A 67564-nucleotide genomic window follows, 5' to 3' on the forward strand; every position below is an offset into this window, starting at 1 on the left:
CAAGACAAGATAAAGTGTCGACACATTTTAGTAATCTTCTTGCCAGTGAAATCCTGTCACGGAATGGTAGAACATGAGACGTGGATAGAATTGCAGAGGAATTATTTCATGACGGGCAAACCAGGTACAAACTCAAAACAAAAGAGGACTCAGGTAGCATAGAACACATAAGGGAACATAGACAACGAACCAGCCCTGGACTACAAACACAGGGAGGCTAAATAGGGGAACAAACAAAGGAGGGTAACGAACAGGACAGGTGGGACAAATTAACCAATAATCAGATAACAAGAGACAATAGAGAGGAGGGCACATGGCACAGAAGAAACACAAGACAGCCATGAGCTCACGATAAACAGAACTAGTGTCAGGTTTCACAGACGAGAAGCAGACTGTTCCTCCTCGACGGGGACGGGAGGAGGAGGTACGTCCGTGGGAGGGTTATCTGCGGGAACAGGAGTGACAGGGTCAGTGAAGGGTTTGAGTAAGGACACATGGAAAGAAGGAGAGATTCTATAATGACGGGGAAGATTGAGCCTGTAGGTGACTTCGTTCAACTGCCTCTGGATGGTGAAAGGTCCAATGAATCGAGGACTCAACTTACGGCAAGGCAGACGGAGACGAATGTCCCGAGTCGACAACCATACTTTCTGACCTGGTTGATATAAGGGAGTGTCGAGTCGGTGACGGTCAGCTTGCTCCTTGTGTCTCCGAACTGCCTGCTGTAGATGCACGTGAGCTGAGTCCCATACCCCCTCGCTCTGATGGAACCAGAAGTCGACAGCTGGAACCTCCGAGGGCTCACCCGACCAAGGAAAGAGTGGAGGCTGGTAACCAAGGACACACTGGAAGGGGGTGAGCCCGGTGGAATTCTGATGCAGGGAGTTTTGTGCGTACTCCGCCCAAGGGAGGAAATGGCTCCAGCTGTCCTGGTACTGGTGGCAGTATGTCCGCAGGTAACGACCGATCTCCTGAATCTTACGCTCAGTCTGGCCATTAGTCTGTGGATGATAACCGGACGAAAGGCTGATGGTGACCCCGAGGAGTCTGAAGAAGGCTTGCCAAACTCGAGAGATGAACTGTGGACCCCGGTCAGAGACGATATCTTCAGGGAGTCCGAAGTTTCGGAAGACATGGTGGAACAGGGCTTCCGCTGCTTCCATCGCTGTAGGAAGTCCAGGTAGAGGGATTAGCTTACACCCTTTAGAGAATCGATCCACCACCACAAAGACACAAGTGAACCCCTCAGAGTTGGGTAAGTCGGTCATGAAGTCTACGCCGATGTGAGACCAAGGTCGTCTGGGCAGTGGCAACGGCACTAGCTTACCCGCCCAAAGTCTCCTCGGGGTGTTGCTAATGGCACAGACTGAGCACCCGCGGACATACCTGGAGACATCTCTGGCGATGGATGGCCACCAGTACCGTTGACTGAGGAGCGAGAGGGTACGCTTGCTACCCGGATGTCCAGAGCCCGGAACTGAGTGAGCTGAGTCCGAAGATGAGGTGGCACGAAGATACGCCCTTCTGGACCTCCCGGCGGAGCTGGTTGGTTACCAAGTTCCTGGGTGATCTGCTGGTCCAATTCCCAGACGATGGGACTGAGGATTATGGCTGGAGGGAGGATAGGTTCAGAACTAACATCTTCTACGGAGGAATGATGGAGTCGAGACAAGGCATCAGCCTTACAATTCTTGCTGCCAGGACGGTAGGATACAGTGAAGTTGAAGCGAGTGAAAAACAGAGCCCAGCGGGCCTGTCGGGGGTTCAGTCTCTTAGCCTCTCGGAGATATTCCAAATTTCGGTGATCAGTGATTACAGTGAATTGGTGATTCGCTCCCTCCAGCCAGTGCCTCCACTCCTCGAGGGCCAGTTTAATGGCCAGCACTTCCCGGTTGCCGATGTCGTAATTTCGCTCCGCCAGGGACAGCTTCCTGGAGAAGAAGGCGCATGGAAGGAGTTTGGATGGCTCACCCTGCCGCTGAGATAGGACAGCTCCCACTCCCGTGGAAGATGCGTCCACTTCGACCACAAACGGAAGGTCTGGATTGGGATGGCAGAGAATGGGCGCAGTAGTGAAGGTCTCCTTCAGTCGCTGGAAGGCTTGGACTGCATCTGAGGACAAGGACAGAGACTTGGGCCGGCCCTTGAGAGCAGAGGTGAGGGGAGCACTGATCAGACTGTAGTTACGGATAAATCTTCGGTAGAAGTTCACGAAACCGAGGAAGCGTTGAAGTTCTTTTATGGAGTTGGGTTGTGGCCAGTTCTGGATGGTCTCCACCTTCCTCTGGTCCATTTGTTCTCCGCGTTGGGAAATCACGTACCCCAGGAATTGGACGGTGGATGTGTGGAACTCGCATTTCTCCAACTTTAAGTATAACTGATGTTCTCTCAACTTTTCCAGAACCTAAATGACATGCAGACGATGTTCAGTCAAGGATGAGGAATAAATGAGTATGTCGTCTATATAGACTACCACAAAGCGATTGAGAAATTCTAGAAGGACTTCATTCATGTATCCCTGGAAGACTGCGGGAGCGTTGGCTAATCCGAAGGGCATAACTTGGTACTCATAGTGACCAGTAGGGGTCACAAAGGCGGTATTCCACTCGTCGCCTCGCCGAATACGGATCAGGTTGTAAGCACTTCTTAGGTCCAACTTAGAGAAAATGCGAGCTCCACGTAGTTGCTCCAGAGCGGCAGGGACCAGAGGAAGGGGATAACTGAATTTGACGGTTTGGGAGTTGAGGTGACGATAGTCAATGCACGGCCGCAAGCCTCCGTCCTTCTTGGCCACGAAGAAGAAACTCGAAGCAGCAGGGGAGGTCGATGGTCGAATAAACTGTTGGTTGAGTGCTTCTTCCGCATACTCCTCCATGGCCTTCTCTTCCGGGATGGACAGAGGGTAAATACGACCTTTGCGAAGGGTGGCTCCGGGTACATGGGCGTATAGGGGGGAAAAGTTAGGACAATTCCAAGGGCCCATCAAATAGGTAAAAAAAAAAAAAAAAAAAACTTATATAAAACATCATCATTGAGTATATTTCAAATAATAATAAATTGAATGATGTCTTTGATTGACTTATTTTGGCAATAAATGTTAAATATCCCCCATTGACCAAAAAGTAAATATCCATATTGACCGACCACCCCCATGTATCTGCATGAAATGGTTTGGTCCTGCCTAAGCGTGCGCATTGGTGACGGAGTTTAGCAGACAGACAGTCAATCTATGCACGTTGAAGGCGCCGGCGCGCTTCAAGACCATAATGTCGAATAGTAAATTAAAATCTGGTTTCCAGAAAAGGAAAGAGAGGAAAGAGAGAGGAAAGACTAAAGAAAGGCTGTCGTTCTGTATACCAGTTTTTCACAAAAAAGGTGGGTAGATTTAGTCTGTGAGTGGTTCATTTAGACTGAATTTTGGCCGTTAAATGACATCTATACAGACTTTATTATTTTCCATCACGAATGGCAATTTGTTTGAGAAGCTTACACACACACACACACACACACACACATTGTATCTAATGTATTTAATCAAGTGGTGGTAATACAGAACTATAGGTAATTTGTGTCAATGTTCTGTAGTGTTAGTGACTTAGAGAGAGAGAGAGAGAGTTTTTATTGTCATTGCCCAAGAAATGAACAACGAAAATTTAGCAGCAATTCATCTAGTACACATAAATATAACTTTAAAAGACAAGCAAGAATGTACTTCATAAAAAAATAAATAAAATAAAGATAATAACACAAGACAGAATAGAACATTTTGTACACTGAAATGTAAACATTTCCACATGGACCATATTGTAAATGTGTGTGTGTGTGTGTGGGTGTGTGTGTGTTTATGCGTATGTATGTGTGTACGGGTTGGAAACAGTTAGTGACCATGTGTGTTCAGTATGGTGATGGCTTGTGGAAAGAAGCTATTCCTGAGTCTATTTGTTCTGGTCCTGATTGACCTGTAGCGCCTGCCAGAGGGCAACAGCTCAAACAGGGGGTAGGCTGGATGGAAGCAGTCTTTGGTGATGGCCTTTGCTCTATTGAGGCAACGGGATGAGTAGATGTCCTTTAGGGAGGGAAGGGTGCAGCCGATGATTCTCTGTGCGGTGTTTACCACTCTCTGGAGCTTCTTCCGTTCTGCCTCTGTGCAGTGAGAGAACCACACCGTAATGCAGTACGTTAAAATGCTCTCGACGGTGGAGTGGTAAAAAGTCACTAGCAGCTCCTTTCCAACGTTGTTCCTCTTGAGGACTCTCAGGAAGTGCAGACGTTGATGTGCTTTTTTAAAGACAGCAGTGGTGTTTTTTTTCCAGGAGAAGTCGGCGGAGATTATAGTGCCCAAAAAGGTGAAAGCGTGGACCCTCTCCACGCAGTCTCCATTGAGGTAAAGGGGTCTCAGGTCTGCCCGGTGCTTCCTGAAGTCCAGGATAATTTCTTTGGTTTTTGTGGTGTTTATTGTCAGGTTGTTTGCCCGGCACCACTTGGACAATTCCAAAACCTCGTCCCTGTAGGCTGACTCGTCACCCTCCGAGATCAACCCCACCACCGTTGTGTCATCCGCAAACTTCAGTATGGTATTACTGTTGTGGATGGGTCTGCAATCGGCAGTGTAGAGGATGTAGAGCAGCGGACTCAACACACAACCTTGTGGGGAGCCCGTGCTCAATAAACAAGTAGAGGAGAGGTTGTCTCCAAGTTTTACTGACTGTTGTCTGTTTGTGAGAAAATCTTTAATCCATGAACAGGTGAGTGGGTGGAATCCCAGATCAGACAGTTTGCTAATCAGGATGTCGGGGATGATAGTGTTGAAGGCTGAGCTATAATCAATAAAGAGCATCCTGACATAGCTCTCTCTATGCTCCAGGTGGCTCAGCCCCGTGTGTAGAGTGATGGCAATAGCGTCCTCAGTTGCCCTATTTGCCTTGTAGGCGAATTGATAAGGGTCAAACGAGGGAGGGAGGCAATCTTTGATGTGACCCAAGACTAACCGTTCCAAGCATTTGGTGATGATTGGTGTAAGTGCCACTGGACGGTAGTCGTTGAGGCTGATTATATTTGATTTTTTGGGTACAGGGATGATAGTAGCCGACTTTAGGCAGGCTGGGATAGTAGCCTGTGCCAGGGAAAGGTTGAAGATGCTGGTGAACACCTTTGAGAGCTGGTCAGCGCAGGCCTTGAGCACTTTCCCAAGTACTCCGTCCGGTCCTGCTGCTTTCCTGGGGTTCACCCTGCTGAGCACCTCTTTCACATCCTGTATCTGCACAGTCAAAGGTTGAAAACTGAAAGATCGAAGAGCCGCCATTGTGCCATAGTGTTAGTGTTAGTGTCGAGAGTTAGGCCTATGTAAAGCTTTTGATGGGACAGTTGGGTCCTAGAGATGTGGTGACAACAGCTGCGCAGAGGGGCCCCAATTAGATTTTTTGTCATGGGGCCCAAAATTCCTGGCGGCGCCCCTGTCCGGGTAGCAAGTCAATTGCGCAGTCCCATGGCCGGTGTGGTGGTAACTTAGTTGCCAGTTGCTTGCTGAAGACATCCTGGAATGCCCGGTACTCCACTGGGATCTCGACCTGGCTCTGGACCTCAGGGCTTTCCACAGATGTTGAGCAAACTGGAATCTCAAAGTCGCCTATTGCTGGTTGGGACTGAAGAGAAGAAGAGTTTTTCTGAATGGAATCGAGACAGGAAGTATGACAGTTCACGCTCCACCGGAGTACCTCACCGGTTGTCCAGTGGAGTACTGGCTGAAGTTGGACTAGCCACGGGCGTCCCAGGATGATGTCTGCGGTGGACTCCTCCAGCACCATAAAAGAGATCTTCTCAGAATGTAAGCATCCAACACGAAGAACGAGAGTGGGTGTGTAATGTCGAATACGACCTCTTCCCAGTGGCTTGCCTTGTATAGTATGGATGGGCAGATCTTGGGATAGACGCCGACGCCGGACATTCAGCTTCTGAAAGAAGTGACTGGAGATGAAGTTCCCCGCGGAACCGGAGTCGATGAGGGCTTGCGCTGGGAGACAGACACAGGGGTTTGAAATATGCACACTTGTACGTGTCAACTGTTCTACCCTCGGAGAAAGCTGGATAGCACTTACAGCTTGCCGCGGTGGACGCACAGGACAAGAGCTGAGGAGGTGATTCTCGGAGGCACAGTAGAGGCAGAGGGAATGTTGAAGACGGCGCTGTCTCTCCGCAGCGGACAGATGGGTGGTGTTTACTTCCATCGGTTCTGGTGCTGGAGGAGTGACTGATGGCGTGGGAGGCGGAGAGCTGACAGTGGGTTCACTTAGACTGCAGGCAGAGAGGCGCTGGGAAATCCAAAGCGATAGCTGGATAAGGTTTTCTAGACCAGTGCTGTCATCATAAACAACCAGCTGATGGCGCATCTTAGAGTTTAACCCCTGCCGGTAGGCAGCAATCAGAGCATTCTCGTTCCAGCCGCAGGATGCGGCGAGGGTGCGAAACTGAAGAGCATATGCGCTTACAGATGAATTTCCTTGACGTAGGTGGAATAACTGGTCATGGACAGAAAGCTCAGACACGGCTTGCTCAAATACCTCTCTGAAGTGTTGTTTGAAGGAAGTAAAGGAATCCCATAATGACCTAGCCCACCGGAGCGCTGGACCGGACAGCAGAGAAATCAGGAAGGCCACACGGGCTTCATCAGTGCGAAATTGATGCTCATTCATGGTAATGTATAGCGATACCCGTAGAAGAAACCCACTGCAGTTCTCCGCCTCTCCTGAGTATGTCGCTGGCCGGGCCATGGGACTCGCGGAGGCAGTGAACGAAGCAGCGGGTGTTTGCGGAAGTGGTGCGATCGCTCCATCGGCTGGTGGATGATTGAGGGAGAGATCCTCTTCAGGCTCTGGCTGACTCTGCATCCTTTGGTCTGGTCTTCTGTCAGGTTTCACAGACGAGAAGCAGACTGATGGTAAGTTAACAAGTTTATTTTGCAGATGGAAACAGTCGGAGATAAACAGGTGAGAATAAATGAAATAGAAATCTTGGAAGAGCTTAGCTAAATGAATAATGTCATTCTTTCTTTCTTTCTTGCAGATGAATAGGATGACCACTCTGAGGAAGAGCTGCACTGGACGGATCGGGAAAGCAGGTAGGTAACAGGTGAGTTGACGGTGAGTCTGTGAGTCATGGAATGACGAGACCAGACAAGTGACTGCAGTGAAGGTGAGTGCTTTATAGTGCATGTGGGTGATGGGACACAGGTGACGGTGATTAGTACTCAGGTGATTGTGAACGGGGGAGTGTCCGACTGGGTGATTGGGAATGAGTGGGCGGCGATGGCGATCGTGACGTGGATGGAATCCTGAAACTAGAACACAAGGACATGACAAACCGGAAATGTCATGGCTCTATCACCAACTAAGAATATAAGTGACGAAGTTACAGAACCATGACATTACTCCCCCTCTAAAGGGACGCCACCCGGCGTCCCTAAAGAGAGACATAAAAACGAGACCAGAAAAACAACGTACACAACCCAGACATCAAATAAACAGAGACAGGGACCAGGAGGGGAAGTGGTGGTGGTGGGTGGTGGGTGGTGGTGGGGGTGGTGGGGGGGACCAAAACAGGACCAAACAGAGAGTCCAAAAAGTCCAGAGCAATAACCAGGGAGGGACGGAGGGTTGAGCCAAGAAGGTTCAGACCTATCAAAAGTCCCGGCTGTGAAGGAACCAGCGGTGAAGGCTCTATGCTTGACGGGACCAGCGGTGAAGGCTCTGTGCTGGACGGGACCCGCGGCGATGGCCTTGTGCTTAGCAGATCCAGCGGCGAGGGCTTTGTGCTGGACGGAACCCGAGGTGATGGCCTTGTGCTGGGCGGAACCAGCGGCGAGGGCTTTGTGCTGGACGGGACCCGCGGTGATGGCCTTGTGCTGGGCGGACCAAGCGGCGAGGGCTTCGTGCTGGACGAGACCCACGGTGATGGTTTTGTGCTGGATGGAACCACGTACACAGGAACCTGACTGAAGGGTGACTGGACGGCAGACCGATGTTGGTGTCCGCGACGATAATGTCCCCCTCTATGGCCTCCACGAGTCCCTGAGAATCTGACCAAGCGGGTTCCTCTAAATGATTGCGACCCAGCTGGAGTCGCAGACGAGCTGCCAGTCGCAGTTCTGGGGTACCCTCCTCCCCACTGACCGCCGATTGCCATGGTCTCCTCAGTTCCTTGAGCGCCCCTAGCGAAATACTCAAACAGAGACATAGGAGGTGCTCTGTCCCTTCCCGGAGGAAACCTCTCGCTCTGCTGCATCCACATATTCTGGCTGGTTCGTTCTGTCTCGGAATGGTAGAACATGAGACGTGGATACAATTGCAGAGGAATTATTTAATGACGGGCAAACCAGGTACAAACTCAAAATAATACAGAACTACAAACAAAACAACCCCGTGGGGGGAAAACAATAGAGGACTCGGGTAGCATAGAACACATAAGGGAACAGACAACGAACCAGCCCTGGACTACAAACACAGGGAGGCTAAATAAGGGAACAAACAAAGGAGGGTAACGAACTGGACAGGTGGGACAAATTGACCAATAATCAGATAACAAAAGGGGCGGGGCTAGACAATAGAGAGGAGGGCACATGGCACAGAAGAAACACAAGACAGCCATGTGCTCACGAGAAACAGAACTAGAACACAGAGTCATGACAATTCCGGTTTGTCATGTCCTTATCACCAACTAAGAATATAACTGACCGAAGTGACAGAACCATGACAAATCCTCATATGTTCATATGTATATTATCCTATTACTCGTATAACTTGCGACCCGCAAACAACTGCGTAAGTAAGCCGAAATTACAGTGTACGTTTACGTAATTATAGTGTACTTCCGTGTAGGTATAAGGCAGGGGTAGGCAAGTTCGGTCCTAGAGAGCCGCTATCCTGCAGAGTTTGGCTCCAACACTGAAAAAAACCTCTCCTGCCTATAGCCTTAGTAATCCTGAAGACATTGATTAGCTTGTTCAGGTGTGTTTGATTAGGGTTGGAACTAAATTCTGCAGGACAGCGGCTCTCTAGGACCGAACTTGCCTACCCTTGGTATAAGGGAACAATATGTTAAGTTTTGGGTAATAAAGGGGTACAATCAGATATAATTTTTTTGGCTTAACGTTAAGTAGTTTAGTAAGAAAAGCCAATAAATTCTATTTTTATCATACTGTCCTTACATACAGCCATATATATATATATATATATAAACACAGTATTAAGTATCAATATTAGGGGTGTGACGAAATATGACGAGATTTCTCGTCGAGTGAAAAAGCTGTCTCGCGATATCACCATGAATATTTCACCGCTACACTCACATTCGCCAAAACGATCATTTTGTTGTTTTTATAAAAAAATAAAAAACATTAAACTAATGTAAAAGTCTGCTCTGCTCATCCAGCACGAGTTGCCGTTGCAATAAGTGCAGCACGAATCACAGTTCACTGATCGTGTGACGGTGGCGGAGGATTCGTTGCACAACACAACAAATGTCTTATCTTGTAGAATGCGCGCTCAGCACCGCTGCTCCCTATACGCGCGTTCACGAATTTGTAAGTGAAAGTAAAACACAAGCTCCCTGATGTGCATTGCGCACAAATTAGGCTGCATACATACAATAGTCCGTCTCCCAATACCCATCTCTGGACTGTTTATTTGCGGCTATGGTCTCTGTTTGCACTGCGAATATTAAGAGAGTACTGTAACGTATAAAGGACAACAGAACAGACAATTGAGGCTCCGTTTCTGAACTTATAATCGGAACGCAAGAACAACTGTAGAGACAAACGCACCAGCCTCGTTTCTCTCTACCCGGCCGTTTCCGAACTCACCGCATTAACCCTATAACTGCCGGTGCAAAATAAAACAGCAATTTCAAAACAGCCTATAAAGAGTCTGTGTTCTAACTTTGATTATGGTTGCACTTGCACTTATTGTTTGCACTTAATAAGACTAAGAGAAAACTGTTATTTATTTTTGTTACTTATACTGTTTTTTATTTCTCTGTTAAATGTATGTAAAGGAGTTCAGTTAGGAGGTCACACACAGCCTCAATCAGAAGTTCTGAAAGCTCTTAAATGTACAGTAAGGTCTGAAGAGACTAATGTGAAATCAAACAGGAGAAAACCCAGTCAATAAAAACCTTTTACAGTGCTTGTATATTGTTTTCTTTCAATGCATTTGATAATTCATACTCATAAAGTAGACCTGAAATGACATGCATTAGAAGATTATTAGTTAAAACATTGAAAAATGCACCTGCATACTATTTTTCCAGTCATGAATTTTGTCATTGAGGATTTCTGAAAAATTGTGCAAAAATCTCGTCTCGTCTCGTTCTCGTGAACCCAATCTCGTGTCTCGTCTCGTCACACCCCTAATCAATATATATATATATATATATATATACTGTATATATATATTTAATACTGTAAGCACCACACCAGATACAAAATGATGCACTTCAATGGATTTGAACTTTCTGTCAATGAGTCTGTCATTTTCTCCCGTCATTTGTAGGAAACCCATAGGTCTGATCATTTATAAAAGATAAAGCAACCTGAGTCAGAACAGTTTGAAGGTCTTGAGCCTAATTTGGTGGTGGTTAGGAGTTACAATTGGAAATTACAATTTGATCACAAAGTGTCATAATTCCTAATAATCTGTGTTGGTTTCACTCTTGATCATTATATGAAGATCAGAATAAAAGCATCTGTTGATTGTGTCTCATCAGCTCCTGTGATTATGGACCAAAAATTTTAAACATTTAAAACAAAGCTCTTATTTTTAAGATTTCAAATAACGTAACGGTGATTTTCAGTGAAAACAGTGGAATTAATGCCAGATTCCGATCATCTGTGATCAAAATGCAACAAGTGGATTCAGTTTGAGTCAAATATTAGAGACATACAACTATTTCTGTAATGTACAGTCAGAAACACATTATGTAATGTGTTTTATTCTAAGACACATTTATAAAAGCTGCTTAAAATGTCCTAATCGAATTTAGGCTTCCCCTGGCTTAATCTGAAAAATATTGCAAGAATTAGATGCTTTGTTTCCAGTCAAGACTTGATTTTAGACTTGATTGATTTTAAAGTATTATTACTGGTATAAATCATTCAATGGGCTAGGACCTCAATACATTTCAGATATGCTCACTGAATATAAGCCTAACCGATCACTCAGATCATTAGGATCATATCAGTTAGAAATACCAAATACCAAGGGTTCACTCCAAGCACGGAGAGTCTGCTTTTAGCTATTATGCTGAAACGAGCTTCCAGAGGACATCAGATGTGCTCCTACAGTCACATTCAAATCCAGACTCAAAACACACCTGTTAATCTGTGCATTTACTGAATGAGCACTGTGCCACTGTTCGTCCGACTGTTTTTACTTTTTATTCTAAACTGTTTAAATTATTCTTATTTGTTTTGATTATTTTAATTTTTTCCATGTAAAGCACTTTGAATGACCATTTTGTATGAAATGTGCTATATAAATAAACTTGCCTAATCTGAGCCTTCTGTGAAACCAGGCCTTGGGACTATATTTGCAATGTGAATTACAAGAACTAAAAATATTTAAGAACGAAAGGCATTTTCATGTTTTGCACTAGTTTACAGTCATTTATTAATATTTAGTCTCGGTCAAAGTAATACTCAAAGCACAGGCTAACACTACATTTTAACTGAAATGTAAAGAGTGAAGTCATTCTTAACCCCATCCATTGTCATGTACGGCAGTGGTTCCCAACCTTTTTCTGTCTGAGACCCCCTTTTTCCCAAGAAAATATTTTAGGGCCCCCCTTCACATTTAATGATATTATCGCTCTTGTAAGCTTGCAGCAAGTATGACAAAATGTTTTTTTCAAACAAAGGGTATGTTTATGCACAAATAATAGCCTATAATATTGAAAATACAATGACAAAAACATCAGTAGGCCTTTTGTAATTTAAAAACGTAAGCCTAGGAGAAGCCTATAAATTGGCCCTATTTGAAACCCAAAATATTCACACTGGTGTGTAGGTAAAAGAAAGAAAGAATATAGGCTATTATTATAAATGACTGCTGTCTGGGGCCTCAATACTTGCATGTTATTTGTGAGGCTTTATCAATGTGATGCTTTATTTTTTACGCTTTTGGCGCTATAGCGAGCGATAATAAACTTGCGTTTATTAACAGAATAATGCGTCTTTCGGAAGAACATTGTAGCCGGAACTACTTCTCTCTGTGTACGTCTATGACGAGTCACGCAGGCACTGGGCTACTCCGCAGCGGCAGCGATCCGAACCAGTGTAAAATAGTCCCAATGTAAACACTTATTATAGGTGTACCATAGTGGTTCAGGATAAGACAAAAACACGGATTGGAAAATGGATTCATGATGAACTCGCTCATATAAATGTTGTAAATTTTGAACAGAAAAAAAGTTAAGGACTTTTATTTAATGCTCATTGCTCAAACCTTTCAAAATATGACGCGACCCCCCACAGAGCTCGCTGAGGCCCCCTTGTGGGCCACGACCCCCGTTGGGAACCGATGATGTACGGTATATACCCGAATACAAGACGAGGTTTTTGTAAACCTCGACAACCGGCAGACAATCCCCCAGGGTGGTTAAATCCATCCCGTCGCACTCAGGGCAGCCGCCCCTGGTGAGTGTGGCCTCCGCGTGGTCGCGGCCCAAGCAGGATGTGCCGGTCTCCGCCGTCGAGCGGGCCTCTACACGAGGCACAGGCAATGTGAGGCCTTTGGAACAACGCCTCGGAAATTTGCTCTTAAAATTATTTTCTGTTGAAAACTAGATATTTTCCACAAAAATAAGTCTGGAAAATGGGGGCGGTAGTCTTATATTCAGGGTCGTCTTATATTCGGGTATATACAGTAACTATCCTACCAAAGACATTGACAAACTGATTACAAGATAAACACAAAGAGTAACAATCACTTCAGCCTTTATTTCAAATTCATCTAATTTACAAATAGTAGAATGAACATCGCTTCAGTTTATTTGACATTTCATATACTGAAAATATAAATACAGTGATTATCTTAAGTAAATTAAGTAAACTTGTTAACAGCAAAGCACTGATCATTTAAAGTAGAAAAAGGACCTCGGAGTCATTTATAAAACTTTGCGTAGGATTTGCGTCAGAAGTGGCGTACGGATGAAACATAGGACGTGCGTACGCACAGAAATATTCGGATTTATAAAACAGTGCGCACGCACATCCAACGCAGTTTTCCCTTAATAAATCACAATCAATTCTAAATGTAGCGCAGCTTTTGCGGCTTCATGTCACGCCCATAGTTGCCCATAAATAGTCCGTGAAACGCCCACAATTTAATATTCATCGATTGCGAAATCATGGCAAATACAGAGAGGAAAACCAAGAAACGTAACTTCACTCAATGTGAAGTAGAAATTATCATTGGCGAGGTGAAAAAGAGGAGTAAAATGTTGTTTGGAGGGCACAGTGTGGGCATTAGGCCTACTATAGTAATGCCAAAAAGGCACTTGAGTGGCAAAAGGTTGCAGACGCCGTTAATGCTGCAGCCTCAAAACCTCGGACCGTGAAAAAATAAATAGTCGGACATTAAAGTCGATGCAAAAAAGCGTCTAGCGCTCCATTACGTATTGTGATGGCATCATGGCATTTTATTACCATCCATTTGATTGCATCTGACAAGCTACAGATGTGTTATGAGGATGAATTGCATAACAAGCCAATATTATTGCAGAACATATTTCACTTTTCTTTTTGCAAATATGTTTTAATTTGCATTTCTGTTGTAATCTTCGTTTGATTTCGTTTGTTTTACACTGCAGATCGATCAAACGGGTGTTCGTGTAGGCTGTTAATTGTAAGACTTGCTTTGTGAAGTCTTCGTTTTATTTATGAGAGACAGTATTGCCATTTCTTTTACACAACGGTCTACAGTTTCACACACTTTCACGTGTTTCTTCCATCGGCCGACGGTGTCGCCATTTCTCATTTCACCCGTTTCTGTGCGTACGCCTGGGTCAGAGCTTGCGTGAAGGACCGCACATTTTCCCGTCAAGTTTGCTTTTTATAAATACCAATTATTGCGTAGAGAGCGGCGTACGCCTTCTTTTGTGCGTACGCAACGTTTATAAATGAGGCCCCTGATCTTAATTCCTTGAAATCTTCACACACCTTTCCTACAATGAAAAGAAAGCAGTGTCAAACACACACTACGACATTAATAGTACATTAAGAGAAATGTAGCAGGCTTCTTTGTCAGATTTTTGTAGACCATCAACAAAAATCAGTGCCAACCCTGCAGATGCTCTTCCAAGATTACAAACACCACAGCAGAGGAGCGCTTCTGCTATGATGGTATCAGCTTGGATCAACACTGAAGGGCAGATTAAAGGTTATACCTGTGCTAGATCTCGATCCATTGTTCATTCATCCACCCATATATTCCTGTTCATCCATCCATCTCTTCCTGCAGAGAAGGGGAAAAGCTGACATTCACAACCCGCTTTACTCCCTAACGTGACAGCTATACGTGTGCATTAACACTTATGCTGTTGAAAACCCTTTAACACTTCTGATGATCCAGGTTAAAAATGACCAGCCTGCAAAAAATTGCTTCTAAATCTCTCATTATGCTACATCACCAAATAATGATTTCAATCTTTGTCAGCTCGTTTTCTTTCTAATTAAGACCGGTTTTAATTATTTTTGGAAATGAGACCATAGGCCTCATTTATCCAAGCTTTTTTGGAGTGAAAAAAAAAAAAAACACTAGAGTGATTTAGTGTTTAACAGGAATTTGTGCCATTTTGTACAATAAAGCATTTCAAAACAGTCACATGCGATGTTCACGGTCAAAAATGACCAGCCTACAAAAAATATTTTTTAGTTACTGTTGCTACATCCGACAAACAAATGGTCAAACACGACCAGCGCGACAAATTGCCATGACGGGAAGAGGTATACCCGTGCGTGTCTGACCTGTTTTGGGTCTACGGGCGCTCGCACTGAGTGGCTGCTGCTCATTTCCCCTGAGAATATCATGTTAATAACAACCCTTTAGAAAACGCAATTCCTTTGTGGATCCTCTTGATCTGCTTTCTCCATGTTTCTTTGACTAATCTCAGTGGCCGTCTCACGCTGCACGCGAGTTACCGTGTTCGACACATGTAACTGGGAGTGGGGCCGACCACACGGTTTTATCCACTGTAGGCGCCGCTCACGTTGTGTTTTCAGCTTTGGAAACGGAAAGAACACGACTCCTCCAGACAATCTCTCTGGGTACCGAGTGTCCGATTTACAAACGCCGTGGGCGCAACGCTTCATCTTGCTTGGAGTCAATGTTTGACGGACCTGCTCACATAGTAACGGTCGCTATGTGTGATTGGACAATGGCCGTTTTGGAGGGGCCGGCGAAAGGTCAATTAAGAAAAGTTTTATTTCTTTTTGGAATTAATCGATTGTAGGCCTTATTAGGGGTGTGCCAAAAAAAAAAAAAAAAAAATATTCACATTTGAATCACAATTCAAGCAGTGGCGGCGCCAGGGGGGAGCTAGGTGGTGCTGTAGCTCCCCCTATAATAGCCAAAGCACCTGCCCAGCACCCCCAAGAAATGTCTGTAATTTTTTATATTTATATTTTAATGTCATGTTTGAATAGTCTTTTTCATGTTAAAAATGGAAATTAAATAATAATTTAAAAAATCGCGAGCGGGCGGGGGCGCCGTGAGCGCTGAGCGAGCAGCAGGGACGAGTAACAGTTAGTGAGTTGACGTCGAAAAAGATGGATAAGGCAAAAAAGCTGCCGGGGGCTAAAAATAGAAAAAGAAAGAGGAAAAAGGAGATGACATGTAAATTGTTGCGACAACAGCTAAATAAGTGGATGGTGAAAGGCAACAGGTAGGATTTAAAGTGTGATGTCCAGGCATGTAACGTTAGGCTACTGGCCATCGGGACTAACGGAAGATTCCCGGTGGTCCGACGTGCTTTTTGGGCCGATATACATCTCATACTTTTATTTTTATTTTTGTCTTAACTGCCCATAAAACTCGTACATCGACGGCCCATTCGTTTTGTTTTGCTTAAGTGACGGCGCTGGGTTAGAGCCGGTGTTACGGATCAACATTGGTCAAAAAAAGTCAGCGTTAGTTTTTTTCTGACACACCAGCCCATGAAACACGTAGATCAGCGGCTCTTTTCTTGATTGACACTGGGCTGGGCCAATCACGTCTTTAATGTGAAGTAGCCTATAGAAATATACTCTTTCAAGTACAGAAATTAGTACAAAACTAATTATGAAAGTTTCCTTTATTTTTCAGTGCATTTGTTTTACAATATATGGCTATTACTATCATGGGATTAATATTATAATTATTATGTAGTAGTGTAATGTAGACAGACACTGTAACTAAAAGAGATTTAACATTTTCTTTGTTTAATTTGCACACTGAATATGTGTTGGGAATTTTAATTTTTAGCTCTCAAAGTGCACCAGATTGATGAATTTAACATTTAAAAAGCACAATTTTCTTATGGGGGGCATGCCCCCGAACCCCCTAGAGGGACAGAGGTTACTCACCACAACTTTTAGGTCAATTGTATTAATAAATGACAATTTTGTACTTATTTCATCTGTTAACACTCAATGAATACTTTTCCATTTTTATATGCTAATAGTCGCGGAATGAGTAATGCGGGCGTGTACGCATGTTTATACCAAGGGTGGTCCAATGCGACCTCCATAATGAAACGCCCCAAAATTCAAAGCCCCTCCTCGTAAGTGTTAAGCATCCCCATAGCACCTGCAATAGAAAATCTCTGGAGCCGCCACTGAATTCAAGCTTTACCGATTCAAAACCTATTAACCCATTTGTGCCGGATGCTGCGCGCCGCAACATTACATCTACCGCCGGTTACTGCGTTGCGCAACTCTGAACCTCCTGCCGGCTGCTGCGTGGCGCAGCATTTTGTATTAGTCATGCTTTTCATGACGCGTGCAGCATAGAACGCACTGTCATTGGTTCAAATACACATGAGGTGGGTCTTGTTGATTGTTTAAAGACCACGTGACCACCCAAATGTACTGTGGTTTGCTGAAAATCACGCCAATCAATCCGACATACACGTGCATTTGTTTTGGATTTTTTTCGGAGACGCAAGCGGGAAAATGGCAACGACAGAGGAGGATTTTGACAGCGAGGGCAGTGACATTGAGTTAGACTTAGAAGATAGTGAGGAGTTTGAGAGGGAGGAGGTGGTAGAAGATGATTACATGCCGGATGATCCTTTAGATAGAGCACAGGAGTGGGATTTGTGGGACACCGACGGAGAGGAGGAGGATGGCTTTTACGGATTCCAGGTAGATTGGAGAACCGAAGATTACCAGCCACGCAAGGCGAAGCAGTTCACCCGCAAACCGGGGGTGAAACAGCCGATCCCCGCGGATGCTAGCCCCCTTGATGTCTTTTCACGTATTTTTACCGATGAGCTTTGGGACATGTTGGTGACGGAAACTAATAGATATGCTGAACAGACGCGCGGTCAGACCCCCACCAACTCGAAGTGGAACCCGGTCTCCAAAACGGAGATGAAGACATTTGTCGGGCTGTGTCTAGCCTTCGGTATTTTGAAGCTGCCAGCACGCAGGGATTTCTGGAGGCAGACAAAATGGTTGTACCAGACCAACGTCCCCAAGGCCATGGCAAGGGACCGCTTCGACATGATCTGGAGGTAATGATTTGTGTTTTGTTTTCTTTTTTATAATGAATAACTAGCATAATAAATAATAATAAAATAATTGCATAGTGAATAAATAGCATAATAAATAATAATACAATAATGGCATAACGAATAAATAGCATAATAAATAATAATAAAATAATTGCATAGTAAATAAATAGCATAATAAATAATAATACAATAATGGCATAACGAATAAATAGCATAATAAATAATAATACAATAATGGCATAATGAATAAATAGCATAATAAATAATAATACAATAATTGCATAATGAATAAATAGCATAATAAATAGTAATACAATAATGGCATAATAAATAATAATGCAATAATGGTATAATGAATAAATAGCATAATAAATAATAAAACAATAATGGCATAATGAATAAATAGTATAATAAATGGTCATATAATTATGGCATAAGGAATAAGTAACAATAAATATAAACACTATAAATATATACAAATAACATAATACATATAAATAAATAAAAACAATGATGGCAAAAAATGTTCAGATATCTCCATCTCCAAGATAACATGGACTCTGCCGTGGACAAAATGGACAAGCTCTGGAAGATACGACAGTGGATGGACCTCCTCCTGGTTAGATTCCAGGCGCTCTATGAAGTCAATGGCTTCGTGACCGTGGATGAGTCCATGGTGAAGTTCAAGGGACGCCTGGGCTTCCGGCAGTACCTCCCCATGAAGCCGGTGAAGTGGGGAATAAAGGTGTGGGTCATGGCGGAGAGCAAAACAGGGTACGTCACCCATTTTCAGGTGTACACGGGTGCCATTCAGTGTAAGACGGAGAAAGACCTGGCTCACCGGATAGTGTCAGACCTGGTGACCCCTTATTACGGGTCCAACCTGTCCGTTTACATGGACAACTTTTACACCAGTGTGAAGTTGATGGTGGACCTCAAGGTCAGGGGGGTGCAAGCCTGTGGAACGGTGCGTGCCAACAGGAAGGACCTCCCCAAAAATAAGCAGCTCACAAAGAAGGCTGAGTTGAACAAGCATGAGTTCAATGTGGCGCAGCGGGATGAATTGACCTTCTGCGTCTGGCAAGACACCAAGACTGTGATGGTCCTCTCCAACTACCATGACCCGACAGCTCATGGGTTAGTGAGGAGGAAGGCCAATGGTCAACGTCAGACGGAGGTTCGGGTGCCAGCATGCCTTGCTGACTATCAGCAACATATGAAAGGAGTTGATCTTCTGGACCAGATGGTGGGGTACTACCAGATCCATCATCGGTCTACGAAGTGGTGGAGGAGGCTGTTCTTTTACTTTGTTACGGTGGCGTGCTACAATGCCTTTGTGGCTGCCAAGTCTGTTGGAGGAGCCAAGTGGAAGTACAGGAGGGGCGGCTACAAGGACTGGCTGGAGGATCTGACCCAGGAGCTGATCGTCCCTGTCACTGCGAGAAGTGCTCCTAATGTACTCCCCACCAGCCCAACTGGAGCTTCTGCTGAGCATGACCTGGTCCAGATCAACAACAAGAGGAAGACCTGCAGGGAGTGTTCTCTGAAGCACTGCAGCACCAACGTGCGTCCTGGGTCAACTCTGATGGGGTGCAGGCAGTGTAACCTTCCTCTGCACCGCGAATGCTTCATGTACCACGTCGTTCGCCACAAATGATTTGATCTGACCGTGTGCGTACGTGTGTCAGTCACTGAGACTGTTCCCAGTTCTACCTCAGGACTTCCCCTCCTCTCTCTCATAACAAGATGCCTTGTTTAGTGTGTTGGGATGTTTAAAATGTTATTTGTTATATTTTATATAATTTATTTTTATATTTTTTCTTCCCATATGATTTTGAGATTTTTTAGAAAAATGTGTTGTTATGTTACTGCTAAGGGAGCATGTTTAAATAAAAGCTGTGATTGTTACCTTTAAAATGTATTTTATTTCATGTTTCTAAGTGCTACAGAGGCTTAGATATCAAGGTTTTGGTAGACGTTGACCATTCTTATAATTTTTTCAGAAAACCCTCAGGAGATAAGGATATCTATCCTAGAATAACATAGGTTTTTATAGGCGTTTTAAGCAGGCGTTTTAGGAGTAAATGGGTTAATAGAATTACAATAATCGATTCTTTTTTTCTTTTTTTTTTAAATGGCTTGCAGCGGCGGAGTGGCAATCGGGAGAGTCGGGACTTTTCCCGGTAGTGTTGAGGCCGCGAGGGCCGGTCTGATAATAGCTATACATTACAAGTTCTTGCTACCCGCTGGTCAAACTGTGCACCCTCTCTGCTCAACCCGTAAATAAATGCATCGATCCGCAAATTTAGCTCAAGTTCTTAAATGGTCTAGTGGTAGATCTTTTGCCAAGCGTGTCAGTTACGTGTGAGAAGTTTCTCTCTCTCCCTCTCATCAAAACCGGATATATTCAGTGGTTACAGTCTATATCAAGCAAGGACACGTGTGTGCATTTTATTTTGCAAGCCACAGAGAACACCGTATCCTTGACACTGATAGCAGTGGCAACGAGCGCTCAGCTTGATTAAAAAAAAAAACAGATTTAATCACTGATCTCTTATTTAATAGCGATTCGCGAATTAAATGGATGCTCTGCTAGTTAACCGGAGAGGTTTTATTTATTTGTATTAGGTACATCCATGCCGTTTCAAAAAGGGGTGGGGGACAATATTGACCCTGAGAAAAAGGATCAAGTTCACATTTTAACAGTCAACCTGGTAGCTGAAGTACTCCTTAAAACACATTTAGCATAATCGTTTGTTTGATCTGACTACAGCACTTTAAAGCTAAATGTACAGGCTTAAGTTTTATTTTAATAATGAATTAAATGTAAGCCTATTTGAGCTGGCCAAAGCTTAGCACTTTGCACTTCTTAGTTGCAAAAGTTTTTATTTTTGTATGAAGACATCAAGTAATATCAAACTACATACAATTTAAAAGAAAAGAAATGCAACAAATTAAGTCTACTGCAATCAATCACATAGGAAAAAGTAAACTAGCCTACATTTACATACTGCAAATCGTTTTTGATGCCACGGTTTTAATGTTTCAGGAATTTGTTTAGAAATGCTTTATTTTGTACAAAATGGCAGTCACTTGCAATGTTTACAGTCTAACACGACCAGCCTACAAAAATGTTGCATATATCACTCTTACGCAGGGGCGTAGCAGCCATTATAAAAGTGGGGGGGACAAAATGGTGTGGTGATGTGACCCAAAGGTCAGTCCTTCCAGAAAAATGCGGAGTTTTTTTGTGATTGTTGCGGGCAAAAATCCTTGATTATGCGGCGATGGAATATGCAGGATATTTGCAATTTTATGTGATGAAATTGCGGGAACTTACAAAAACTGCGGTTTGATGAAAAAGAGAGAAAAAGTGATTCCCCAACACCCTGTTCTCACTAGGCTACTACCTTAATGTAAAGAGCTATTTCTTATTACTTCCTATGATAAGCAAACATACTACATCACAGAAAGTGCTGGAATATTTAATCTTGTTTTATTTCAGACCTTAATAAACACATGGCTCAAACTTACAAAACATTGATGAGTCAAACAAGTTCTGTAGCTTTACAAAAGGAATATGCTACAACTTCAGTAAAAATGAATAAATAAAATATGAAAAAAATGTTTCCTGTTTTACAGTTTTTTTTTTCAATGATGTTCATGTCGCGTAATTACGTCACTTCATAACGTTCCCATGGCAACAGGGGGAAACGGCTGCTCTCGTGTGAAGCAAACGCAACATTTTTCAACTTTCTGCTAAGATATATGTGACTTTTTTTTGCAACAAAAATGCGGGGATTATGAAATCATACAAGCCCCGCATATTCTGCGTGGAAATCGGCAATTTATACGGCAAAAGTGCGGCGTAGGCCTATTTGAAAAAATGCCCCCGCATAAATATGCGGACTTTGGCTGATTATTGAATCATGCGATCGCATAATCGCGTTTTTCTGGAGGGACTGAAAGTTGATGTTCATAATAATAAATTCTAGATGGAATAGCAATTGGCATTTTACAGCACCCTAGTGCCAAATTTGGGAACATGCCATGATAGTTTACAGCAACCTATTTTTGTGAAATCATACTCGAAATAAAATAAATATTGCAGGACTTGGGACTTTCAGACAACTGTGGACATCTATACTTTATTTTTATGAAATAAAGATATTTTATGATATTTACAATATTTCAGTTAAACTACACTTGAACAATAGGCCTAACTTTTATCTTACTAACAGTTGGACCAAAAAAAGTGTTCAATGAGTATAACAGATTACATATAGCCTACAGTAATTTTATACAACAGACATTTTATAAAAAAATATATCAATAAAACCTAAAGCAATGTATTCGGTATTGGACATCAATTTAACATTGACATTAGATGTTGAATTTACATTGAATTTTGGTCACCCGACGTCGCAACCAAAATTTTACCAAATATCAACGTCTTATGACGTTGTGTGCCTGCTGGGAATAATCTGTTATGTCTCATTTAACAGACGCTTTTATCCAAAGCAACAGGTAGGAGAGCGTTTAACACACACTCGGCACAATCCGGCGCGACGTGACGAGGTCCATACGGGTTCTGTTGTCTTACACTTCTTACAGCGTTACAGTAGGTTAAATCATAATAAGGAAACTTTACGTGTGATTCATGTCATCGCGACATACTGTAACAGTGTGTGTTTGAAAAAAAAATGATGTAGTCCTCTGCTTTTTTTCTGGGGTGCATTAGACGGCCAAACAGCAAAGCGACTAAACCAACACGAAAATTCGCAAGAGCAACAAAAGATTTGAAGCTCATGGCAGACGCGCCCAATAGATGCTTCGCGCTGTGATTGGCTGAATGTTAGCTCACTCAAGTCTAAGTAACAAATCAGAGAACACGGGCGGAAATATTGGCGCGGAGTAAAAAAAAATGCGGGGGACAGAATCACCTGTTTCTAAAAGTGGGGGGGACGTGTCCCCCCCGTCCCCCCCGGTTGCTACGCCCCTGCTCTTACGCTATATTAGGGCTGGATGATTAATCGAAAAATAATCGAAACTGAAATTCAGAGCCTATAACCGACGTAATCTTACCATGTCGGTTATTTCGGTTTTTTAATCCTATTAATATTTCCGCCCACTGTGTGTTAATGTACTTTCCCCTTAAAACATATTACCGCGTGTGTAGTCACGTGACTCCGCCCTGTCCAGTCTGCGACATTGAAGCAACATGAGTCCCTTTCACACAGCGCGTTGATCCCGGGAAATTGCCAGAACAAACACCTTCTGTGTGAACGCAAACATGACCCGGGATTGATGGGAGGTTGGGGACATAGTAACATTGCCGTGTTCAGTCTCGAAACGCACGCGGTGTGAACAAAAGCCGTAATCAATGCCGAGTCGTAATGATGGCGCTTAAGCCGGGATCGTTCGCCAGCGTGAAACGGTAATGCGCTAGTTTATGATCGAATCAGAGAAAAAAAAAAATGCACAAGCGTGGTTTCTCGAGAGTGAAATCGCAGCTCATAAGCAAACTATAGACGCCGCTGAGACATGTCACGTGTCTTTGCGGGTTGTGTGTGAACACACTGTCTGATTCCGAAAAATAACTGGGAGTGTGAATGAACCAAAGTCAAACGAACCCGGGTCAAATCCCGGGTCACTTTATCCGTGCATTTTCCGCAATCTCTGTGTGAAAGGGAACTCAAACACTGAGTCATCTCAGCAACAGGAGCCGCTTGCACCAAAGAAACGCGAAAAAAGAGAGAGACTGACAAACGCCCAGCAACAAGTGCCTCCACTCCACACAGCAGGTTTCGATAACACAAGCATTTACAAATGCTACACAGTATGAAAAGGATTAGTTTTATACAAGTTATATTTTACTTTTAAGATGGCAATATTTACAATAATTTATTTTGTTTACAAAAAGAACTATTTTCTACATTTTTAGGAAACTTTCTTTTTACATTAATACTTAATGACTTTTTTATAAGACGTTTGATTCAATTGTTTGAAATATTTAATAAATAAGCATTAAAAGCAATCTGTGCGTTTCCTTATTTTAGAATCACAAAGATAGGATTACCGTAAAACTTCAAATAATAGCCCAGGCTTTTATTTTCCCAAATCGTCGAACTGCACCGGCTTGTATTTGAGACAGGAGTCTATATGAGACAGGCCTTTATAATTTAGTGTTGTGATGTTGTTCATGGAGTGTAAACCTAGAGTCTCTAATCTCTAAAAAAAAAATCTCTAAATGCTCCACGTGAAACTGCGGTCTTCCGACCTTTTACTATCGTGTCAATTGATTTTGATTAATATGCGCGAGGGAGAGAGAGCAACAGCGCTCGTTTTGTTTGAAGACGTGAGAGTGCGCGCGCGCGGCCGGGGCTCTCTCTCTCTCTCTCTGCTAGTTATGCACCCTGTCAGGCGCAGCAGTCATTCTATTTTACATCACTCATTGATCAAAGAAGGCTTTGGCGGGACACACATTTGCTTTGGCGGCTGCCAAAAAGCGGACGATCTGACAGGTTTTAGAAGGTTAAATACAACCCGAAACTAAAAAACAGACCCGGCCTCTATTTGAGACCGGCCTTTATTTACCCAAACCTGCAGCCACACCAGGCGTGTAAAAGAGACAGGCGTCTATTTGGGACTCGGCTATTATTTGAAGTTTTACGGTATGCACTCTTTCATTAGAAAAAATAACTGTGAACATTTACAGTATAAGCCTTGCCAGTGACATGAGATTTTTTTTTTTTAAATAATCGTTCAATAATCATAATCGAGGTAACTTGTTTGATTAATCGCAATTATGATTTTAGCCCACATCGTCCAGCCCTACGCTATATTATCAGATTCAATTTTTTTGCCAACTTGTTTCTTCAGTTTAGACAGGTTTTGCATTTATTTTTCAAACTGATCGTAAGCCTCATTGATCTGAGATTAAAGTTCATCTGTGAAAAAGCCTGGAATACTGACAGGTCATATTTTTCAATTTGTGTGTTGAAGTAATTTATTCTGAAGCAATATTCTCAGTGTTCAATCAGCTTTGATACATTAAAATCTGCATATTGTAATATATTCACATTTAAAGAGCATGAGAGATTCACAAGCAATTTTTGTAAGCCAGTCATTTGACTGGGATCATCAAGTGTTAATCAGTAAATTTAAGACCAATTCAACAACATTAACTAGCATTTTCAGGTATGGGAAAATCCTCTAGTTCAAAATAATCCAAACACAACATGAGGTTTAAGGAAAGGGGCAATTTTAATTTCATGCTGACTTTAAATGGCCAAAACTAAACACTTACCCGTCTCAACACAGCTGGCCATTTGGAAGCAGGTATTCTGGGGTCTCCTGTGCCCTGTAACAACAGCATTAGTTACTCTCAGGATCGAGAGTGTGACTGAGAAGCTCACACACACATGTGTGTGAGGAGTGTGGGCCCTCAGACTAGGGCTGGGTCACGTGATGAGCTCAGTCCACTCTCAGAGGGCCCGGTCTGCCAGTGCTGACCCGCAGGACTCACTAAAACAGCCAGACCTGCACCAGCACCAGACGGCAGAGCCTTTCTCTCCCAGCAGAGTAACACTGGCTCAGGCACGGGCTAGCCTGTCAGCTGACTACCGCTGGGTCCACACACACACACACACACAGCAGAGTAACACTGGCTCAGGCACGGGCTAGCCTGTCAGCTGACTACAGCTGGGTCCACACACACACACTTACATTAGAGACGCTTCATCTTCATCTGGGGTCAGCGCACGACACACTCAGCCACCTGAAATAACAAAAGACCAACATACACGATCAATATAGAGTCAGTATTGCGGTTTCCACGCACGAGTTTCACCTACAAGCTCCACGGGAGATCTGTGACTTCTAAAACACTGTTTTAAAGTGGTTGAATTTAACACGCCAAACAAAGTCGAGGAAACAGCAGACCACGTGCTTCTGAGACCACGTGCTGCTGGAAGCCGCACGCGCACAAGCTAGCATTAGTCAAACGTCAGATTAAACTGTCCGAACGCTTATGTAACTCTACAAATTAAAAAAAAATGGTACTTTACCTTCTTGTAGCCTTTTGACTTTTTCATCATCTCCGTGTGTTCTGGCTCTCTTCCACTGAGACATGGCGAGTGAAGGAGCGAACTGAAGAGTGCGCCGTTATTTATAGCGCTCCTCCATACCAGCGAAGAAGAGCGAGCGTGACGTCGCGCAGTGACGTGTGATTCGTTCGGTCTCATGAACTAACTGATTCATTTGAATCGATTCGCAAACTCAAAGGTTTTTTTGCGCTCTCTACTGTAGAGATGACTTTACCAACGTCCAGATAACCATATAGATACTATTATGTATTGAATAGAGCAGTCCGCAGGTGAAGTACATTCATTAGTCCAGGTGTACAAATATATTTTCAGACACAAATCCATGTCTACGCACACAGTCCCTGCATCAACATTAGTAAACGTTCATAAACTTGGAATTTAGCCACAGTTGAGAGTCATGTTGAGAGTCGCCTCTCTGGTCGACTCGAGACTATTTGTATTGTTCATTTTCAGACACTAGATGGCGCTGTACCTTTAGATTTGGGTTGTTACTCCTATTTTTATAAAAATTAATCTGCACAGTAGCAATAGATATTCACTCAAAGTGTTGTCTAGCTGTATGTATTGTATGTTAATACATTTTTCACCCTGTGGTGAAAAATCCAGCTTTTAATGTTGTTTATGTGTCTATGTGGTGTTTTTAATACGCTTTAAGACACACCATGTGTAAGTTCATAAGTCGACAGCATTGCTGAGTATTTTCTGCTGTGAACCAAAGACAGTCTCAAAAACACGGTTTGAAATCGCTGGTGTTTCTAATTTGATCAATTTAAATTATTTCAGAAAATGTTTATATCCTACATGTTTAGGTAACAACGAGGTTTAAATTTTTTTTATAAATTGATAAGATCACATTTAAGCCTTTTTAACCGTTGTTTAAAAAAAAAGTCAATCAATCGGTAACACTTTATTTTACAGTGTCCTTGTTACATATGCTATTCTACATGTACGTAGCTACTAATAACCGTAAATTATGCATAATTATGCAACTTAGCCCTTAACCAAACTCTAGTCCTGCCCTAACCCTATAGTAAGTACATGTAGTTAATTATTATTACTCAGTAGGCCAACTTATAATTGCACTGTAACAATGACACCTTAAAATAAAGTGTAACCAATCTATCTATCTATCTATCTATCTATCTATCTATCTATCTATCTATCTATCTATCTATCTATCTATCTATCTATCTATCTATCTATCTATCTATCTTTCTGTCTGTCTGTCTGTCTGTCTGTCTGTCTATCTATCTATCTGTCTGCCTGTATGTCTATCTATCTATCTATCTATCTATCTATCTATCTATCTATCTATCTATCTATCTATCTATCTATCTATCTATCTATCTATCTATCTATCTATCTATCTGTCTGTCTGTCTATCTATCTATCTATCTATCTATCTATCTATCTATCTATCTATCTTTCTGTCTGTCTGTCTGTCTGTCTGTCTGTCTGTCTATCTATCTATCTGTCTGCCTGTATGTCTATCTATCTATCTATCTATCTATCTATCTATCTATCTATCTATCTATCTATCTATCTATCTATCTATCTATCTATCTATCTATCTGTCTGTCTGTCTGTCTATCTATCTATCTATCTGTCTGTCTGTCTGTCTGTCTGTATGTATGTCTATCTATCTCAAATTTGAGAGTGAGTGAATAATTGAGGTTGAGATTTGTGTGTAAAAAAAGTCTAAAATCTTGGCAGTTCGATTAAATAATGACTCAAAAAAAGAGATTCAGAACACTTCATTTCAAAATTCAGAACACTAGGCCTACTTCTACAGAATATTCTGTTAGGCTTATACTGAGCAAATAATGTTAGTTTTATGTTGAACAAAAATAGCTAATGTCCAGTATACAGCACAGTACACAGGGTGTAATCCTATATCCCACAATGCAGTGCGTCTGACTATACCTCATGGCTATACCTGCCACATAGTGAAAACCAGCCATTTTATTATTTATTTTTTAAATTCAAAACATATTGGACACAAAAAAAATGGCATGCTTTAGTTTCGACGTAAGCATGTACTTGTATTTATGCATATCATGGATCAAAACTAAATAATATTTGAGTTCAGAGAGGTCTACTGCCTCTAGAAGTCCTATTGTATTGAAGCCGTGACTTTTAAGCGTCATTACATTTCCCACAGAATGATGATGTCATTGACGACTGATCACCAGCGACGGCCAGAGTGACAGACAGCAGCGGTTTATTGCCTTTCCCAAGAGTCCTTCTGTCCTATATAAGGATCTTTCCCACTGAGACGTCTTCCCCCATCCCGAATCCCACTGTTCGGATGTGGATTCCTGAGCGGGCCTGAAGCATCGCCATAGCAACGGTCACCAGCTGGGAGTGCCGGAGTCGGAGACTGGGATGAGGGGCTTCGAGTGCAACCGAGGGCCACCGAACAACGAGGAGGCTTCGGGAGCCGGCGCTTCTGTTGCCCATCCTCACCTTACAGATTTGCCACAAGCCTTTGATAGAGTGAAGAGAAGCAAACATATAGCTGGCGTATTAATACCAACACCACGAAACTTCACAAAATCAGCTTTTTATTAAGGCAGCCATAGTGCAAAAAGTTGTTAGATGCACTTTATACTTACAGTCAAACCAAGATTTATTCACACACCTTCAACATTTCTCACACTATCAGTTTATTCGCTATAGTTTAGAAAATGGTGATAAACATGAGCAGAACTCAGAGTTCTCAGATCAGTGGATATTTGACTGGTTTTGTCCGTCCTTCTGTTAGACTCTCACACATGAGTTATGTTGAATATCTGTCAGCTGTTCAATTTAACTACACAATTAGATAATACCAGTTTAGCTCAACCAGTGACCAAGCAATGCTTCATGTTGTTCAGTGTGTGTGTAAAAAGAGCATTAGCAATTACAGAAAACACACTTCAGCAAAACATGATCAGCTCAAAGTGTTTTTACTGGTAGTCACTGTATGAAGAGTTTATGGGTGTAATATGTCACAGTTTACTTTATTCTGCTCTCCTCACTTACATAAATGAACTATAGTGTCCGGCACACACTAGTAAAACAAGATCAAAAATTATATCTGGTGTCTGAATAATTTTTGGTTTGACTGTATATGCAAATATTGGAAGATTTTATCCTCGGTGTATTGTTGTACATTATACAACAGTATAAAATAACAAAATATTCAGTGTTTATGATTACATTTATTAAAATCATAAATGGATACCGCCTTATCATTACATTGCCGGTCCTTAAAGCCCTTCCCTACAGCTATAAACACTTTATCCTCATTATTAAATACCTTTTAGGCACTTTATTTCAACTTTTTGGATATTTTCTTCATTTTTATTTAAAATAAACGCCTCTCTGAGCTGATGTGAAAAGTGAAAATGGAGAAGAATGAGTTTGGGAAAGGCAGATTCGCTTCTAAAGCGAAGCCTTTTCCACAATCCCTGGAAGTAGTAGATGATCTGGGTATTTTTATATGACGGTTTATGAGTACAGGCATGAGTTGCGTCCCAAATGACATATTATAACCTACGCACTTATAGTGTGCACTGTGTACTGAACCACTCAGGCCTTTCCATCGCCGGTTTTGATATAATCGCTGTGTCGCGTTAAGAGTGATGCAAAACAAAGAACAGCCAGAACATCCAGACTGAGATGCAAGTGTAAAAATTGTATTTCAATTACATTTCAAACCATTTTCATGTTTTATTTATTTATTGCTGTCTAGACTTTCAAAAACCCATCTGGATAAAATTTGGATATGCAAGAAAAATCTGATTTATGCTTAAATCTGACATTGGGTATTTTGAAGTGCACTTTTTCTTGTTGTAATTTGCAGTGTGAATACTTCCACTGTATTTTCTACAAAATGGCATAGAAAAATGCATAAGTAAGTGAATTGGGATGCACCAAGACTCTTACTGTTCGTTTTACTTTGGAAACAGGATATTAATTAAGAGAAAAAAGAGCCATAAAGGGTAAAGGTCAAGCTCAACAGTGATGCATCTCAATGGAAATGATTATTTATTTATTTTTGATCTACCCTAGTTTGTGCTTAAAGTCCCCCTGTGGTGTAAATCCAGCTTTTAATGTTGTTTATGTGTCTATGTGGTGTTTTTAATATGCTTTAAGACACACCATGTGTAAGTTCATAAGTCGACAGCATTGCTGAGTATTTTCTCCTTAAAACTGCAGTGAACCAAAGACAGTCTCAAAAACACGGTTTGAAATCGCTGGTGTTTCTGACGTCACAAACGACCTTGTAACCAATCAGATCAACGTGTGATCGTCAACCAGTGGATCTCTGAGCTGAGGGAGTGAGTGGAGGCGGGGCTCATTTGCATATTCATAGAACCGCGCATACTAAATGAGGCAAGGGTGTCGAGTTACATTCAAGATATTTTAAGGCATGAAGAATTCTTTTTAAAGGAAAAAAAAACATTTAAATATGTAATTTTGGTGATCAAAGATGAGTTAAAGGATACAGTTATTGACTACAGGGGGACTTTAACCTTCATTATATTTTCCAGGCATTAAATCACCAATAAATTATAACTATTTGGAAGAATTTAAAAAGGATAACAGCAGTAGACTAGAACTAGGAGAAGCAAATAACGTCTATGGACAGAGTAACAATGTATTCATTCTTTATTTCAAAGTCTTATTTACAAATACAAATATTACAAAGGTGTTTTGACTGTTAATTTAACATTTCATAGAGAAATACAGCAGATTAGCGCAGAGACCTGCCCGCATTCAATCTCTCTCATCTGTAAAGTGCATCAAACGTTCAAGAAGAAGCTCAACATGTACGAATGGAAACTTGCTTTGGGATCTTGAATTATTACATATTAGTTTTGCGTCATTATTTTTGTACCTGTAACAGTCAATTTGGCCTGAATCAAAGGGCAAGTTTGAAATGAAGCGTCATTGAGGGTCATGTACTGAGGTCTGTTTGACCTGGGAAGCTCTGGTCGCTTTGACAGTGTAACATCAGAAACCGAACCCATATGAAAGCCGGTTGTGTCCGGATCCGGTGGGATGTGCGCTGTTCCCGGCACAGAGCACTCGAGCCTTTAGAGGTAGAGCGTTTCCATCAAGTCCTGAAACGCGAGGCGAAACTCAAAGTGACCTGAGCTCTGAGAGCATTGGTCACTCAGCTTGGGCCCGTTCTGGCCAGACCCGATGAATGGCTCCTTTATTTCCAAAGGAGACAACAGTTGACCGCTCACACACCTTTAGTTCCTCATGCACAGGGTCGGGAATCGACAATTCTGGAATCGAATACTTGAGGTCAGGAATCGGATACTTGTTATAAAATTCAAATTTCGATTCTTCTTATCGATTTCAATGTGAGTTTTCAAGTGTGAGGCGATATTGGGCAACTCTTAAAGTGACACTACTCTATAATAACACTTATCAAACAACCAACGCCAGAGAGAAAATTCGACTGAATAACTTTAGTAACTATATTTGTAATGTATATTTTATTTATAAAGTGCAGTGTTATTTTACATTTGATTGCAGTTTCTGCACCTGAACACCTGAAAATCTTAAAACACTGTTTATTTCAATCGTATCTTTGTTCAGTTGTGTGTGTTTGCTGCGATTGCTAATTTTATTTTTTTGTCTTGTCTTTAATAATGCTTGAAATTTATATTAGTTAGTTTTCTATGGTATTTTTAAACCACAGGCAAAGTGTTCTGATTTTTTGCTCATGATATTCATGATTAAATGTTTTGCAATAAGACTAAATGTGAATGATATCTACTCCCATGTTTGGGTCAAATGAGGACAAACCCAACATTTGGTATACATTTTTTTATTACATTTTTAAACCCAATGGTTGGGTTTGTCCATATTTGACCCAAACACGGGTTAAAACAACCCAGCATTTTTTAGAGTGTATTTTTTTTTTTACCTAATTGGATTCGAAATTAAGAATCGATAAGCAGAATCGAAATAGTAATCGTTCAAATTCGAACGATTCCCAACCCTACTCGCGCATGTTACGACATCTCATAAATGCACAGATAATGTCGGCTCAAGAGTGGAAGGAACCCGATATCACCTCCACAGGGGCTGGGCGGCAGCTCTGGGGATTTTAGGGCCTGGTATTCTGGTGTTTGTCTTGGCTTTGGCTGCACTTATGATGGCCGTGCGGATGGTCTTCGCAGTCGTAGCCGCGGTGGGACTCTGTATGGTGTGGTTAGCCGCGGATTCAGAGTTGGGCGCTAGCCGTTTGGACACGCGAAGTGGCGAGCCCCTCACAAACGGCTTGTCTTCGTCCTGCTTCGACTTTTCAACGGCGTTACCTTTTAGTTTCCCCGTATCTGACGGCGCGTTCACTTTCTGCCTCGCACTGCTATTACGTTTGAGCTCATTTTGCCCTCCGCTGAAGCGTTTCATTAGCGATGTGCGTACGGATGCGGGACGCGATACCTGACTAGCTGATGAACTATCAGCGGGAGTCTTGTGAACTCTTGGGATCCCGCTATAGTTAGAAGGCGCTCCTCGGGGAACCATCAGTCTTTTAGTCGGCCCTCGAGTGGGAGTTTTTAGACGGCTATCATCCTTAGCATGGGGTGAGCTAGCGCAATCTCGCTCCTCAGCTTCCCGCTCTTTCCTCCATTTTGAGCAGTGATTATTGGTGGCTGGTCGTGTCACGGTTGGAGAAAGGCTCTCGTAGGAGCGAAGGCCCTTCACTAGCGTGTGGCACTCCAGCGTTTCTCCAACACGAGGGTAAACGTTCTCTCGCTCTGCGCTACACGCCTCCCGCGCGAGATTAGCTTCACACGCGCTTGTCCACGTCTTGTCCGTTTTGGTGTCTGTCTCTAGTGTTGCTCCTCTTTGAGATTGAGACTCTTTGTGATTTACACAATCCTTCTTCTCAGGATCCTTCTCAGCGCCGGTCTGCGTCAGCCTTTCAGGGGCGTCTTGAACCCGTTTCTCAACTTTCAGCACTTTGTTAGGGGATATTCCTGCGAGCGGGAGGACATTCACTGCCCCCTGCTGATGTGACGTGATACTTGTTTTTCCCAAAGCAACAAAAGCGTTATCACTGGGGACTGTCCTCGTATTCAACCTAGAATGGCTTTTCCCAGTGTCTGCTGAGTCCTGCTGAAGGCCACACGTAGCATCTGTGCTTAACTCCTGAGTCTCCTCACTCTTCTGCAGTGAGTGTCTCATGAGCGCTGAGTCTCTCAGGGTTGAGTTCGGCTGCTGTTGGATGTCAGATGTGGTGTTTCTCTCGCCGGAGCGGAGGAAGTATTGTGAGAGTCTGCGCAGGCTTCGCCGGCTGCCCGTGTAACTCAAGCTCCTCTGCAGGGCGTGATCCAGGTCGTCGGATCCGCGCTCCTCTTCCAGGCCCGTACACAGAGCCAGGGATCGACGCTTTCCCACGTTCTCACGCTCGCGAGCCACGCGCCGCTGCTCCTGCAACTCCCTCTCTGTGTTCTCCTGTCAGGACACAAGCCAGAGGTGGACACTTCAGTTCACTTCAATGAGCCGACTCACAGATTTGTGTCACTTAATGTGCATGGAAGATTTTACATGTATAAAAATGTAATACATGCAAGTAAATATAGTGTACATAACCACATACTGTTGATGGATATTAATAAAATGTATTCAATTTAATCAAGTTAAATGCATGCCTTTATTTGGCCTTTTAATCTTTATTTGTTTGCTTATTAACATGCCTTTTATTGCCATTATCTGTAACTTGTTTAACTGTCACCTGCCCGTATACGGGCAACCTAAATTTACTTCACTATATTACTATTAAATGAATCTAGTCATGACAAACTATATATCGTTGGAAAGGTCTAAGACTCCTTAATAGATATTTTAGCGCTGTTTTTTTCTTACAAATTATGTATGAACAGTAATATATGAATTTATGACAAGAGTGCGCCTCAAAAAATCGACGTCATTACAGGAGTTTCTGACCTTTGTCACCAAAAAGTTGACGCACACACTTTTAATAATTGAAACTTTGGTTTTTAATGCTAAAAGTTCATAATAAAACATAATCTAGTATTTGTCAATAAAAAAAGATACAATTATATTTTAAAAAGTAAAGTAAAAAGTCCTCTAAAAAGTATAATATATATTATATATATATATATAATTTTTTATTATTATTATATCACATATTTTAGTAGTTATCATAAATTAGGTATCATTTGAAAGCTTACGAACTCAGAATTCATCCTGTGAAAACCGTTTTGAAATTGGACGTTGCGTTACCATAGAAACGGTATTTTTTTATTAGGCCCCTCCCCTTTTGGGCATCATCTTTCATAATTTATCATCAAAAATGTTCTAATCTTGACAAAACACATATTGTCAGAAAGGTCTGAGTCTCAAGGTTCCATATTTAGTGACAGAAGTGATATTTGGATAGAAATTTATTAATTTGTAATGGCAGAATGCATACAATTAAATTCAATGGAATGCAATGCACCCGGTGGCTATTTTGGGTATTACGCCTAAACAAAATCTCATGGGAACTTCAATGTTTGTGATATCAACTTCAAATTTGGAACACAACTTGGTTAGATTTTCTGTCATTTTTAGGCTGAAACCTATATTAATTTCTATATATTTTTAATAAAAGAAAAATATATATTTTATTATATTTTCATAACAATAAACTTAAACTTCAATAACTTTTAAATAATTTAATTCTATTAATTTATTCCACTTCAGCAATAATCTGCCAAGAGTCTTCTTTTAAAAGAGACCAACCGTAAGTCTTTAGTACAAAGGCTTCATGAATTACAACCGTTTAAGTTTGGGTAGTGCATTTTCACGTCAACGCTCAAAAAGGGGGGTGACAGCTAAAAGCTTAATATGTTTTATAATACTTTAATATTAATACATTTAATATTTCAAACTTAACATTTAATGGTTGCTGCATGGTTGATAGTGTTGCAATGGTAATTCCGACTTTTTTATCTCATAATTATGACTTTTTTAAATTGTGAGAAAGTCAGATTTGAAACACGATTTCAATGAGCCGATTCACAGATTTGTGTCACTTAAAATGTTCATGGAAGATTTTACATGTATAAAAAATGTTTATTACATACAAGTAATTAATAATAATTTGTTACATTTATATAGCGCTTTATATATACTTTATTTATACAAGTAAATATAGTGTATATAACCACATACTGTTGATGGATATTAATAAAATGTATTAAATTTGATCAAGTTAAATGCATGACTTTATTTTGGCCTTTTAATGTTTATTTTGCCTATTAACATGCCTTTTATTGCCATTATCTATAACTAGCTTTTTAATACATTTTAAAATACTACACATTAAACATTTGAACAACTGCATGGTTGAGGTGATGGTTCTTCTGATTGGAAGAAAAATCTTGCAATATGATTGGCATTTACAGATCAAATGAAGTTGCTGTTTTCTATTCAAGCTTGTTTTCACCGCAGAATTAAAAATAAAAATGGTAATTGCGACTTTTTATCTCACAATTATTTTATTCTCACAATTGCGAGTTTACGTATCGCAATTGACTTTTTATATCACAAATGCGAGAGAAAAAGTCAGAATTGCATATTTTATTTTTTATTCAGTGGCGGAAACAAGCTTCCATAGTTTTCCTGTTGGTTAGTAGCAAATATTTATATTATCAATAATATTACCAAACAATCTAACCAATTAAACGTCAGTTAAGTGGTTGCTATCCATCACATTTACATGAAAATGTCAAGTTAAACTTTGTTTGTGTTTGTAATAACACTTTCAGATTCAGATTTTTGCAGCTCTAGGTTCAGGCAAGTACTTTAAAGTCCCCCTGTGGTGTAAATCCAGCTTTTAATGTTGTTTATGTGTCTATGTGGTGTTTTTAATATGCTTTAAGACACACCATGTGTAAGTTCATAAGTCGACAGCATTGCTGAGTATTTTCTGCTTAAAACTGCAGTGAACCAAAGACAGTCTCAAAAACACGGTTTGAAATCGCTGGTGTTTCTGACGTCACAAACGACCTTGTAACCAATCAGATCAACGTGTGATCGTCAACCAGTGGATCTCTGAGCTGAGTGAGTGAGTGGAGGCGGGGCTCATTTGCATATTCATAGAACCGCGCATACTAAATAAGGCAAGGGTGTCGAGTTACATTCCAGATATTTTAAGGCATGAAGAATTGTTTTTCAAGGAAAAAACGTTTAAATATGCCATTTTGGTGATCAAAGATGAGTTTAGGGATAAAATGATTGACTTCAGGGGGACTTTAAACTTCATTTGAGTAGCTTCTATTTAAAGAGACAGTCCGGCTCACCTGCACGGCTCTCTGGAAGCGATGGCAGAAGCCGTGGAAGATCAGACAGGCCTCCTCCAGTCTGAAGGTCTTGTCATCTTCACAGAAGAACTCCACTAAAGCCTTGCTGCTCCCCTCTAAGCTTTCCAGCTCCTCCTGAGCTTCGGCCAGCCTCACCTCCGCTACCTGAAGGAAGAAGTGAGGGATTTACACCTGAACAGGAGCATCAGCATCTGTGAACATGACCTGGACACACACACACACCTCTAGAAAGGCTCTGGTCTGCATCTGGATTTCAGCGTCGGCCTGAGCTCGGACTCTGAGCGCTGAGACTCGGCTTTGCAGTCGAGAAAGATCCTCCAGCACAGACTCTTCTGACAACCTGAACACAAAAATACCTGATCATTCACTCTCTAATATTATCCACTGAGGAATACGTGCACAACTTACTTTTGTGTACAGCTGATGAAAATGATGTCACAACAAACAAAGCCTATTTTAACCCTTCATCCTTCCCTCGGCTCACTTTGCCCTGGAAATTTCTTTGGAATTATTTTTTTTCAGAGGGGTCCAATGACATTTGTCGCACTTGAACCATGAATACACACAATGTTTTTTTTAATGGATTTGAGGTTGAAATTGTAAAAAGGAACAAATCCTTCGCTCGCGGGTCAATTTGACTTCCTTAGGAATGAATGGGATGCGAGGAATGCTTCAGTACACATAGAAAAAACTAAAAATGCTCAAAATTCAAAACTAAAAATGCTAAAACTTTACCAAAAAATTATTTTATAATGTCTACATGTGTATCTGAATCATAGACTGTAAAAAAAGATGGACGACGCCCCTTCGCTCTTTTCCATTGGAGAGAACTGAAGCCGCCAGAGTCCCGATATGGCGCTGACATATTGGAACTTGAGTCTGCGCAGTAGCGTTTTCGGGACCAGTCATGCGCAGTCGTGAGCAGGAAGTAAAGCCGCGAAATCAAGGCCCCGCCCTCGCGCTCGTTGAATCAATCGCAAGCACACGCCCTGCACTTTTCTTAAGTGGCCTTGTCTGCTCCATTCCTCTCCAATGATGTCTGCTGTTTGCAGTACCTCGTTAAAATAAGGTAAATACAACTACTAACCACATAGTCAACATTATGAAAAAAAGTCCGTTGGTGCTTCAGTGACTACTTCACACAGAGAACCTGTCAATCACAGCTGTCAATCATGATGTCACAGCACCGTTTTTATAGCATCAAATAACTAACTAAAAACGAACTTATTTTAAAAACAAACACTTGAAATTACATCAACGTGATAGAAACTACAGTAAATGACAGAAACTATCTTTAGAAAAAAGATATGTGAAGTGTAATTTAATTATTTAGTTGGTCTCACGTCCTGTTGAATAACACGGGGAGGCGGGGCTTATGAGCTATACTAGGACCGGTCACCGGGGGACGATCGAGACGTTTTGGCTTCACTTTTGAGGGCTTGTGCGGCACGCTTGATCTGAATGCATACTGAAACTAACTGACTTTAGGACCCAGAGGAACAGCTCGTTTGCAGCATATAGAGCTATAAGGCCATCTAGTGGCAAGAGTTATGAAATATCATGATATATTATTTTATTTCCACAAGAGGTCGGCAAAGACACCCAAATGTAAGATATTTTAGGCTGAATTGAAAGGGCTATGCATGAAATTGTTTATTATTAAGTTATTTTGAATTTAAGTTAAAAGAATGTGATGAATGTGCTTAAATTACTATTTGTTGATTATTTATTGATTAAATCTAGTCATTTAAAGGTAGATAAAATAAAAAACAACAACAACAAAAAATCTCCAAAAAAAATTGCATTAAAAAATATATATTATCAAAATGAAATAAAATAAGCTTTCTGGACAAAAAAAAAAAAACGTAAGTATAATTTTAGGGCTTTGGGTAATTTTGACCCGCGAGGGAAAGATTTGTTACAGGACGCGAGGGAAGGATGATATTTTCTTACTTAAATGTAAAATGTACTTTTTGATTTTGGGGTGAAATATGACCCAGACAGGCTTCATGACACTCATCCACTGATATTCTTCTAGACCAGTGTTATTTAAATGCCTGACCACGGGACATAATTGCGCCATTTTACCGTTTCTACAGATTAAAGTGAGCAGTGCGTCAAAACAACGGCTCACACTGGGTTGTTTATGGTAATGATCTTTCAGAGCTATATCTATAATATTTTTATCTAGAGCTAAAAGTGCTTCATTCAAGCCCTTTCCACTCTCTCTCTCTCTCTCTCTCTCTCTCTCTCTCTCTCTCTCTCTCTCTCTCTCTAAAAACATAAAGCGCCGCATTAAGAGCTGCAGAAGCACTCTTAAGAACAGAAGCAGAAACACAAAAACTAAAACACTGCAGAAAATTATAATGCAGCAAACACAATTAATTGTATCTGTCATACAGATGACTCTGACCGTTTAGCTAAACCAGGTTTGAGACAAGTTAATGTGTGGCGATTTTAGATGTTTTTTCATACATTTAGCATTATTAATCAGCATATGAAGAGCATTTCCTAATAAAAAAGGTTATAATTGGGAAAATGATTTAGAGCTGGCAAGAGAAGTTTGAAATTACTAGTTAACTTTGTTTTGTCCATGATGAGAGTTTTGGTGATTAGATTATGTACATTGTTTGTTTTTAAGTAGTTTATTGCTTTAAACAAAATATAAAAATGGTTCATACTTTTCTTAAGAGGTTTACCCGCACCTCCTGTAGGTTTGCTCAGTCCCGAGGCCTTCTGTGTGCCATACACAAAGGTGAATACATTTAAAATAAAAATAGCCTATTAAAACATCTGATATAAACTTTTTATAACTTTTTATACTTTTTTGGTAATTTTTTATTGTGGCTCTTTGGGCCCAGGGTTCTCATCTTTGATGAAAATTTGACCAATCGCATTTTTTCCCCCACAAAGTATACTACGGGCTGCCTCGATGGATGTGAATAACTGTTTCAAAACCTACGCTGGGAAGGAAATACAGAGGCCGGACCTTTCTGAACTTTAATTGAATACCCCTGTTCTCGACTGATCTCAGAGAGCGTAACAGCTCTCAGAAGGTGTTTGTCTCCTGACCTTGAAGCTGGACCCACGTGACTCAAGCGGCTGGGAAACATCAGCAAGTCTTTATCCTTCTTCACGGCCTCCTGTAGTAAAGAAGAAGAGGACGTCACTCGTGCCGAACCTCGTTTAGAACTTTATCCAACGCATTCCATTCTATCATTATGACATCATCGTGTGGTTTGCTTTCATGTGAAGAGGCATAATGAAAGGCAGGCTCGTGTGACATCATCACGACGACACTCACCATGGCAACAAAATGGAGGAGGTTCATGCCTGGTTTGTTGGCTTTGGTGTCGGCCAGTTTGAGCAGAGAGGAAATCCTGAATCCAGCAGCATTTCCAGCGTAACCACCCTGAGAGCACAAGAGACCTCAGAATGACTTCATACGAGGACATGGCTTATCAAAAACAGCGTGTGGATCAAAGACTCACAGCGTTCATGTAGTTCCCCGCCTTGAGCACCAGTCGCAGGATATAGTGAAGCTCGGGGCAGCTCAGCAGCTCTGCACAAACACAGGAGCATCAAGCACTGATGTACAGACATGATCTGTCAATCAAAGCCACTCACTCACACATAGGCCCATAGTGGACAAACATTTCCGTGTCAAAAACTGTCATGAAAACGTGAAGCTTAGGGCCAGACTTAAGTGTGGTCTCATTTTAAAGAAGACCCTTGGCAGATTATTGACAAGTAAAAAATAAATTAAAAAGTAAAACCAAAAAAAAGTTATATAGGTTTACGTGAAAATGATTAATGAACATTATTTTATATAAAATGTATATTTTATGAAACATGTTGAACTCTAAAACTGCTAGAAATCTAAACGAGTTGTGTTCCAAATTTGAGATTGATATCTCACAACAACTGCCAATTTATTACACACATAACCACACTCTGACATCCATACTAACACACACACACACAATTACAGCTGCATAATTTATCCAATTGGCTGTATAATATGCAGAAGCAGAACACCGGAATAAAGTGAGTATTTGCTTTATAGGCCAAACCTGAGAAAATGTCGACATCTGGTAAAAAAATAGTAAATTTTCTAATTTTGAAGCCTTGCCAACAGAATGAAAGCCTATTAACAAAGAGTGCGTCATTTTAGAGTTAAACGGCCCTGGGATTAAAAATTCCAGTTTTAATGGGTTTCAATGCGGACATTTTTGTCCAAAAGCTGCTGAGAGGAAGTATTGTGTGTTACTAGTGCAAAATAGATTTTTTAAAGGAAATGGGGGTGAAATAGTAAAATTCCAATACAAATACACACCTGTGCCAAAATTCATGCAGTTGGCATTAACACAGGCAAAATGATAAATAAATAAAAACACTGAAAAGACGAACATGTCCATAAGGATGCACAAGGGTTAAGCATCGCAGCAGAACTCAAGCACGAGGTCTCTGGTACTGTGAAGCGTTCAGAGCTGCAACCGCTCCAAACCAGCCCAGAGAGAGGCAGTTGTGTGAGTGTTTACCTCGAGCCGCCTCCCGCAGACATCCGGCTGCCACACAGAGAGAGGTCACCGCGGGGTCAAACTCCTGCTGGAGGATCAGGACGTCCAGGCGCATGCGGAAGCTGGTGATGATGATGAGGATTAATCAGCGCTCAGTGAAAGACACACGATGTGTTTAAACTAGTGTTGTCAAAAGTACAGAGTCCGACTTCGGTACCAAGTTGGTACTAAAATTTAAAAAATGTGACCATACCAGCATTGCCCACTAGCATTGTGAGGCCTCTGATTGGCCATTGTTTTCACATCTGTCAGCGATCCTAATGTCTCCACTGATAGACCGATCCGCTGATAGACTCCTACTTTCAAACGCTCCCGTGTGTATCTGTGTAACCGCTCGATGAAGACAACATGTTTTTGAAGCGTTGATAATTTAGCCAATCAGAGACATATATGTTGAGCGTGTGAATACAACGGCCAATCAGAGACGTATATGTTGAGTGCGTGAATACAACGGCCAATCAGAGACGTATATGTTGAGTGCGTGAAAACAATGGCCAATCAGAGACGTATATGTTGAGTGCGTGAACACAATGGCCAATCAGAGACGTATATGTTGAGGGCGTGAATACAACGGCCAATCAGAGACGTATATGTTGAGTGCGTGAAAACAATGGCCAATCAGAGACGTATATGTTGAGTGCGTGAACACAATGGCCAATCACAGACGTATATGTTGAGTGCGTGAACACAATGGCCAATCACAGACATATATGTTGAGTGCGTGAACACAATGGCCAATCAGAGACGTATATGTTGAGTGCGTGAATACAACGGCCAATCACAGACGTATATGTTGAGTGCATGAACACAATGGCCAATCACAGACGTATATGTTGAGTGCGTGAACACAATGGCCAATCACAGACGTATATGTTGAGTGCGTGAATACAACGGCCAATCACAGACGTATATGTTGAGTGCGTGAACACAATGGCCAATCAGAGACGTATATGTTGAGTGCGTGAACACAATGGCCAATCACAGACGTATATGTTGAGTGCGTGAACACAATGGCCAATCAGAGACGTATATGTTGAGTGCGTGAAAACAATGGCCAATCAGAGACGTATATGTTGAGTGCGTGAACACAATGGCCAATCACAGACGTATATGTTGAGTGCGTGAACACAATGGCCAATCAGAGACGTATATGTTGAGTGCGTGAACACAATGGCCAATCAGAGACGTATATGTTGAGTGCGTGAACACAATGGCCAATCACAGACGTATATGTTGAGTGCGTGAACACAATGGCCAATCAGAGACGTATATGTTGAGTGCGTGAACACAATGGCCAATCACAGACGTATATGTTGAGTGCGTGAACACAATGACCAATCACAGACGTATATGTTGAGTGCGTGAACACAATGGCCAATCACAGACGTATATGTTGAGTGCGTGAACACAATGGCCAATCAGAGACGTATATGTTGAGTGCGTGAATACAACGGCCAATTACAGACGTATATGTTAAGTGCGTGAACACAATGGCCAATCACAGACGTATATGTTAAGTGCGTGAATACAACGGCCAATCACAGACGTATATGTTGAGTGCGTGAACACAATGGCCAATCACAGACGTATATGTTAAGTGCGTGAACACAATGGCCAATCACAGACGTATATGTTGAGTGCGTGAATACAACGGCCAATTACAGACGTATATGTTAAGTGCGTGAACACAATGGCCAATCACAGACGTATATGTTGAGTGCGTGAACACAATGGCCAATCACAGACGTTTATGTTAAGTACGTGAACACAACGGCCAATCACAGACGTATATGTTGAGTGCGTGAATACAACGGCCAATCACAGACGTATATGTTGAGTGCGTGAACACAATGGCCAATCACAGACGTATATGTTGAGTGCGTGAACACAACGGCCAATCACAGACGTATATGTTGAGTGCGTGAACACAATGGCCAATCACAGACGTATATGTTGAGTGCGTGAACACAATGGCCAATCACAGACGTATATGTTGAGTGCGTGAATACAACGGCCAATCAGAGACGTATATGTTGAGTGCGTGAACACAACGGCCAATCACAGACGTATATGTTGAGTGCGTGAACACAATGGCCAATCACAGACGTATATGTTGAGTGCGTGAACACAATGGCCAATCACAGACGTATATGTTGAGTGCGTGAACACAATGGCCAATCACAGACGTATATGTTGAGTGCGTGAACACAATGGCCAATCACAGACGTATATGTTGAGTGCGTGAACACAATGGCCAATCACAGACGTATATGTTGAGTGCATGAACACAATGGCCAATCAGAGACGTATATGTTGAGTGCGTGAACACAATGGCCAATCACAGACGTATATGTTGAGTGCGTGAACACAATGGCCAATCACAGACGTATATGTTGAGTGCGTGAACACAATGGCCAATCACAGATGTATATGTTGAGTGCGTAAATACAACGGCCAATCACAGACGTATATGTTGAGTGCGTGAACACAATGGCCAATCACAGACGTATATGTTGAGTGCGTGAACACAACGGCCAATCACAGACGTATATGTTGAGTGCGTGAACACAATGGCCAATCACAGACGTATATGTGGAGTGCGTGAATACAACGGCCAATCAGAGACTTATATGTCAACATGACATCATGACTTTGCGTAAACATACACGCCACTTTCAAGTCAAGTGGCGTGTTATCTATACGCATTTTGAGCTATCCGCATGTATGTCCACGCCGAAATCTTTTGCGTGTATGTCGACGCCATTAAATGTCCGAGTGATTCCGCGTGTATGTGTACGCCGTTAAATGTCCGAGCGAAACGAAGCAAAATCTATATCTACATCTGTGGAGCGATATTTCTTTTCCTTGGATGGTAGGAGAACACTCATAAAGGGTATTAACCCCAGTGACGGGTAGGTTTAGGGACGGGGTTGGGGTAGGTCATGTATTTATATATACATAATACAGTAATATAACGTTAAGTCAAAGGCGTTGATAAACACGCTGAAAAGCGATCATGCGTGTTGATAGGACGCCAAAAATGGAAATACGAATTGGCGTGTCATACATACGCCATTTCATGAGATCAGTCTGTATATGTTGAGTGCATGAACACAATGGCCAATCACAGACATGCATGTTGAGCGTGAAAAACAGCGCTCAAAACAGCGCTAGAATCACATTTTTTAAATGGTATGGTACCGAAGTCTATACTTTTGACAACACTAGTGAATGCTGGATCATTCAGTCCTGAACTCTTACCTGGGTAACTCCACCAGTAAGAGAATGAAGAGATCCGGCTCTGCCAGTAAACTACGGTCACCGCTGAACTTCTTCAACCGGGCCTCCTGGACAAAAGGAAGCGCAGTGGCCTAATATTCAGCACTCAGTCCAACAGAAAGAGTTGTGACAGCAGCATCACGTGTAATTCTCAGTGTGAGAGAGCCGATACCTCTTCATTATCAGGCAGAAGTTTGCAGAGCTCCGCCAGTTTCTCCGCTCCGTAACGCTCTCCGGCTCCTCGCCTCACGTCCTCCACGATCTCCTCCACAGCGCTGGGAAAAGAGGAGAGCACTGCCACATCACTTTCAAGCATTCCCTCTGTCAATCTGTGGTACATGTAGTAGTCTAAAGCCCTATTCGGGCGGTAATGGTTTCTTATGGGGTCGTATGGTATTTTCATCATTTTCAGGGGTTAGGCTGTGAGTTTATTGCCGTCCGAATCCACATCTCTGAGTTTACAAGAAGAAAAAGGCATGTAAACATTAAAAATACAAACCATGAAGCTTCGTTTTAACCTCATGTTAATAAGAGGCTGTATTAACTCGCGTATTTCCATTTTTTAAAATGACATCCTTTTGAGATAAAATACAAGAAGAAACATTTCAAATATAACATACGCGTGTCGTTCCCATTTTTAAAAATGAGCATTAAATAAATAATAAATAGAACCTTATTTTCCTGTTATTAAATTTAATAGGAATTTATTCATATTATTCCAAGCATATGACATGAGCAGCGCGTTAGCACTGAGATGCCATGCAAATTTATTTTTACAGACATCCACATAAGAAACAATTACCGTCCGATTATGGTTTTAGTTGTATTGGACTAAAGGTCAAGGGTTCTGGATTTTATCTCTGATTTGACCCTGATTTAAAGGGATACTCCACTTTTTTTGGAAATAGGCTCATTTTACAACTCCCCCAGAGTTAAACTGTTGAGTTTTACCGTTTTTGAATCCATTCAGCCGATCTCCGGTTCTGGCGGTACCACTTTTAGCATAGCTTAGCATACATCATTGGAGTGGACAAGACCATTAGCATTTCTAAAAAAAAAAATGACCAAAGAGTTTCGATATTTTTCCTATTTAAAACTTGACTCTTCTGTAGTTACATCGTGCACTAAGACCGACGGAAAATGTAAAGTTGCGATTTTCTAGGCTGATATGGCTAGGAACTATACTCTCATTCCTGCGTAATAATCAAGACACTTTACTGCCGTACCATGAGTGCAGCAGGCGTAATGATATGAAACAGCGCCTGAAAATAGGCCACCTTCCGTCAACACAACGGAACTATTTTCAGGCGCTGTGTCATATCAAGTTTTAAATAGGAAAAATCAAGTTTTAAATAGGAAAAATATCGAAACTCTTTGGTCATTTTTTTTTTAGAAATGCTAATGGTCTTGTCCACTTCAATGATGTATGCTAAGCTATGCTAAAAGTGGTACCGCCAGAACCGGAGATCGGCTGAATGGATTCAAAAACGGTAAAACTCAACAGTTTAACTCTGGGGGAGTCGTAAAATGAGCCTATTTCCAACAAAAGTGGAGTATCCCTTTAAATCAGGGTTCCGGCCGTGAGACACACGCAATTCAGCCAGTTCACACACTCACCCGCCACACCGTGTATTTTATTATAATGTATTAATAGTCTTTCTAGTTACATTAAGGCTACATGTATTAAAGCAGACAACACAAAACACATTTCATAAGCTGGAGTGTTGTACACACAAACACACACACACACACCTTAATACTCTAGTCTAATATGTCCATTTGTTCCCACCACACAATAAATCATTATACCATTTCGACTAGACACATTCAAAATGCAAAAAGATTTGTTTTTCCAAACTGTTTGGAGCAATTTGTTATATTTTTGTAATTTTGAAATATATTTTGAAATATAACATTAAAGAGTATATTTGATGTGATGAATAGCTCTGTCATTTATCAGATTTACCAATTGTTATCATTTCAATTTGTGCTGGTTAATTATGGACAATGGGTAAAATTGGGGGGGGCGGGGCTCCGTTAGGGCTCCTCCCCTAACCCCATGTGATCTCACTCCAAGCTTTTGATGAAACTTGAGAAGCCTGCTTAAATCAATGCATTTTAACATTTGGCCAGTGCAGCGCCTGGTCCTCTTGACCTGAACGAGGTCATATTCACTTGGACATGTGGATGTGTGTGTGTCAAACCCACAGCTGGTTCTTTTGCTCGTCTCAAAAAAAAAAGGTTTACAAGACCCAACTAGTTTATGTTTTGTATTTTTATGACATGTAATTGTTAATGTCAGAGAGTATTGAAGGCTCTCGTGGTTTCTTCGTGGCGTTCAAAATGAAATAATGAAAAGGTATTACAGAACAAAGACCGGCTTTGGCCACAGCGGAGCATAATTCATACTCATACACTTCAAAAGTGTGCACTTATGTGAGGTTACACACACACACACACACAGGGAAATGTGTTTGTCTGCGTGAGCACTTCTCCGTAATTCCCCCACATGTTCTGACAGATATCAGTCCCATGGAAGAGGTTTGCAAACTCAAATGGGAACTCCCATATATTTACTCAGAGAGCAAGTGCTGACATGAAAACGCCAACCTTATTCATTAAACAACGGCATTGAAAGGGATGAATAATGATTTATGAACTGATTTCACTCTGCATCACTTAAATGGATCACATTTCTTTGGAAACACCTGAATTGAAACAGATATATTTAATCTCAGAGCATATTTTGAGAAGGTGCAGGAGAGATCAGGTTTCATTCCTCATCACGGCTCAGCAGGTGTGACCTTTGACCTCCTCCACTGACCATCTAAACCAGCTGTTCTGATTGGACGGCATCTCCTGAGCACTTGCCACTTTCATTCACACATCTATCCTCCGTCTGAGGGCAATCAACGACTCAAAATAAACACAGCCTGGAGACACTGCCCGTCTAAAGTGTTGAGACGCTTCCTCAGGACACCTTCATTTCCTATTCCTAACAAATGGCGCTGTGACAAAAACGGCCAATACAAATATCTAGAGAGCAGGGCGGCCAATATAATACCAATGCATATGAGGGTGTAACAATATAATGCATCAATATGTATCGTGGATAGTGACTGTATTGTGTATTATGTGAGAAAAAAATCACTTTTTCAGAGTTTTAGTGTCAGTACTATTAAACTACTGTATATAATGTTGAATATAATGCACTGGGGGAATATGTGTGTGTGCTGATAATGCCAGATGTCTGATGTTACCAGTAAAAGTGGCCGATATTATTATAAATATATCTAGTCAGTGACAGAGATCAAGCATATTCATCTACAATAATTCAGTGTTTTCATCTTCAGAATCATGAATATTGTTATTCTGCTGTCTCTATTGTCCTGTGCTTTGGGTTTCAGCACCGAGACTATTCATTCACACACACAATGTAACACCAAATTTAGCTTTTTAATCAACAGCACATTTTTTGTTAATCTTTTACCATATATCTTGGATTATCGCAATAATATAGTATCGTGAGTTCAGTCTTGTGATACGCATCGAATCGTGACATGAGGGTCTCGTTACACCCCTAATATGAGCACAAAATAAATTGTAGAAATGAAATGAAGAGTTCTTTAACTTATTTATCCTTTTGATTGGCCTGGCTAATATATCAAATTAAACCAAAACTTACATTTTCAGCTGCCGCAGAAATATCCCAACATTCATGCTGCGTTTTGAGTCGAGCAGCGTAACCTGCAAACACAGACACACACAGGCGATCAGCTCACAGACACACACAGCCGATCAGCTCACAGACACTGACTAACCCATCGAAAGGGAACAGTGAAGTCCAATGCCTTCAACAATAAATTAAGTCTGCACATGTCATTCTGTGAAAACATGCATATGGGAGTCTCTGGCCATTGAATCTCCCAGTTTTTCAGTCACAAACATTGCATTTCTGTCAGATAAGTGAAGTTAATATTTAAACACACACCACAGGTATTTCATGACCCTTGACGTCGTTCACTACCCTCGCACTCATTCATTTTTTAAGTTAAACATCAACCTTTCTTAGTACTCCTTGTTTGTTTATTCATTATAAACAAACAAGAAAAAAAATGATCAAAGAATGTCTGTTTTAATTTATTTTTTTAAGTGTATAGGGTTGCTAGCGACAATAGCGCCAAAAAAAAAATGTTCAGTGCATCAATTGAATCTTTTAATGACTTTAAAAAGTGCAATTTACGTTTATTCCTAAAGGTGGGAATTTCTGATTCACAATGATGACGTGAAGTTTCACTCATAATTACCGCAGGCATAACACAAAAGGATACACAAGTATCATCAGAAAAACTCAGCAAGTACTGTGTGCGGTCAAATATTGGTTACGATAGTTTGGGGAATATGGTTGAGATTGTGAATATGAGCCCGAAGCTGAATGTATTGGGGAAACAAAAATATGGCATGCTTTTTGTTCTTTTGTAATGGTTATTAAAATATGAGGAGACGATATAGATCTGAAGACCCGAATATGTAATAATGATAGGTGAAACAGCCATGCATTTAAGGCTTTAAAAGTTAAAGTTACTTTTATAAAACTTTGTTGTGCTTGGTCCAGCTGAACACAAGAACATCCTTTAAAAACGGTCTCTAGATGTCACCTGACGGTCATGGCCAGGGCTTGTCATTCACTTGTTTGCTCATCAGTCGCTGTGGCCAGTGGTTTTCTAAAGTTACGAGCCACTCAGCATTTACACTGGCCATAATTTTGACATCGATAACATGGGGAAAACTCCCATATAGATATTTTTAGTATAATCTCTTAATTTAGCATCAGGAATATTAGGCTTCTGTCACTTTAAGAGCTGACGCACGGACCCGTTATACTGTTACACGTGTGTTTTCTTTCTCAACTGTTTACGCTCACTTTAAACAGAAACAACTGTGTTTACGTAAATACTCGTCAAGACCGGCATTTTGACATTATTTAGTGTGTTTTTGACCGTTTAAAGACCCACTCCGATGAAAATAATGTTTTTCTAGGTGTTAACATGTTCTTGTGGCATTTTTCTGTTGTTAGAGGACATATCTTGAGAAAAATAAGCTCAAAGTTGTATTTCTGAGTATTTCTACATTCAAATGGCTGTGAATCAGTAGCAGACGCTAAAATGCCGCTAAAATAGACTGGAGTTGTGACGTAGTAACTCCACTGGGCGTCTCCACACGCGACGTCTTGGAGTGAAATAATGATCGGTGATCGGTGATAACTTTGATTAACTTCGTATAATAATAATTAACGTGTATATAATACTGTTGCCCCACCGGTATTGGGGGTGTAAGCTAGCGGGAGAGACAGAGCTCTCAGCAACGGGCAGGGGGAGGGGCGTCTCCGTGCCAACGGCTCCGCCCACAACGCAGAGGCGAATTGCTAATGAGCTACTGCCGCTCTGCTGAAGCGAAGTCCCAGAAAACGGCACAGGTTTTGTGATTTTGGCTAAAAATGGCATAATCATAATTTAAAGACCACTGGGAATGTTTAAAAATAGCTCAAAATATGATCGGAGTGGGACTTTAAGGGCAATAAGCAGCGAAGAAGAGCTCAATTTATTACTGAGGCGGCTTTTTGTGTGTGAACTTTGTGTTTGAGCACAAAATCTGCAGGAATGAGTAAAATTATGTGCAAAACACACAATCCCACGGTGAAATTCAAGCCCTGTAACAGCAACAATATTCATCTGGAGCAAATGAATGGAGTGAGTGAAGAGAGGCGGGTTTGTGTGTCACTCGAGAGAGAGAGAGAGAGAGAGAGAGAGAGAGAGAGAGAGAGAGAGAGAGAGAGAGAGAGAGAGAGAGAGAGAGAGAGAGAGAGAGAGAGAGACGCTGGTATTGTGTATCTATTCTGCGGGAAATTAGCGTTTCAGATATTTCAGTATCGATATGTATCGAAAAAGCAATATTTTTGACAACACTACATTGAACTCAGTATTATTTCAGATGCCTTTTTAAAAGACTACGATTGAAAAATGAGGTCTATATAAAATTCAACCAGCTAAAGTAGCTAGTAAGAGTGACTGCGTTACACACCACTGATGAAATACACACACATAAGTCAAACCCTGGTCATGACCCCACGCAGTAAAAAATGCTGGGTTGTTCTTTTAACCCAACCGTTGGGTTACACATATTGGGTCACTATGTTGGGTTATTTTCCAAAAATGTTGGGTCATTTCTAAAATCCTTGTGTAATTTCTAGTAATAACCTGGCTGTTGGGTTACGCATGTTGTATGTACACAACTGTATTTAATTTTTTTTTACACAATTATGTATATTTGCATTAAATTCTACACTCCCCAATATTTAGTTTCTAATTTAAAAATATATTTGTTCACTCTAAAAAATGCTGGGTTGTTTCAACCCAAATTTGGGTCAAATATGGACAAATCCAGCCGTTGGGTTAAATTTTTAAGTTACATTTTTAACCCAACGTTTGTGTTACATTTTTAACCCAACGTTTGTGTTTGTCCATATTTGACCCAAAATTGGTTTACAACAACCCAGCATTTTTGGAGTGTTGAGACATATTGTTTTATACAAATAAACAATCTGTATTTTAAAAACAGTGTATTTTATTTATTAACATGTCATAAAGTTAACTTAACTGTTGGGTTACTTTTAACCCAATGCATTGGGTTAAAAATAACCCACAGTTGGGAAGGAGCTATACCACCCCATAGCTGGGTTACCCTTTGGGTTATTTTTAACCCAACATTATTAAGTGAGTTTATATATCTAGTTTTGCAAGAAGCATGCATGGCAGATAATGAAACCGCGTGCTCTTACTTTGTCCACACTCATCTCTAGTGGAGACCTGCTCCTCAGCAAACTGCGCCGAAAGCCAGCGGCCCGGTCCGGCTTCACGCCCTCTTTCTGCCCGAAGAGCTCGTCCAGAGAGCTGAGGTCGATGGAGAGGTCAGTGTCCTCGTCCTGCGAGCCGCTCCACACACTCGCTCGCCCCTCCACACGCTCCTTAGGGATCCGCTCCCAGTTGAGATTGCGAAGCCGGTGCTTGCGGCCAGAGTCTGTGCGGGTCAGAGGAGGAGGAGGAAGAGGAGGAGGAGGAGGAGGAGGGGGGATCGGGACGGTGGCCATGAGTCTCACTTCCGGCTCCTGGGTGTCATCAAAGTATGTGCCGTGAAACGTTAAAGACTTTAATCTTCAGAGAATCGATATAGCACAGCAGGAGAAAGATGGCATCCGCTCGCTCGGGTGTATCTGCAGCGGGACAGAAGAGCGACAGACTGAGACTACAACTATTACACCGCAAACTCTCTAACAGCTAAAGCACGGCTTATCCCTAAAAATATCAAAACTAAATATATTAGAGGAAAAAAAATCTAGAGCTGAATTTTCAGCATCATTACTCCAGTCAGATCCTTCAGAAATCACTCTAATATGATGATCTGATGCTCAAGAAACATTTCTGATTATTATCAATGTTGAAAACAGTTGTGCTGCTTCAGATTTTTTATGTGATGCATTTAAGGATTCTACAAATAAAACATACAGCATATACACTAGCCAGGCAAAAAGAAAGTCGCTGTTTGGATTTAAATAGGCAAATGCAAGAGTCTAGAGCTGCATTTCCATTACAGATTTGCGCAAAACTTGTACAATATTTTGTATACGTAAAATATACATAAAAACTTTTTTGCGATATATAGGAGTTTTTGTGAAATTGTTTCCATTGGGCCTATTTTCGTGTTCAAATGTTTTTATTTGGTACTTCAGCAGAAGATCATTTGTAACTACCTTTTTTTATATATACAAACAAAATAATACAAAACAATACAAAATATAATCCAGCCCCACCCAAAAACTCAACCCAAAGGTGCTGTCCAATGGTAAAAGCAGGTGATGAAGGCATAGTAATCATTAATCTTCACTAGCTTGCAGAAAATAAATAAAATGTGACCACATTTTTTCAAATAACAAAATCTTGTTTTTTTAGAGTACACCTAATTCTTTCTAAATGTAGTGTACCAGTCCCATTGGGCCTATTTTCAATTCGCAATTTCAATTTGCGAAATTTGAAGAATAATGGAAACGCGGCTTATGTCTGGATCAATATTGCAGTGATTATTATCATGTTATATGTTTGGCAACAGTTCTTTTAACTCTAATTGATGGAGTGTGTAGCTTTTTAATTCTTAAACAACCATGTAGGAAGACTCATCATGGCCATATTCCAGGACCAAAAACTGTGCATCAATGTGCATCAGTTTTTGGTCAAGATCTTGTATTGTCAGTGCAAGAGTCCGGCTCTCTGTAAAGTCTCCTCCAGAACATCCCAAAGACTCTCAGTGAATTTAAGCTCTGGATTCATGTGTGAAAATGATGCTCCTCCCAACAATTATTTCACAGTCTGAGTCTGATGAATCTTGACTTTGTCATCCTGGAATATGGCCATGATGAGTCTTCCTACATGGCTGTTTATGAAATGAAAAGCTACACACTCCATCAATTAGGGTTAGAAGAACTGTTGCCAAACATATAGACACATAATAATCACCAATCATAGACTCTTAAGCATTTGCCTATTTAAAGGTGACATATTATTATTAAAGATGTAACATAAATCTATGGTGTCCCCAGAATGTGTCTGTGAAATTTCAGCTCAAAATACCAGACAGATCTTTTATTATAGCTTGTCAAATTTGCCACATTGTGAGGGTGAGCAAAAACATGCCGTTTTTGTGTATGTCCCTTTAAATGCAAATGAGCAGCTGTTGCTCCGCCTCCATTCAGAAGAGGGCGGAGCCTTTACACAAGCTTCAGATACTCATGCAAAATCTCAGAAATAACAGTAGCGAGTGCAGGCTTACGGAGAGACTCGGGAAGAGTTTCACTTATAGATGTTTCTGAATGTTAGTGGATACATCATTTATGTAGTTGTTGTGAAGTTACGTTGATTCATCTCATCGTCTTGCATGTACCATCATGTTTAACATGTTTAACTTTACGATGTGACATGTTCTGGTGTGTTCAGTGTTCGTCTGTGCTCAACCACAGAACAGTTAGCATGCTTTACTCAAACTTTTATCATTGCGTTAGAACTGGTCACTGTTGTCGCTTGCGAAAACCAAATGTCGGCTGGTGTGTGTAAACGTGCAGATTAATGATGGTAATATTATAATAAGATCCTCTTCATACGTCAGAAGGGGAGCGAACTCTGATCGGCTTATATTTTTGACATGCTTGCAGAGAAAGGCTCGCCAAAACAAAGTTACTGGGTTTCACTTTTCACGTTTTCTGTGTCGGTAGATGCACAGGCGACCCGATTATAGCACTCAAACACAGAAAAAGTCCGATTTTCATGATACGTCCCCTCTAAATCAAAACAGCCACTTTTATGTTGGCCGGGCAGTGTAGATTTTATTACAAAGGCTTCGAGAACCAGTGCTATCATCAAACTAAGATGACATCATGCCGTTCGTCCTCGCGTGCTTTAAACACACAAGCTCCGGTCATCAACGCACAATGAGGTTGTTTACAGCCATGACCCGAGTGAGCCTACGGGGTCGGGCACCTGGCAGCTCTTGTCCCCCAATTAACACGAGGGCGTCTGTAATGAGTGTGTGCTTCCCCGCAGGACTTGTGCTGCTGCAGGGACGTGTTTAACCTGAGGTGACTCTTTTAAAAGGGCCCGAGGTGTTGAGATCCCAGCACGTGAGAGCGCTCAAGCACTTTGTGTTTTCCGAGAAACTCCTGCCACATGTGTATCTACACACACCCTACGTGCGGTTCCTTCCTGCAGTCCAGTTCATTAATGCCAATGAGGCCACAGGACAATAACAGAAAGAGAAAAAGTGAGGCTGACACAGATTCAGGATTCCTGGCAGGGCAAACAAGCGGTGGTGCTGTCAAAAACATGAGAATGCTGTAATCCACGTACTTACGAATACTATATCTGCACCATTTTCCACAATAATAGTAATCAAAATGATGATAGAATGTAAATTCCTAAAGCATGACCCAAGCTGTTAGAAAATGAGACACTGTTCATTCCCTCAACCAACTTCATGGTCATTTGGTAAATCCTGGGATGCTTTAAATTGTATTCAAGTAGTTCATTTATGCTGGATATGTACCCGAGCGGCTGACATTTTCAAGAAACGGCTGAAGATGCATCTTTTTCGGCAACACTTGATCCATTAATACTTACACTTTCTTTTCTGTTCATTGCTACTCTATCTATTTAAAAAAAATATACTGCATTAGGCAAAACTGGGAAGGGTCACACCACTTACATATTGTTGTCCTATTGTTAGTTTAACTGCTTCTATTGCTCTCCTAATTTTTAAGTCGTTTTGTGGATAAAAGCGTCTGCTAAATGATTAAATGTATGTAATTTTTTTTAAGTCAGGTATCAACTGACAAGGCAATCGGTAGCAGGGGCGTAGCCAGTATTGGGCCAGGGCGGCACTGGCCCGCCCACATTACTCACTGGCCCGCCCAGGAAAGTTTGATAAAAATATTTTTTTTGTTTATTTTTATTATTCAAATGTATTTATGAAAATATATTAATATTTACCTGATTAATTGTTGACTGCTGTGTGTGTTTAATTTGTTTTTCGAATAAAATTTAACTGGTGAAGCAAGTTGTAGAAAGCCTCTCTCCGGAACGTTATTGGTTGCTATGGTTGCTGGGGGTTCCGATAGGAAAACTCTCAGTGGCGTCGGCGCCACAATAATGGCTAAACAACTTTCTTTAATGTGCTATTTGAAAAAAAGCAAGAGTTGAGGAAGAAGACACGCCACTGCCTTCATCTTCCGAGTCCACCCAGCCCAGTTCTTCCGACTCATTTCCCCAGGAGAAGGCTAGTCAGGTGCTGGCGCCGGCCGCTTCTTGCTCCCTCTCTCCCCGTCAGCCTGACGCGGGTTTATCCGCCGATCTAACTGTGATATTATTATTTTAGCTTACTTTAATTTATTTTCGGGTGAACTGTATTTGCACTGCTGAATAGAATAAAATAGACAGGTTATTGTGTCTATACTGGTTTGTCCAGCCTTTATTGAGCTCTGTTGGTTGAACATGATGATTTGCCGAATATAAAGGTGTAACTGTTTTTTCAGTTTGTCTATTAATGTTAATTATTATTGAAGTCATTTTTCAATAATTATTATTATTGAAGTCATTTTTTTCTAGACAAAAATATAGGCCCAGTCACATTTTCACTGGCCCACCCAAAATACAATTTCTGCCTACGCCACTGATCGGTAGATGTATATTTAGAGGGTTAGTTCACCCAAAATGAAAATTATGTCATTATTTACTCATCCTCATGTCGTCCCAAACCAGTAAGACTTCCGTTCATCTTCAGAACAGGACTTAAGATATTTTTAATGAAATCTGAGAGCTCTGTCCCTCCATTGACAGTCCACGCAACTACCACTTTCAAACCCCAGTAAAGACGTCATTAAAGTAATCCATGTGACTCCAGTGGTTTAACCTCAATTTAATGAAGCGACGCGAGGGCTTTGGAAGGATATGAGGGCGAGTAATTATTAATGAGGACATTTTATTTTTGGGTGAACTATACCTTTAAGAACTTACACAAGTGACAGTTATCATCATCATCGATCACCTCCAAAAGCCCCACTAATGACTCATCAATCGGTATAACTCGATTATGTAGAAACCGAAATAGAAATGGAATACAACTGTAAAAAACACCTATTTTCCTGGCCAGAGAATAGAGCACGCTCTATCAACGCATTACAACATTTTGGAGGAAAAAAAGCTAATATCAAAACGGCAAGTCAACATAATGCTGCATATCTACAGCCATTCACAGAAGATTAAAGCCTTTTGAGTCACTTTATGAAAGGCTTGGAAAGTTGTTTCTGCAGTTTGCAACGTCTTCGTCGTACGAACATTGCTTGAACTCCTTCTCATGTAATAAAAGCCTGGAAATAATATTCTTCAAACACCAGCATATATGAGCAAAACAGAAACATCATTTCTCAAACATGTAGATAAAAAATTTCAATTAGTGTCAGCCTGCTTTAAAATAAATCGCGCTGCAAATTAAAATGGCAAATGAAACGGCTACGATGAGAAATACTGTTCGGATAATGAAATTAAATAGAATAAACTCAAGACTTGGAATCAATTCAAAGAGGTCAGTCTGGTGTACTGTGCAGCAGAAAGACAGAAACACACATAAAACACCACTTACGTTTTACTTCGTATCATTACGGATGTAATCCAATTTAGAACAACATAAAATTGCAAAAAAAAAAATAGTTCCCGTCCAATGTGAGGAATTCTCGCGTGTGTCTATGAACATAAAACAGTTCCAAACACTTATAAACGCCGGGAGTCCCATTAACAAACTCAGTAGACTGGAGAAAAACTCTCAAACTCTCGGTGCGCTCTCTAGCCCGCGCATGCGCAGAAGCACCCGATGCGCTCATTGGTTCCCCCCCGCTGGCTTCCACCAATCCTACTACGGGAAAGGATTAACTCATGAATATTAAGTACGACACGCGCATCTCGCTAGCTGAAGTGCAATAGTGGATATTTCTACTATTAAATTATTACAAATATTGATTAAATGTCCTTGCTAGACGCCCCAGGATTGTTAAGAAATGTCAACGTGACTTAATTAATATTCATTAGCTCGGCCTTCTCCGTAGTAGGATTACAATTTCGCTACCAAAAAAGAATTTGCTGTGATATGTAGACTACAAAATAGATGTAATATAATTTCTAAATTAAAATCTACAGTCTTGAAATTATAATCTTTACAGATAGATAGATAGATAGATAGATAGATAGATAGATAGATAGATAGATAGATAGATAGATAGATAGATAGATAGATAGATAGATAGATAGATAGATAGATAGATAGATAGATAGATAGATAGATAGATAGATATTTTATATTTAATGCAATGGTATTTTCAACATTAAATGTAGGCCTACAGAGAAATGCAGACTAAGGATGCTCGGGTCAAAGGCCACATATTAACCAAAAAGTGCTTAACAGATTAGCTTATCATTAGAAACCAATCAGCAGAACACATCACAGTGAAGAAGACTTGAGTGACATTGTTTTTTACTCAACTGTATGATTTAAATGTACATGTATCTTTCTATTCAGGAGACTCAGAGGTTGTTGTGGCCGGTGATCTCCCGGCCGTGAATAAAACTTCATTTCTACACAGAGCATCTTAGGAGTCGTGTCAGGCATATGTGCATCTGAGAAACAAGACAACAACAGAAACAGCTCAAGTGTGTGTGACTGAGGTATAGTAGCTTCTAGAAGGGGCGCCGTCACCTTACTTCAGGGAAGTATTGCATTGTATTGGAAGTATCAGGGAATTCAGGGAATTACCTCAAGATAGGCAAGGCAACTGGAAGTTGTTTAAATTGAAGTCAGATGAAGTAGGTTGTATTCGTATTAAGAATTTCCACGACAATAGATAAATACATAGATATATGTTCACAGAGAAACCATTATGGGAGAAACAAAAGCTGTAATTTTTCAGTGTAAAAGAACTGATCTCAGGTCAGCATCATGCTTGGTTAAAAACTCAACAGCCTTGGCATCAGTTCTCATACACTGAGCACATTCATACGTGCAGCGCTGTGATCTCCCGGTTCCGCTGGGTAATCTCCTGTGCTTTGATCAGCTCTGGTGATGAGAACCCAAGATGAAGTGAGCGGAGAACTGCTCATGGGAAACAGCACCTGAAAGAAACACACGATCCCCCAAATCAGGAGGAACATGGAGACGAGAGGCGATCAGGTGACCGAGCAAGTGTTGAGTCCCGTCACCTCCACATCTACAGCGCTTCTGCCAGATCAACCCAGGCTCACACAGCAGCGTCCGTGAGGTTATACACCCCGACTGCTGGGCCAGAGGACTGTCTTGGTGTCTGCAAATGTTGCTGTTTTTACCCAGAATTCATAAATATGCTAAACATACCAAGCGTATATGCATGCAGTTGCCAATTAATGTACAGCTCAGATGCAATACAAAGAATTCATACTCATTAAATAATGTTGGGTTAAAAATAACCCAACGAGTAACCCAACTATGGGGTGGTGTAGCACCGTCCCAACTGTGGGTTATTTTAACCCAATGCATTGGGTTAAAAGCAAGTTGGGTTTAAAGGAACACAACAGTTAAGTTAACTATTTATTATGTATTTATTTCTTTTAATAAGTAAAATACACTTTGTTTTCAAACACAGATTGTTTATTTGTGTAAAACAATAAATATGTCTCAACAAATATATTTTTAAATTACAAACTAAATATTGGGGAGCCTAGAAATTAATGTAAATATATACACTCTAAAAAATGCTGGGTTGTTTCAACCCAAATTTGGGTCAAATATGGACAAACCCAAATGTTGGGTTAAAAATGTAATTTAAAATTTTAACCCAACTTCAACTTTCACTTTCAACTGTAAATTTTTTAATTACATTTTTAACCCAACATTTGGGTTTGTCCATATTTGACCCAAATTTGGGTTGAAACAACCCAGCATTTTTTAGAGTGTACATAAATGTGTACATAAATTCAACAAGTTTACATACAACATACGTATTTAACCCAACAGCTGGGTTATTCATAGAAATTAATACCCAACATTTTTGGAAAATATCCCAACATAGTGACCCAAATATCTGTAATCCAACAGTTGGGTTAAAAAATAACCCAATGTTTTTTTACAACAGGAAAACACCTAATTTTTAGAATAAGGTGTTCTCCTGTTGAAACCGTGGAGTAATGAACACAGATATTGGCAGAAGGATGTTTGGGTAATGGATTTGCACTAAGAATGTGTCTAAAAGGCTTAATCTGACATCTTAATCTTGCTTTGATGTACTGGGATGGTTACATAAACATTAGTTCACTGACACCCTCTAGGTGTTGCAGCTTATAGAGAGAGATACAAGAGTATTCATTTACTACTGAGTGAGATGTTTAACTCAGCAAAGTTACACACTTAGTGGGAAAAACCCTCCAATTCAATTGACGTGTAAAGTGACAAACACAGTTAGGTTTGTTTTTACATGACACAATAATAGAAAAAAAAAAGTGCTGCTGTGTGATTGGCCAGAGTTTCCATCTGCTCAAAAGTAGCTTATAAATACTAACAATGAAATGGACATTCACTGTTCAAAGTTTGGAGTCAGTTTGATCTCTTATGTTCACCAAGGCTGATTTATTTGATTGAAAATACAGTAAAAACAATATTGTGAAATATTCTTGCAGCTATGTGAATATATAGTAAAGTGTAATTTATTCCTGTGATCAAAGCTGTATTTTCAGCATCATTACTCCAGTCTTCAGTGTCACATGATCCTTCAGAAATCACTCTAATATGAGGATCTGATGCTCAAGAAACATTTATCATTATTATCAATGTTGAAAACAGTTGTGCTGCTTCTTATTTCTGTGGAATCTTTTTCATAAATCTTCAAATTTCTTTATTTAAAATAGAAAGCTATGGCAATTAGACGTGATGCCTCTCGAGTTCATTTTGAAAGTTTCCGAGTCATAAACTTTAGACACGGCGGAGGGGAGAATGATTGCTGTTACAGCTGCTCTTTATTTTATTATTTTTTATGTCTTGAAAGTAGTGCATAATTTACATATAAGCATATTGTATGGTTTATACACAGCAAAAATATCCTGTTCTTGACCAAAATTCCAGAATCATCAGCAAGCTGAATATCTCGATAGAGCGATTAATGTTTATATGCTTGTCAATGAATGGGACATGCTTTTTTAGGGCGGTAAATAATGGTGCAAAATTGACGAGCGCAAACCTTAGTAAATCATCTTGTGTGATTCATTTAAATTCTCTCCTCCCATAAATATTGCATCTGAAAGGGAAAGTCCTACACATATGCAAGAAGGCCAGCCGCAAAAATAACCCTGATAAACGACCTTGTAACCAATCAGATCAACGTGTGATCGTCAACCAGTGGATCTCTGAGCTGAGTGAGTGAGTGGAGGCGGGGCTCATTTGCATATTCATAGAACCTCGCATACTAAATGAGGCAAGGGTGTCGAGTTACATTCAAGATATTTTAAGGAAAAAAAATGTTTAAAAACACAATTTTGGTGATGAAGATGGAGATGAGTTTTGAGGGATACAATTATTGACTGACAAAACACTTTATATTGTATCAACATTTTTATATAGAAAAATACAGAAACAAGTGAAATGAAATAAGTGAAAAAAGTGAAATGAGATCCGCAGATATTCCGCATCACCGAACCTCTGCATTTCTGCGTGTGCGAGAGACACTACTGTACAAACCAGTCCTGTGTGTCATTACATGAAAAAAGTGTCACATTTCATTCTGTCCCTCTTTGCCAAACAGCAAAACACAAAACACACACTAAGAATGTAGGCTATTGTCTGTTACTGATGTTGAAGTCGCTGACACAAGAGTACAGACCTATACGTGAAATGCTAATGGACAAGACCTATGGAAAGTTTACAACAAAAGCCAATACCTGGTACAGCACTGATTCCTTGGGGAAGCTGTTTGTAATACAGTGACTGCAATAGTGTGTGTTCTCAGAAGTGTTTGAAGACCAGAGACACACCTGCATTTGATCACAGACAGAGGAGTTTTAATGAGACCCAGGTGTCAGCATTCATGCAAAAACAAGACAAAGAACCAGAAAACGGCCTCACAATTAAACAGGTGAAATGCACAGAGGGAGAGAAACAACATGCAAGAGAAATAACCGATCATAAAACCATCACTGGATCTAAATATAGGCCGAGAGACGTGAGAAGTGAGTCTAGGAGAGTTGGTTTATCTGCTTTTCTCGCACACTGCTGTTTGAATAAGCCGTTCTTGGCCCGAAGCCCGGGAGTCGTAAGCTGATAAAGAGAGAGTTGCTATTCTCCTCTGTATTGTGAGGGCATTGTATCCCGCATTTCCCACATGATAAAGTAGTTCTCTGACGCCCGATCAGAGTATAGCCAAAGCAAGTATGCTCTTGTTTCTCTCAGATAGTGAAGCAAAAAATATATAAATGAATTCCTTGGCATTTCATTGAAATATTCTGCAGGATATTCTGTTTGTGTCTTCGTTCACACTGATGTGTGTGTGATGCAACGGCGCAGATGCGATTGATCAGCATGCGTCACGATTATGATTATCTGATTATTCATGTGTGGACACATATTCCGACTCCTATTGGGATTTCATTAAATGTAATGAAGGGATTATTGCTGTACACACACACCTGTTAAATTAAGCTTTTTCCCAGAGCAGTCATTATACCACACCCATGGACACAATTAATTACCCCATCTCAATTTAATTACACCGTTATAAGCAGTGAAACTAGATTTATAAAACAAACTCTGTATTAATGACATACGGTCAGACTAATGAACTATAAACTGTAAAAAAAAAACGGTAAAAGACCTGTAAAAATGCTACGGTGAATAATTGTGATAGATCTAATCGTGCATTTAATGTCATTTTTCAGTAAAACTGTTAAATTTACAGTTTTTGGAAGTGAAAAATAACAAGTCATTGTATAGGCTTAATTTACAAAAAAAAAACGTAAATTGTAAAAACCGTACGGTAGAAAAACACCGAGACATTTATGAAAACATCTATTTTAGTCATGACTTACTTTCCTCTGTGAAACATAAAAATATGTATGATACTGGTTAGGAACAACACAAGTGATGCCATTGCATTTTAATAAATGTAACTATGGTTGGTCAGTCACTGGATGCACTGATTTAAAAAAAAATGTCAATACCGATAACCGATGACTCTTTATATTTGAAAGCCGATAACCGATATATTGGCCGATAAATCTAAATCCAAATTTGTATATACTTTTTGAGAGCCTGATTAAAAAAACAAAGTCAGCATTAAAAGCCATGTCCCAAACACACAAATATGATGTTCTCATTATAACTGTATGTATAGCCGATATGACAGACTTGCGCCGAACCGTATTTTCCTTTTTTGAAGTGATTCCAATCATATTTAAAGCATTTTAAAACCAACATGATGAACAGTGCGCATCTGAAGTGTCTCAGCTGAAGGAAATTAAACATTATTCATCAGCTTTTATATATTGGCCAAAATGTATTATCGGGTCGATAACGATAATACATCACATATCGGCCGTTACTGAAAGGGTGGCCAATATATTGTGCATGCCTAGTGGTCACTACTCACTTAATAATGTTGGGTTAAAAATAACTCAACGAATAACCCAACTATGGGGTGGTATAGCACCTTCCCAACTGTGGGTTATTTTAACCCAATGCATTGGGTTAAACGTAACCCAACACTTGAGTTAACTATTTATATTTATGACATTATTTTAATAAATAAAATACACTTTGTTTTCAAATACAGATTGTTTATTTGTATAAAACAATGCATGCGTTTCAACAAATATATTTTTAAATTACAAACTAAATATTGGGGAGTCTAGCATTTACTGTAAATATACATAATTGTGTACATAAATTCAAAATACACACAAGTGAACATACAACACATAATAAATTCAAAACTCAACAAACAGTACACTTTCAAAACATATATGTAAAAACTACACAAAAATTTTACATAGAGTACAAATAAATAAAATGTATACAGCACAGAAAAATTCAAAATGAACACTAAAATTAAAACTACACATTCAATTAAAAACCTATGGACAGAATACACAAATTTATAACATTAAATCCTTCAAGAAATAAACATAACTTTATTATATGCATAAAACACATACAAATTGATCCAAACATTCCCATAGACTTACATTGATGGAGGCCCTAGCAGTGCCCTGTATACAGATGGCCAGTGTGTGTGTTTTATGTTCAGCCATTGCTGTAAATGTGGAAGCATGAGGGCAGAAAGACCGAGTTCGGCTGGGCAAACTCAAGGCTCTTCACGGACGCTCAGAGACTCCCAGCTATCTTTCCCCAACGTTTGAAGAATGCTCCTTGTGTGATCACACAGTTAATATTCAAAGACCAATGCCTCGTAAAGGAAGTCTTTTAAAGTCTCTGACAAAGCGTGGCCGGCACACAAAGGGACAGGCGATGTATAGGGCCGGCCGGGGAGGACCGTGCGATCATGTAGACATTCATTAACATAGACATCGTCCTTCCACTGAACTCTATACGTCAACCACCGTTCCTGCTTTCTAGATCTGTGCATTCGGAGATTTCACAGATTATGTTATTATAAAGTATATGTTAGGTGTCCTTCTATACTGATGAGGTGTATATGGGTAAAGTTAGGCACAGTTCTGGTGGGTTTTTATAAGTTATAAGTCAGTTTAATGTACGTTGAAATGACTTAAAAATCCAAGTTGATTGTGTTTAAAATCCCCCTGTGGTGTAAATCCAGTTTTTAATGTTGTTTATGTGTCTATGTGGTGTTTTTAATATGCTTTAAGACACACCATGTGTAAGTTCATAAGTCGACAGCATTGCTGAGTATTTTCTGCTTAAAACTGCAGTGAACCAAAGACAGCCTCAAAAACACGGTTTGAAATCGCTGGTGTTTCTGACGTCACAAACGACCTTGTAACCAATCAGATCAACGTGTGATCGTGCTCATTTGCATATTCATTGAGTCATTCATATTCACTTTTGGTGATCAATGGTGAGAATTAAGGGATAACTGATCAATTTAAAAAATAAAACATGCTAAATCAGAACAGGCTGGAGGTCTGAATGTATCTTGAGAAGATTTTGATGGTCTGTTATGGGTTAGAAAACACACACCGGCCTGAACAAGATGAGGCTGAAGATCTTTGTCGAGTTTGATGAATGAAGCTTGAAAGTTTGGAGAGGTTTAAGGCCTCTGTTTAGGGATTTGGAAAAAGTTGTTACAAAAACAGTGTTGTAATGTCAAGCCAGTGTAATAAAAGTCAAATGAAACGTCTCACCAGCATCCACACACTCATCACTTCCTTACACAGTGAATCATTCATTGAGCCTAGTGTAAACGTCACCCCGCTAATGTCCCGAACAGCCTCTTAGATGACCCAAAAACAACAGACAGGTGTGGACCATCAACAACAGGATGGCTGAGCTCAACACCTCCACGCTCCCTGCTGGTTTCCACAGTCTCCCGCTGGCACAGATGTGTGTTTCTGTCACACACACACAGGGCTAATGTTTACATAGCTGCACCCACAGGACCAAGGGCTGATATAAAGTTACCCATGATAACCTAAAGCCTTTGGGCTTAACCTTCTCGCTGCAGCTCCGGCTCCGACGGGAGTGTGCGGCCGGAGAACAGGCTCCGTTATTTCTTTATTTTTCTTCCTGACTGAGGGGGTTAAGGTTTGCTGAACGATGGTCATTTAATCTGCCTGGGCTTGAGTTTTACACCAACACTGAATTCTCACATCAGATAGCGAAGGGAGGATGGTGTGTGTGTGTGTGTGTGTGTGTGTGTGTGTGTGTGTGTGTGTGTGTGTGTGTGTGTGTGTGTGTGTGTGTGTGTGTGTGTGTGTGTGAGAGGTGTAAACAAGGACACATGGCTCACATTTAACAGGCTTTTCACCCATCCCTTATGATCCGAGTTTAAGGAGGGAAACAAACGGCAACAAATAAATGCTATTGCTAACAATATGTCTTGTTCGAGAAAATATGCTACGTTTATTTTTGCTAGATCGGTGGTGACGGCAAAAGAAGAAAAAGTACTGATTTTTTTTATCATCTCAATTGTTTTGTGAAGAAACTCTGAACAAATGGAGGCTTTCACTCGAGGCAGTTTTCACACTTTACAACCTCACGCGTCTCCTCTTGGGTTTCAGAGTCAGACTGAGCTCAGATTCAGGATCCCACAGTCTTCAACCTAATATCTAATATTTTCAGAATGATTTAAGTTGCTATTCACATTTATTTCATAGCTCCATAGGCTACTCTGTATGACTCATTTTCTTCTGGGCTGTTCTTCTTCTTGTCCCTCTATACTTTGCAACAGTAGAAATACACTTTAAATACAGATAAATCATATTTGTATGCTGTACGGTGAAAACAATTTGTGCACTGTTAAAATATTTAATGTAAAAGAGATTCCGTGAGTAATGAAATCTGTGTGTTCCCACCACTATATAACATTATTATAACGATTAACAAATAAAGTGACAGCAATGGTTGCAGCGATGAGAGTTGTGAGGCCGGATCTAATCGCAAGGAGTCTTTTTAATTAACAATACAAATAAAATAACAAGAACAGGATAAACGCAGGAGTAACACAACCAACTTCACAGACAAGAACTGAGAAAGAAACAACTGAAAATGAGGGCTATAAATATGCGAAGAGAGAAAACAAGAAACAGGTGGGGTTAATCAATTAACAAATGAGTAACCATGGAAACAAATGGCAACATACCTAGAAACCAGGACAAATAATGAACGGGGACCAAGGAAACAAGAACTAAAGGGCCGTTTACACGACAAAAACGTGCATTTGTGAAAATGGTGACGTCTTGTATATTATGTGTTCAGTGTATACACGCGTAGTGTTTCTTTACAAAGTGACATCGACATCTACTGCTCTTTTCTACACGTGAACAAGGGCCGTTTTGACAAAGTTTCCGTCTGTACACGTAAAAAAAAGTTTCCGGTTTTTTTCAGTAAACGCATCCTAACACACGTAAAAAAGAAACTGATATAAATCTGACATGAAGAGGTTATTTTGCATTACATAAAATGTATTTAGCATGTAAAATGTAATTAAATAATTAAAAAAATTATAAAATATATATATAATTCCACAAACTTTGTCTGTGGTGTTTAAAAAATGAGTCGCACCTTTAATTTTCACACATTTTGCATGATTTATGACAATTTCATGTGTCCAACTTTAAAATCTGTGATGTTACACTGACAACTTACAGATTTGACGTGTTCAATCTAAATTGGGATAAATATCGTCTAATATTTCCAAAATGTCTTGAAACTATGATGGCAGTTTAAGCACCAGTAAAATGTATTAAAAATCAAACTATCCTCAAGCTTCCATTTGACTGAATCTAGGATATTAAACAAAGTTTACACAAGTGACAATAAATATAAGTATTTTTGAGATTCTGCCACTCGTCTGTTTTATTTGTGCTTTTAAACATCTGAGACGAAGTTAACGACACATCCCCAAACTCCATTAAGTCAACCTGTTAGCAATAAAACGTTCCTGAGAGGAAACAACATGGCCTTGTTCAATAGAGGATCACTGAGGGGTCAAGAACAGTGCCGGAGAGCTGTTTTCATTGGCTCGTCCTGCAGGGCCGCGGTCAAACTCTCCTAATTTTAGCAGATTCTCCAGCAAGAGAGGCCAAACACAGAGAGCCAGGCAGGAGGCTGGGTATTGTTGCTAATAATGCTAATTAGCATTGATTGCTTTCTTTACTGTCTGCTTCCAACGAGAGCTTAGTCTCTTCTGTGTGCTCAGCCTGACAAAACAGCTTGGCAGTGATAAACTGAGTGTCCGCTCAGACCACCCTTCACTTTCTCTTGTGTGGACAAACACACACTGCATCTCGATCATGCTCGTGTGAAGTAGCCTGACATAAACACTCGGCCTGTAACTCGACATAATACACATGTGTCCTTTCATTTGGAGGAGGCAACATGCACTCTAAAATTATATACAATTTTGGATATAGATTTTGGAATTTTGGTTTTCGGCATAAACAATTATCGGTTATCGGTATTGACTATCGGTAAAGGTTTTATATCGGTCTATTCCCAGTGACTGACCAACCATATTTACATTTATTAAAATGCAGTGGCATCACTTGTGTTGTTCCTAACCTGTATGACTTACTTTCTTCTGTGAAACATAAAAAAATATGTTTTCAGAAATGTCTCAGTGTTTTACTGTACACTTTCACAAATTAAGGTTCTTTATTGACATTGATGGTTCCATGAAGAAACCACAAAAGTTTTTTTATTAGTGGAAGTTTTTTTTTTTTTTTTTTTTAAATGTTCTTCATCCTAAAAAAAAAGCATGATTACTTTTACAATGGGTCTGGATTCATGAAACATTTGTCAATATACGAGTAAATATGCGAGTGATTTGCGGGTAAAGAGACCCTCCAGAAAACTCATCTCCTGATTCACGAATACTTCCTAAACGTCAGATGTGATAGTGAAATGTGTGTGTGTGTTAAAGGAGAACTCCGGCGCAAAATGAACCTTTGGTCTAATAAAACATTGGTACCTAGTCAACCATTCTCTGAGATTTGTTTTCATGATAATCGAATGTAAAGAGTTTTATCTCTAAAAACTGTTTAGCGTATAACGCTAGTAATGGGGGCATATAATAAGTAAAAAGAAATCGCTAGTTTATACCACTAACAAGGCTCAAAATAGCCCCACACGAACACAGTAACATAATGAGGGTCCCTACATGCAAAACGAAGCATTGAGAACTTTGTAAGTGTAC

General features: G+C 40.6%; 2 protein-coding genes and 1 non-coding gene across 3 annotated transcripts; 1 reads left to right on the forward strand and 2 right to left on the reverse strand.

The window, feature by feature from the left end:
• Window positions 1-16894: 16894 nt before the first annotated feature.
• LOC130099508 (piggyBac transposable element-derived protein 4-like) lies at window positions 16895-19417 on the forward strand. The gene is made up of 2 exons (XM_056265220.1): window positions 16895-17760; window positions 18292-19417. The coding sequence occupies exons 1-2, from the start codon at window positions 17198-17200 to the stop codon at window positions 19415-19417; spliced, it is 1689 nt and encodes a 562-aa protein (XP_056121195.1). The 5' UTR covers window positions 16895-17197.
• A 5779-nt stretch (window positions 19418-25196) lies between these two features.
• LOC130099517 (small nucleolar RNA SNORA74) lies at window positions 25197-25393 on the reverse strand. The gene has a single exon (XR_008808403.1). It is a non-coding gene; the product is annotated as a small nucleolar RNA SNORA74 (small nucleolar RNA).
• Window positions 25394-31806: 6413 nt separating this feature from the next.
• fhdc2 (FH2 domain containing 2) lies at window positions 31807-56477 on the reverse strand. The gene is made up of 12 exons (XM_056265192.1): window positions 56308-56477; window positions 50909-51340; window positions 47756-47817; window positions 44243-44345; window positions 44053-44138; window positions 40753-40853; window positions 39703-39773; window positions 39516-39623; window positions 39284-39354; window positions 36434-36551; window positions 36191-36355; window positions 31807-33335 (listed from the first exon to the last, which is right to left on the reverse strand). The coding sequence occupies exons 2-12, from the start codon at window positions 51215-51217 to the stop codon at window positions 31944-31946; spliced, it is 2586 nt and encodes an 861-aa protein (XP_056121167.1). The 5' UTR covers window positions 51218-51340; window positions 56308-56477; the 3' UTR covers window positions 31807-31943.
• Window positions 56478-67564: the final 11087 nt, after the last annotated feature.

This window comes from Rhinichthys klamathensis, unplaced genomic scaffold (genome assembly GCF_029890125.1).
Source record: "Rhinichthys klamathensis goyatoka isolate OS25496 unplaced genomic scaffold, OSU_Roscu_1.1 h1tg000230l_1, whole genome shotgun sequence".
In the NCBI taxonomy this organism is placed as follows: domain Eukaryota; kingdom Metazoa; phylum Chordata; class Actinopteri; order Cypriniformes; family Leuciscidae; genus Rhinichthys; species Rhinichthys klamathensis.

Excerpts from the sequence above, each read along its gene's own strand:
- LOC130099508 (XM_056265220.1), top strand. The coding sequence starts at position 17,198 with ATGGCAACGACAGAGGAGGATTTTGACAGCGAGGGCAGTGACATTGAG. Across the intron at positions 17,761-18,291 it reads CGCTTCGACATGATCTGGAG|ATATCTCCATCTCCAAGATA; the intron begins GTAATGATTTGT and ends AAAAATGTTCAG.
- fhdc2 (XM_056265192.1), bottom strand. The coding sequence starts at position 51,217 with ATGGCCACCGTCCCGATCCCCCCTCCTCCTCCTCCTCCTCCTCTTCCT. Across the intron at positions 44,346-47,755 it reads TTTCTGCGGCAGCTGAAAAT|CGCTGTGGAGGAGATCGTGG; the intron begins GTAAGTTTTGGT and ends CTCTTTTCCCAG. Across the intron at positions 39,624-39,702 it reads CGGGGAACTACATGAACGCT|GGTGGTTACGCTGGAAATGC; the intron begins GTGAGTCTTTGA and ends TTGTGCTCTCAG.